Source organism: Polypterus senegalus, unplaced genomic scaffold (genome assembly GCF_016835505.1).
Source record: "Polypterus senegalus isolate Bchr_013 unplaced genomic scaffold, ASM1683550v1 scaffold_3856, whole genome shotgun sequence".
Taxonomy (NCBI): Eukaryota; Metazoa; Chordata; class Cladistia; order Polypteriformes; family Polypteridae; genus Polypterus; species Polypterus senegalus.
Window position 1 is genome coordinate 4,065 of NW_024383888.1, and position 62,725 is coordinate 66,789.

Consider the following 62,725-nt stretch of genomic DNA (forward strand, 5'->3'; position numbering starts at 1 on the left):
ATTTTTCCCTTGAAAAACCCAAATAACCACTAAATTAAATTTTAAAGAATCTTTTTTTTTAAAGGGTGAAGGTAGATGGTTTTTTTTGTTCACTGACCAAGGTTTAAGGGGGTGAATCATGGGAGACATTTCTGACGCCTGTTGTTTTGGGGTTGATCAGTCTTATCAAATGAGCTCCAAAAGGCTTTCCCAAAATATTCTGAAAAAGGGAATTTATATTTTATTTGAATTTTTCGAGGAAAGGGGCCCTAAAATAAACTTTCCAAAACCTTTAATGTGAAAAAATCAAAGCAAAGTGGGTAATGATTTTTCCCTTCTTTAATATACAACGGGATTTTCCCAAAGTGTGAAATTTCATTCTTTTAAAAACACCCTTCACTCCCCAAAAAGGATTTTTTTGGGAACACCTGTTAAATTTCTCATTAATGCAATTATCTAATCAACCAATCACTGGAAATTTAATTTTGGGGGTTGGCCCGGAAACAATCCCCTGAACCCCAAAAATTCGGAAAAAGAAATTGATTTGGGAAATTTTTGAGCGGGGTGGTTTTTGGTTTGGCCAACCCGGTCTGGGGTTTTTACTCCTCAGTTACTGGGATTTTCAAAAACAACCATTTCTGGGGTTTTTAAAAGAATGGGGGAAAGGGGGAAAAGACCCAGTATTGCGGCAGCCCCAAGGGCAAAACCCTTTTGTTGATCTGGGGCCAGGAGAAAACACTGTTTGGGGTTGATAAAACAACTTTGACTGAAAAAACCCAAATTTGTTAAAAACGGGTTGCAGAAAAGCATTTGTGGCCACCCCCAGCACAATGGGGGGATGGGCACAACAACAGAAGCCCCCACGGGTTTTATTCGGGGGGAAAAAAAGGGGCAAAATTTCCCAAAACCCTCCCAAAACGGGGACAGTTGAAGACTGGAAAAATTTGCCTGGTCGGGTGATCTGATTTCTGTTGAAAATTCAAATGGGTGGGTCAAATTTTAAAGAAACGGGGAAGAGAACATGGATCCATCATGCCTTTTTCCCCCGGGGGGCTGGTGGTGGTGGTGTAATGGTGGGGGGGATGTTTTTTGGCACATTTTGGCCCCCACTGCCAATTGGGCATCTTTTTAAAATCCACGGGCTACCATTGTTTCGACCATTCCTTCCCTTCATGCCCAATTTTCCCCATCCTCTGATGGCTACTTCCAGGGAAAATTCCCACCACAAAAGCTCAAATATTTCAAATTGGTTTCTTGAACTTAAACGGGGAGTTCACTGTAAAAAAAATACCCCCAAAATCCCCGTTCTAAACCCAAAAAGAGCATCTTTGGGATGTGGGGGGAAGGGGGGCCGTCCCCCGGATGCATCCCACAAATCTCCATCAACCAAGATGCTATCCTATCAATAGGGGCCCAACTTTTTTAAAAAGAATGCTTTCAGCCCCTTTTGAATCAATGCCACTTAGAATTAAGGCAGTTCTGAAGGAAAAAAGGCCAAACCGAAGTATGGTTTTCCCAATTTCCTTTAGGTGAGTGTAAATCCTAGAAAGAAGAATGACTACTCAAGCTAAAGCAAATGGCAAAAATTTATCCAGTCCCTTTGGAAAAAAAACAGAAAAAAAAATTTAAAAACTTTAAAGAGATACAAAAGGAAAACATCTGGAAAAAGCCCGGTGTCTTCCCCTTTTTAGGGTTAGAACCCAATTTTACATTTCAGTGTATACAACTATATCAGCCTAAGTCTATATTTTTTTAATCCCATCAATTTTTTAAATTTTTTTTTCACAAAAAAGTCATAAAATGGTTTTATAAAATTTCTAAACTTTTAACCCTTTCTTTAAACCCCAAATCAGCTGAAAGTCATTTTTTTTTCACTTTCATTTTTATAGTTTCCCAGCTAAGATATTCATAAAAAATTGAAAAAGGCATTTATAAAACTAATCAATCTTTTTTTTTTTATGAATCAAAACTAGTGCCCAAAGTGGCAAGGGAAGTCCCTTTTAGGATTTGAGCTTGAAAAACCAGGGTTTTTTTGGGAACGAACCACAAACCTTTACAGCTTAAAAGATCGGGATGTATTTGTGACAATTTCCCTATGAACATGAAAAGACTAAACTTTTTCCCTCTCATTTGTGAAACATTTTATGTTTTTATGTCAAAATTTAAATCCAAAACCCGGCTATGCCCAACAAACTTGTTTTTTTCGATACTTCTAGATTTAGGCAAGGTATTTTTTGATGTGTTATTTCATTTTACTTTTGCTTTTAAAACATAGTTAAATTTTACATTATTTATTTTATTTTTTGTGTGTTCCTTCAGGGAATTTTATACCTGGTCAGTGCTAAATCACTCCCCCTCCATATCCCCGGTTTAAACAACCCTCAAAAATCTACTCATACAAAAATTCCCCAAACTTTTGATGCCCACCCCTTTCCCAGATATAACCCAGAAAAAGGGCGAACGGGACAGATACACTTATGTATGTCATTTATTCCAACATGGCCCTGACCTTTGGGTTTTCCCCCAGCCTCTGTCCAAGAGCCTATCAACCCTTCCAGTGAGGTCTTCCCCCAGCACCCAAAAGGCAACACACCATGGGAGCTTTTTGTCTCGGGGGAAAACCCCCTCAATCCCCCTAAAATTTTTTCCTCAACTTTTTTTTCCTTTTCTTTTTCCCCGGGAAAGAGGGGGGCCCTTTTTGGGGGGTTCTCATGCCGGGGTTTCTACCTCAAAATTTCTTAGAGATACCATCCATCTCCCAATTACCTAAAAACATTTTGGGTTTTTCCAGTTCTTTTGATGCCACCCTTTACTTGGCCCCTTTGGGATCGACCCCCCCATATCTACCTGTCTGGTCTAGAATTCCCCCCTGTGCCCCCATGGGGCACACACTATCTCAAAAGGGGACACCTGGGCCGGGTCCGCCTTTTCCCCACTAAAACGCAATCAAAAACTACTCCTCCAGTTCAGTGCCCCTGACCTTGAATCCCGGGATCGCTGGCATTTTCGCAGATGTCCCCCTTTTAAGGGCGCCCCCCAAGACATCCTCAAAAAGGTCCCCCCTCATTTTTAAAAATTTTAAACCCTTTGGATTACTTAAAACTGCTTTTTTTTAAATTTTTTTTAAATTAAAATTAAAGGGAACTTAAAATGGAAAAAATTGAAAAATGAACCCAAAACAAATTTGATTGAAGAACTGCTTCTGCCCCCCAAAAGTATTCTCTCCCCCCCAATCCTGCTGTCTGTCCTTCTATAAAGTTAGCTTTACTTTTTTGTCTCTCTCCACATTTGTGCTTCTTTTAAATTTTACAAACACCTTTCCACTCACCCCTTTTTGTTTTCCCTTTTGTTTTAATGGAATTTAAAAGCTGGCTACCCCACCTGCTCTATTTTTGACCCTAAAAGTGCCCAACCCTAAAAAATTTTTCCCCAACAAAATATCTGCTGTGGTTAATTTTTTGTTTTTCACACCAAACAGGGGAAAACCAAACTGGGGGGTTTAAACATAGTAATTCTAAAAGGGAAAAATTTGGGGGTCCGCCCTTTTTTTCTGCCCCTTTGGGGAAGCCCTTTTCCCCGGGAAGTCCCTGCCTGTTCCCGGCCCCAAGGATGATGCCCCGGGCACAAGGAAAAACCCCAGTTCCGGCATAGAGGGCGCCCTTCCTTCCAGTTTTTTAAAACCCATCTTGCCTTACAGGGGGTTTTTGTTCGGATTTCTGAACTAAAACACACGTGTTTACAATTTTAAACTATTTTTTGCACCCGTTCAATTTTTGGGTGGCTCCCAAAAATTTTTTGTGTCTCCCTCATTCTTATCCATTCTTGTCTGCTCCTCCCGTCCTTGTGCCTGATCATTCCATCCCCCCTGCCTTTTAAACCGATGACCCCTTCTATTTACAGTTTTAAAAAAGTTGGAAAACAACTTGGAAAACAATGTAATCATTTTTTTTTGTTTTTCAAAAAGACTAAGGGTCAATTTCTTTAATTTTTAAAACCATTGGTCCCCTTTCATTTAATAAAATTTTCTTACAATTTATTTTTTTGGGTATTTGATTGCTGTAATGGTGCAACAGATTTTTACAACCAATAAATACCCCAAATTGAAACAAAAACCAAAATCCTTTTAAAAATCCTTAAATTACTTTGAAATTTGCCCCTTCCCTGTTGGGAAAAAGAAACCATAAAAAAAGTTTGATTCAGGGAAACCAGTGTTTTTTTTTTAAAAGGTTGGGATCAAATTTGGGTAAAATGTTTTTTTAACTACAAAACTATTTTATACCCTCTAAATTTATAAATGCCCTAAAAAAACAAAAAAGGGGGTTTTCTCTTTCTTTAATTACATTGCCCTGAATGAAAGCAATTTTTCAAAAAAAAAACCCTTTTTTAATGTAAATAAGTTTTTTTTATAGAGGTTTTTTCTTTCATTTTGGAGTCAATTTTATTTTAAATACAAAACTGTAGTTAATCTTATAACCCCAGCTTTTAAAAACTCTATGTTGATTCCATCAATTTTTTTAAATTCTTATTTTAGCACATAAAGTCATTTGGCTGTAAAAGATTCCACATTAAACCCTTTTTAAAACATACTTAAAAAGTAAATTTTTATCATAAAAAAAAAGTCTCCAAATGCAAGGGATGAAAAAACACCTGTAGGCCCCGCTTCGTACTGTGTTTAACATAGAAGCCAAATAAAAGACGAAGACCCTTTGGGTTTTTTATCTTTTCCAAATTCACCCTTTAGATACTAGTTTAGGGCCCTTAAAAGCCCCTTCACCCATTGTCAGATTTTTACTCTGGGACACCTTTTCTGCATTGATGGTAATACAATTTTAAAACCAAATACGACTAAGGGCCCTTTTTGGGTGGGGGTTTTAAAAAAACCAAATTAACAGCCCCTAAGGGGCCCCTGGGGGTTTTTTCTATGGAATCCATAGTCACTGGAAGTTTGTTTTTCCCTCCTCCCTGCAGTTTTTACTCAACGATTACTATTGTCACACTTAGAAATGGGAAGCAGCAAAGGGGCTTGGAACAATACTGTTTATCCTCTGCCCAGGGGGGGGGGGTGGCTCTTTTCTGGAGTTCTCTGAAAGGTTTGGGAAAATCCCCCGGAGCCCCCATTTCCGGGAAAAGGACCCCACCCCCGGGTTTCCCGGCCCCAAGAATGAGGTCACTTCCCTTGGCCCCAAGGGTGATGTCATTTGTTCCGGAAGGGGCGACTAACTTCTCGGCTTAAAAGTTTCGCTTTTTTTTGTTTGGAAAAGGGCAGTTCTGTTTTGGGACTTGTGTCCTTTGTTTTAAAAATGTTTCCCCTTCAATTGCACCCGGAAAACCGAAAAAAGGGGGTGGCTCCCCCAAACCTTTTCCCCCCTTTGGTCCCAGTTATTGGGCGGCAGGTCGGCGGGGATGGTGTCCCAAACCCCGGGGACAGGCCCTTTAAGGAACCAGGGGGGTGAGTCCCGGGCCGAGTTTGGGGCGGGAGTCCCGGGGGTCAGGGGGAACGGGTCAGGCTTGCCCCAAAACAAACCGGGGGGCCCCAAACCCATCTGGGTGGGGGGAAGGGGGGGCCCCCAAGGCGGGCGGGCCGGAAAAACCACAGTGGCTCAGTATGCTCTTCTGGGTGGGGAACCCGGGGGCCCCATGGGCCCAAAGGTTTTTAACGATGGGCTGTCCCCGGGCCCGGCGGGTGAAAAAAGGGGGCCGGGGTTTAAAACCCAAAAGGGGCTTTCAGGAAAGGCTAGGGCCCTTTTCTGGCAACAGGGGGGGTAGTCTACCAGGGGGTTTGGACCCCAAATGGTGAAACCAAGTGGCCTGTTTTTGCTACAGCGAATCCCCCAGGAATTTGCCCACCCCGGCCTGGGGAAAATTTTAAACCCTGGACGAACCTCCCACGTCTTGCCCCCAAAAGGGCCCGGCTGTGAAACCCGGGGGGGCAGACCAGGGGGGACTACCCGGGGGCTTGCCAAAAAAGCAGCCCCTTCACACCAAGACCGTTAAAGTCGGGGGCCGGGGTTTCTTCAAATTGTGGGGGGAAAAAAGGTGAGAACAATGGGGGGGTTGTTTGTTTTTTTAACACCCTGGCGGATAAATAGGGGGGAGAGCTTATTATTAATGGCCCTTGGGTCCCCTGTTTGATTAAACGTGTCTGTTCGTTGCCCCCGGTTTTTCCCTCCGCAATGGTTAAAAAAGACCAGTCTAAAATGTATCCCGGGAAAATTTTCCCTGCGACAAATCCCCCCGGGTTTTGGGGTTTTCCCCGGAGGAACCCCTTGGGGTTCCCGGGCCCTTACCCCCGGGATCCCCCTTTTTCCCAGTTCTCGGGCGGGATGGTCTGACGGAAAACCATGTGGTTTGGCTTTTTCCCCAAAGTTTTTGGGCCTGTTTGGGGGTGATAAAGACTCCTCGGCTGCTTCCCCTTTCGCCGACAGGAGTGGGGGGGAGGCCAAGAGGGTTTAAGTCCCCAGACCCCCCTACTCGCATCCCCCAGCCCCCGGGCAGCGAGGGGGATTCTCCCCCTTTGGGGGGCCCCGGACCCGCTTCTGAGTTGCACTTTCAGTTTAGGCGCCCCGGGCTTTTTTCAAGAGAAAAAATGGAATGAGCTTTTTAAAATTTTTAAAAGAATGCAGTGGTTCTGATTAACGCCAACGTTTCCCCTTTTTCCAAGGGCCCTTACTTTGTCAGGGAAAATTGAATTTTTTTGGGGGTTTTGAAAAATGGGGGAAGGTCCGAAGTTTTTGATCCGGGACCTCCGGGAGGTTTTGGGCGATTTTAGGCCCCACCCCCACCTTCTTGGGGGGCCCAAATCTGGTTCGGGGAAACTTTAAAAACCATTAAGTTTTTTTTTGGGATTAATAAAGGGGGGGTTCGGGCCCTTTGGTTTTTCCCTCCCGGGAGGTCAACTGCGAAATTCCCTAGGAAGGTTTGGGGGCTCTTTTCCTTTTATTAACCCCCCCTTTTGGGCCCCAGGTTTGGGGGGTGGTTTAAGTAGGCCCCCGGGCCCCTTCACCCCAGGATATAAATATCCCCCTTCTGGATTTCCCCGTTTCCCCTAAAGTCCCATTCCCTTTCGGCTACCACTAAAAATATTGCAGGGAACTAGTGGGTTTTTTTTCCGGGTGGGCATTCCTAGAAAGCCCTGGGTTAAAGGCCCCCTTTCACCTGGGAAAAGCTTCAGAGACGGGGAATTACTAAAAATAAAGCTTTTAAAAAACCCCGTTGTTAAATCCTCAAACCGATGGGCTGGTGGAAAAGTTCAAAAAAACTCTCAAGAAAATGCTAACGTGGGTAGTAAAAGGATGGGAGGTTGGGCCCCAACCCTCCCCTTGTCCTTTTTGCCCCAAAGTCCCCCCCCTCTAGGGGGTTCTCTCCTTTAAATTACGGGCCGGAAAGACGGCCCCGGGGCTTTTAGATTTTTTAAAAGAGGGCGGGGGAAGGGGGAGGCACAGCCCCCCCACTAAAAAGGGTTACCCCAATTGCGCGATGGTTTTGGGGTTAATAAGACCTATAAAAAAGTCATTCGAGGGGGCCCTTCAACGGGCCGTTTGGGGGCCGAACGTTTCCCCCGAGATTTCCCAACCGGGGGACCCAAATATGGTATTGGTTTCTAAAAACTGCTGGGACATTGGCTGGGCCCCTAATTGGGAGGGGAAAGGGTTTTTCATTTTTTTTGGGGAAAACACCCCAATCCCCCAAGGGCTAGGAATATACCCAGAAACCAAAAAACGGGGAAGGAGAGGGGGATCCTCCTCCGGAAACCCTGCTCTTTCGGAAAGTAAGTCCCTTTTTTCCGGGCAACTATCTCCCAGACAGAGACAGGAGTAAGCGGCCCCCACGGGGCCCCCGGGTGGTGGGTGAACACCCAGGTGGACCTCTCTGATTCCCGCAATAGTGACGGGGCCCCGGGGTGAGGGGCCCGTGGCAAACCCTACAGACCCCCCGGGGGAAAAAGGGTGGAATGGAAAATCGCAATCGGGCCGGGGATGGGAAAAGTATTGGTCCCCCACCCCCAAATGTTGTTTTAAAAAGGGGCCCAGTTGGGTTTTGCAATGATTTCCCGGCTAAAACCAATTTTCCCCGATTTGATGTTATCCCCCTGGGCGGGGGCGCCCCTCGAGAGACTGGGACCAAAAAAATTTTGGACCACTTGCCCCAGAAAAGGGGGCCCGGCCCTTTCGAGTGGGGGAAACCGCCCCCCCCGGCAGCGGTATCGTGCCCTTTCCACCGGTTCCCGCGGCCGCTCCCTTTTCAGCGTCTGGGGGGAAAAGTCCCCGGGCCCCCATAATTTTCGTTCTGTGTTGCATATTTTGGAGGGCGTTGTCATTATTCCAATTTCCGGGAAAGGGACCCCGCGGTCAAAAGCAGTATTACGGAATTGGGGGGCCCGGGGCCCGCATAAACCCCCAAAGAAATTTTCCCGGGGTTGGGGAAAAGGGCCAAATTTTGGGCTATGGGCCCGGGGTACTGGGGGAGGCCACAGGTTCCAAGGGCCAAAATTTGGGGGCCCTGTCCAAAAAGTCCAACCCCTTTCGGGGTTTGGGCCCGGGACTACCCCCCGGTTTGTGCCTCGTTTCCCCCGGAAGGGGCCCTTGACCCGGCAAAAAAAAGAGCCCCAAATTTACGGGGGTAGGGTTTCGATAAAGGGGGGCTGCATTCGGGATTTAAAAAGGGGCTCTGATTTCCCAGCACCTATCTTAATCTCCCTTTTTCTCTCCCTTTTGTCCCCCCCGGGCCGGACCCCGGAAAAGGTTTTGGGAGCCTTTGAGGAAAAAGCGGGGCGGTGTTCCCCGAGGTCCTGAGCCGGAAACTGGGGCCCGGGGAAACCGGGTCGGGGGCGGTGGAGAAGGGGCTCTGGCGATAAAAGGGGCGGTGGGCCGCTACCTCTTTGGGGGCCGTGTTCCCCGGTGACGGATCATGCCCCTTTTGTGGATGGCCCTTCGGGGGGAGTGAACCCGGGCGGGTCACGGGTGGTTTTTGACCTGCAGCAGTAAAAACATCGCTCTTCCCGACGGGGGCCCCTTCTGACCAAACCCCATGCCCCCCCCCGGGCCCACCACCCCCTCGGGGGGAGGCCCCCCCCCGGCGGGTCTGGGCTGGGGGGAATCTTTCCCCCGGGGTTTTCATGGGAAAGCAGTTTGGGGCTTAGAAAAATTCCCTTTTTTAAAAACATTGGGGGGGGGGGGTTTTGGGGCGCCCCTTTTGAGTTCTCTGCGGGGTCTTCCCCGGGAAATCCCCCCAAAGGAGCCCCCAATTTCCGGGAAAACACCCACCTCCGGCCGGCCCCAAGAATGGGGTTCCTTCCGGTTCCGGCCCTAGGATGTCACAACCGGGAGGGGATTTCTTTTCCCCTTTCTGAGCTAAAAATTTTTCGCTCCCTTTTGCTTGGGCGGGGTTTCTGTTTGGACTCTTTGGGGCCTTTTTAAAAAAATCCCCAAATTTTGGGCCCCGGGGAAACCTTCAAAGGGGGTGCCCCAAACCTTTCCCGCCTCTGGTCTCCAGTTATTACACTTTTTAGTTTTTTTTAAGGGGTTAAAGCGGGAAAAAAATTAAAGAAAATTTTTTGTTTTTAACCCTTTTTTGAAGGCTGAATATTTTTTTTGAAAAGAAAAGGTTACACATACAAATCAAATAAAACGTCTGTTGCTGAGTTGTACCAGTTTGCCAAAAAATGTGGGGCAGGCTTTGAAACTTTTCCCCCACTGGTCCCCGTATTGCAATTTTGGCCCTATACCTCTTATCATTTTTAAGGGCCTCCTGGTGAACATTGTCGGAGGCATTTGCCCATGAACCTTTTCCCAGCACCACAATTAGCGGGGGGACCAGTCAGCGGGAAACGGGAACCTCACATTGGTTTTTACTTGTATAAAAAATTGGGTCTGAAAAATCGAGTCCAGTTCAGGAGAGAACAGGCGAAATTCTTCCACGGGTTTTTTAAATTTTAAATTTCCTTTGATCTCCCATTATGTATTTCCATTTTCCCGGTTTTTTGGCCCTCCAAGGAAAGGAAATCTCGGCCAAACCAATGAAACCTTTCCTTCTGGCAAACCCAATTTAACAGTTGGTTTTGCCCACAGCCAGTTGATTCCATTGTCCCTTTTTGACAAAAAACAACATCAACCCCCGAAAGAGTTAATTTAAAGGGTTTTTTGTAAATTTTTAAAAAAACATTTATTTGTCAAACTACATGATGCTATTTAAAAAAAAACCCTTCATTGAAAAAAAAATATTTCAAGGAAGAAAAATTTCCTATAACAAAAATAAAAAGGAATTTTTAAAGACATATTCAAATAAAATCTGTAAAAATATTTACTATGGACAAGTTGTTCACAATTTTTGTGACAAGTTGATAAATTTTTGCCATAGACTGGGGGTTCCCTAAAAAGGGAAAAACATCAGTTTTCACTCTTTTTTAAGGGCGGGGGGGAAATTTTTTAAATGCATTAAAAAAGGAATCTAAAAGGAAAAAATTTTTAATAAAACTTTTTATTGGGCATTAGGTACAGGGCCTAGGTCTCCAGTAAAAGTTTCAGAAAAATCAAAACAATGTTTCAAAAAAAGAAATTTGATGAACCAATTCAAAAAAAAAAATACGGGAATTTTTTTCCACTTATAAAAAATTTGTTTTTAAAAAAATTTTTTGATCCCAAAACTCGAAGGTTTGAAATAAGAAGCCAATCATATCAAAATAATTTAAAGTCTGGATTCCATCTTGATTAAGTTTGGGCCCAAAGTACAAAAAAAGAGGAAATACCCACGGGGATGTTTTTCACCCGGGGGTTTAAAAGGTCAGTGTGAACCTTGTTTTTTTCAAATGTTTTAATTATCTAATTTAACATAGTTCAAGATTTAGATTGAAACAGATACTGTACAAAACAAATAACGACAAAAAACAAAACTGGAAGAACCCCCAAAATTAAAAAAAAAAGAAAAGTGTTAACAAAGGAAAAATTTTTTAAATTTTTTAATTAAAAAATAAAACAGGGTGTAAAACTACTTTCAAGGAAAGCTTCTGAAAAAGGTATCTGGGGTTTATATTGATGTAACAGTGTCATTGTTAGACCATGTACAGAAGAAAAAAAAATTGGTTTTATTGTAAACCCTTGTATATAAATAAAAAGATTTTGCTCAGACTATATAATATCTGGTTTAACAAATCTGAGGACTGGGGCAACTACTAAAAGCTTACAGGAGATAGTTATAAAAGGGGTCATGTTTTTTGCAGAAAACAGGCCCAAACCCAAAAGCTCCCCCTCTGTCCTTGGCAACTTTCTCTAACCTTCCCTTTTGAGGAATTCTCAGAGACCCCGGCAAATCTGATAAACTGTGATACTTTCCCCTTCAAAAAAATTTTAAAAAAATTGCCCCTGGTTTAAATTTCCCTTGGGCCGTTTACTGGGATTTTTTTTTCCATAACTTTTTTAAAAAGGGTTTTTTGTTTACTGAAATTTTTTTTACCACATTTTTCCCTTTTTTTGGCCTTCTACCCAGATCCTTAAAAAATTAAATTTCCCCAATGCATTTTTTTCTACCCTTTTGGTTTAAATTAGCCTTTTAACTTTTATATGTGAATTTTAACCTGCATTTTTTAAAAACAATTAAAAAGGCACGGGATTCAGACTTTTTTTTTTGTATTTTAAATTTTACCTTAAAACAATTTTTTGTATTAGGAATTTGTTAGTTTTTAACCCCCCTTTGGGTTCAAAAGCGGGGTCAGCCATTGTACAGCGCCCCCTGACAAATACAGGTTAAGGGCCCTTGCTAAAAGGGCCCAAAAGGGGATCTTTTTGGCAAGGGCGGGGACTTAAACCCGGGAAACCCTTTCTGGATACCACCCAAAAACCCTTAGCCTCAGAGAAACCACCCCACCCCCCTTTCAGTCAGGAAAACCCGTTTACGATAGAAAAAACCCCCCAAAAACCCAACAATATATTAATATTTAAGGGTAAACCAAAAACAAACCCTTTTCTCCTCGTTCCCCTTTTCCCCCGGGAACCCCTTTTAAAAAAAATTAATAATAAGGGAAAATGATTAAACAGGTGCTGGTGATGACCCAAATTTTCATTTGGAGAAATTTTGGGGGTTAAAAAGAAATTAAAACGGGAGCATTTTGGACAAAAGAAAATAAAATCCCCGAATTTCAGTCTTTCATTCCAGACAAAACGAAAGTAAAACATACATTTTAGGCTGTCCAAATGTCTATCCAGCAAATCTTTCGGGGGCCTTTTAAAAATTTTTTGATTTTTGCTGTGGCCACTAACCCCCTTCCCACTTCTATTTCCCCCTTTAGATGACATTTTTTAGAACTTTATAAGAATACAATTTCGGGAAAGGCCCAGACATCTTAAAAAGGGTTTTTTGTAAAGTTTTTGGGGAACCCCGTTCCCTTCAGGGGCAAGATTCAAATTTTTTTCTAGTCCCCTTTAAAAACCAGAAAACATTTTTTTTCCCACCCAAACCCAACAATAAAATTAATATATTTTTATTTTTCAAAATCAAATTTACAATTGTTTTGGGGTACCAATGAAGATATTCTAAGTAAAAACAAGTGCGGGGGAAAAATAAAAAAGGGGTAAACAAAAATTTAAAGAAAAAAAAAAAATGGGAAAAGGATGTTGATCATTACCTAGATTATATCCATAATAAAAACTGTTTTACAAAAAAATTTAAAATTTATATATGATGGATGTTTTTTTAAATCCTTTTAAAAAGGCCCAATAAGCAATAAGCAAAAAATAAAATTAAATTATGTTAAGGGGGGAACAATTGTAAACAGACTAGGTGACCAATCCATTTTTTGGGAAGACCTGACATTGGTAAACTACGCAGTATTGTAGAAATGGAGCCTCAGAAAAAAATTACTTTTACTTTTTGTATTTTTGGTGGTTTTAAAAGGGGTCCAGTGAATAATTCTGCTAAGTTAAACCAAGAGTATAGTTATAGCTACCCCCAACCTTATACCCTATAATACATTCAGCAAATTTCCCAAACAGAAGACTATTTGGGGGAGCACAATGTCTGTTGTGGAATTTGGGAATTATTGATGTTAATAAAGTAGTAAAAAAAGGGGCCGTTAAAATACACGACTTTTTTAAGACGGCCCTTTGACAAAGCAATTTTTAGGAGTCTATTTTGGTTTCCCAAAACAATCTTATCTTTCATTTGGTTTATGTTTGCCCGCCTGCTCTTTTTTTTATAAAAAAATTTTTTTTCTTTAAAAATTATAAAATTTTTAAATTTTAGATATTATGAAGAAACTTACTGGGGAGCATTTTTAATTACCCTTAGTGCCCAATTTCGGTACCTATATTTATTTAATTTATGAAAAAAGACAACACCCTGTTCCCCCCTTTACCTCAAACACTTCTCGGGAATTTTAAATTAAATATTTGATTACCCCACTTTTCCCGGGAATGTTGTTTGGTTTAATAACCATACCAAAATTTGGGTTAAAATTTCCCCCAGGGGGCCCCTTTTTTCACCTGCATTTCCTCTTAATATCCCTTTTGAAAGCCCTAAATTACAAAGGAAAATAATGTTAAAAACATTTGATATAAAATATTTGAAAAGATTTTTTTTCATAACTATATTACAAAAAAGACAAAGGAGGGTTTTTTAAGGAGGGTTTTGGGAAGTCCCGGGAAACTTTTTTTGGGACCCAGGTGGAGGCAAATGTTTAAAGATTGATGATTTGGGGGATACTATATCTGGATAAAAAAACCATAAGACAAAAATAGAGTTTAAAAAACAAATTATAATTTTTATGGGGGTAATTATTGCTTACCAAAATAGGAAATACTTACTTATGTTAATTAGATAAAGAAAGGGGAAAACCCCAAAGGGGAAAAAAACAATCAAAACAAGTCCAAGTGTAACTAAACTTGTACCATTAAAAAGTTCCAGAACTACAAGTAAAAAAAATATTTACACTGCAGCTGCATTTAAAGTGGTATTTGGAAGTCAATCAATCTTTATTTATATAACATATTCATAAAAAAAAATGTAGCTCAAAGTGCTTTACAAAATGAATGAAAATAAAAACACAATAAGAGATAAACAAAGTCAACATTAATTAACATAGAATAAGAGTAATTCCGGGGGAAAGGGTGGACAAAAAAAAAAAAAGTTGACTACTATAGAAGATTTGATGTACAAGATGTCTTGGCGGGTATACAAGTGGGAAAACAAATAATTTGGAAGATGAGTTTCGAATCAAACTATATACAAATTGAAAATTTTTACAAAACTATTAGCCCCAAACCCATCCGAGTCAAAGTTATTTCCTTGTTATAAAACAGAAAAGTTATACTGAACCCAAAATTATGACAGTTTCTAAAAAAAGGGAATGTTTATTATTTTTATTCAGTTCTTTGAAAGAAATTTCGGGGTCTCGATAACACTTTTTTTGTTTTTACAAAAACAATAAATTAAAACCAATTTTCAGTCTGAAAAAACCAATCTTTTTTTTCCCTTTTGTGCATGTCTCTGCCCTAATATTCGGGTTTTGACTAAGCATATATTTGGGGAACATGTCCCTTAAAGTGCGGGGGGCCCGGCCCCCTACTGGGTTTGTTCTTGCCTTGCACCCCATGCTGGCTGGGATTGGTAGCGGGCCCCCATGACCCTGTGTTTGGGATAAGCGGGTTGGGAAATTGCCCGACTGACTGACTGATTTTCCTGTATGGAACTGACACAATGAAACAAAACTGGCATTTTTTTTCTTTTTTTATCCCCCAAAAACCCCTCAGCCAACCCTCATCTGAACTGAAAAGTTGCTATTAAAAAAGGTACTACCCAAGCACAAAAAAATCATCACTGATGGGGAATTTTTAAAAAAAAAGCGTGTTTGGGCATTTTGGAATTTGATAGTGAAAAACCAAAAAGTTTTTGATTTTTGTAAAACTTTGTACCTCTGTCAGTTGCAACTTCGGGCTGTTGTCTCGTTTGAAACCCCACCCAAAGTTTGTAGCAAAGGCCGGGGCCAGTCAGGATGGTTGCATATGCCTAACATTAAAAAACTGACAGACAGTGAAAATTTTTGGAATTGTGCTTTTTTTCAAAATATGGGATTTTTAATTTCCTAAGTTCTCATTTTTTGAAAGGGGTGTTTTTTCCCCTTTTTTCTAAACAAGAATGTAGGTATAAAATTTTACATTTGGGAAAACAAAATATGTGAAAACCCCATACTTCCATATTTCAAAGACATTAAATACAAAAGTTTGATATGACAGGAGATCTTTCCCCTTTTTAAAAGCTCATCAGTCTTACTAATTTAAACCCCATTTTCAAATTTCCCAAGTTTTAAAAAGACAGCGTTCTACTTCAGCAACATTTTAAAAAGGTCCTTCTGCTAAAAAAAATTTAAATTTTTAAAGGTTATTTTTATTACGGTCCTTATATGTTAGAAGTTTTGTTTTTTTAATTAAAAATCGGGTTTTCAAAGTTTTAACAGAAAAAGAATAAAACTTAAGTCAGTGATTGGCGGGTTTCACATTTTTGAAATAAAGGATGTTAAATAATAGTATGCCTCTTTTGTTTTTGAAAATATTGTGAAGATTTTTGTTTAATGAATCATTGCCCCCACTTTTCTGGTTTAGTTTTAATGGTGCCTTTTCCCCATTTAATTTATTTAGGGTAGAATAAAAAAATAATCTAACCCCAAATTCTCCTCAAAGTTATTTACCCCCCCGATTTTTGGAAATTTAAATTTTCCCAGTTGCAAAATAAGTCTCGGGGTTAATAATGGTAAAAAAATTACAGTTTGTTCTTTTTGCTTTAAGACCATCGGGGGATTTCCACCAAAAAAAACTATTAATGGATTAGGGGGTGATTGTGACATCAAAACTATCTGATGGCTTTTAAAAAAATGTCCCCAGGAAGATTTAATTTTGGTACCCCCAAAACATGGCCTAATGGGGTTTGGGGCCCAAAATGTTAGAGTCACCCCCACTTTTCCCAAAAGGGATTTTTAAAAAGGATGGGGATTTTAATTAATTTATAATATATATATATATATTTTATATATATATATATATATATATATATATATATATATATATATATATATATATATATATATATTAAAATACTTCTGAATCTTCAAAGACTGATCAATTTTTAAAATTCTGTAATAAAATAGGTGGGAGGGGGGGAAAACAAAAACAGATTTCATTTGCAAAAGTTTTTTTTTGGAATGTGGAAAATTGTGTTGATGGGAAACTAATTTGGAGTGTAACTTTTTTGTGGGACCCCAAAGACTTTTTACTACAAATCTCTAAATGACAACCCATATTTTTCCAAACTTTAAAAAAACTATAAGGGGAGGGGAAAAGGGTATTAGAGGGTGCCCCAGAAAAAATATTCTCTAAATTTGAAGTGCTTCCTACATTGTTTCCATTTTCCCGAGGAATGAAGGACAATTGGGTTATTATATTGATGACCCCTTTGTTTTTTACGGCGTAAAAAGGGGGGAAATAAAGAAAATGCTGGTTTTTTGTTTCTACGGGAGCCCAAGGCCCAAAATGTTTCATCTGTTAATGTCAATTTCAGGTTTTTATAGTTGATATTTGCCATCCGGTAATAAAATAAAAATTAGGTAAAAAATCTACCTTGTGATTTAGGATTTTTTAAGGCCCTTTGGATACGGGGATTTTTCCCAAATTCCAAAAAAAAGGGATTTTTTAAAAAATTTTTAAAAAAGGGTTTATTAATATATAGGGGGTTTTTTAAAGTAGAAACAGAAGCTTGGGGGAATATTCAAGAGGATAGTATTAATTCTCCCTGCTAAAGTAAGATGGGGGGTTAAAACCTCTATTTACACCTTTTTAAATTTTTCCAAGCAGACAGAAAAATTTTTGTTAAAAAAGAACTTATTTTTCGTGTAAAATTTTTTACAAAGGATTTAAACTGATCTGCAATGATAAAAGTAAAGGTGTCCAATCTAATTTGTTTGCTAGAGAATTCACAAAAAAACACACTTATTTTTAAAATTAAATTTTTGAGCCCAAGATATTTTTTGAAATTCGGGGCTGTTTTTTGGGTTTGTGGCCAAATTTTGGGGGTTTTATTTTGGGTCCCTTATCATCCCATATACGATATTTTCTGTTAAGCCCTTCTCTGAAAATACCCTTTCCCTTGATGCATTTTAAAATGAACAAATTTTCTCAGTCGCTATTTCAAATAGCAGTGGGGGGGCCGGCACCCATCCTTGTCTGGAATTTTGGGGTTCGAAAATCTGAAATAATGTTTTAACGTGAACCGGGAATTGGTTTTGGAAGTTTGACCCATGCCCCTTATGTTAAAAACCCAAATGTATGAAATTTTGGTTAATAGGTGGCCCCATTAAAAGCCTTTCAAATATTTTTCTGCATAAAAGATAAGGGGATCTAAAGTTTTAAAATTTTGGCGGGTGAGTATATTATAAAAAGCCCTTGTTCAAGGTTCAGAATTGGAATAAATCTGGGTCTTTGATTTTACTAAAAGGGCATTTTCCCAATCCTTTCAGAACATTTTTCCCGAAGATTAGTCTGTGGTGTTTAAAAAGTCCTTATTTTAAAAGAAAAAAAAATAATTAATGTGTGAAAAGTTTGGGGGAAAAATTTTTATTGTTCGGGTTTCTTAAATTTTGCTAAAAAAAATAACTTGAATTTTTTTTAAAAAATTTGATGGTCCCCATCGGGACTTGGGACCCCGGGGCCAATACCAAAGTATTAAAGCCCATTTTTTTTTTTTTACAACCTTTTCCCAAAATGGTTTAAAACCTTTTTTCCCTCAAATTCACACAACACCCCATAATGACAAAATGAAAAAAGTTTACTTGGGGGGTTTTTGAAAATTCTTTTAAAAATAAAAACTGAGAAACCCAATGTACATAATATTCACGGCCTTCTTTTTGCAACACCGGCGGTTACACCCTCAAATCTTTTTGAATATGATGAAAAAGGTTTGGGCCCCTACCCCTTGGCCAGTGTCGCCCCCCTCCTTTTTGCAGCCCCCCTCTAAAGCTCCATCAGTTTGGATGGGGCGCCCCCACACCCTTTTTAAAGGGAATCTTTTCGGGGAGAGGGTTCAATCAGATTCAAGTCTGGGCTCGGGATGGGCCCTAAAGGACTTTCCCGAGTTGTCCCTTTACCCTTTTGTTTTTGGCCCTTGTGTTAGGGGGGGTTGTCCTTCTAAAAGATGAAAAATACGCCCGGTCTGGGTAAAAACCCGGGAGCGGGTTTTTTTCCCCGGGATGTCTCTGTCATCCCGCATCATTTTTCCCCTTTTATCCTCCAATTATTTCCCCAAAAAACCCCCACGGCGATGCCCCATCCCCATCTTCACTGTGGGGGGAAACTGGTGATGAGGTCCCGGGTTTTTGGCCCCAAAAGGTTCAATCTTTTTTATCAGACCAGAGAATTTTTTTTTTTGGTCTGGGGGCCCTTCGGGTGTTTTTTGGGGCCCCAGTCGGGCTGTCATGTCCCTTTTTACAAAGGGGTGGTTTCCCTCCGGGCCCCCTTTTCTCCTTCGGGCCCTGATTGGGGGTTTTAAGTTTGCCCTTTGGGGAAGGATCTCCTCTCCCACAGGGGCATTCGGGAGCCCCTGCCCAGATACAAAGGGTTTCCTCCCCCCTGATCGTCAGTTTAGAGGGGGTAACTCTGGGAAGAGTCCTGGTGGTTTGATCTTTTTTCCCCTTATGGATGATGGGGCCACTGGGGCTCATTGGGGCCCCTTTTTGAAACAAAAATTTTTTCTTAATTTCCCAGATTTGTGCCTAAAGACAATCCTGCCCAGGCCCAACAGAAAATTCCCTTTGACTTCATGCTTTTTTGTGCCCCGGGACATGAACTGTCAACGGGGGCCCTTATATAACCCAGGTGGGGCCTTTTCAAAATCATGCCCAATCAACTCAATTTCCCAATTGGACTCCAATTCGGGCAAAATGTCTAAGGGATGATGGGGAAACGGGTTAAACCCATGCTCAATTTTGAGTTTTGGGGGGCCCCAGGAAAAACCTTTTTTGTGCTTTCTCAAATTTTTTTTTTTTAATAAATTTTAAAAAATCCCCAAGTAAATTTTTTTCCATTGTCATTTTTTTGGGGTTTTGTTGAAAAAATTTTGGGGAAAAAAAAAATAATTTAATCCATTTTGGATTATGACGCTTTGCAAAACTGTGCGTCGTACAAAAATCCAGATGCATAAATTTTTTTAAAAAACCCAAATTCTTTCTTCTCTAAAAACCCAGATAAATGAAAAAACCCGCATTCAATTTCCCACCCCGTCTTTTCCCCCCAAAGAACTAACCCTTTTTTGAATATGCAAATCAATATAAATAGCCCTTAACCAAATTCTTTTGATAAAACAATAGAAAAAAGAAAGGGGTGAATATAAAAAAAATTAAAATAAAATAAAGGAGGCGGGGAAAATTTACTATTTTTTGGGTTTTAAAAAGTGGTAAAAAAGGGGGCCCTCAATCACGGTCCTGGGGGCCGCGGTGGCTCCAGGTTTTTTTTTAACCCCGTTGCTTTAAAACCCTTTTATTGCCCCAAAGTAACACTTCTGCTTCCCTTAAGTTGCCCCCTTAAAATTTGAACCCACCCTTTTTTATCTTGAACAGCTTATTCGGTTTTTAACCCTTTTATTAAAAAAGAAAAATGACAAATGGGACCAGATTTCCCATTTACTTTTACCTTTTATTCCTGTTTTTTTCCTTTGGTTTTTTTGGAAGGGAAAAAAAAGGGGGAAAGGACAGTTTTTCCTCCTTTTTAGCCTTCAAATCATTTGGATAAATATCCAAAAAGGGGAAAAAATCTGGATATGGGGAATTTCCTGAATGAAAAAACCTTTTTTCGGGAAAAAAAATTAAATTATTGGGAAATGCTTTCTGGAAAAGCAACTGGGTTAGAAAAAAAACCTAAACTGTGGCCCTCCGGACTGTGATTGAGGACCCCAGGTAAAAAACAACAAAAGGAAGTTGATTGGTGATAAAAATTCCGGGGAACTCGAAAGAAGTTGTCAGATATCAAAGTCCATGAAAAGGCAAGTCATAGCCCACCGTCTGAGTGTCATATGGAAGCTTATTAAGGTACAGAGAAAAGAAAAAAAATAGGCACACAGTGGGAGAAAAGCTGAAATGTCAACTTTAGTCTTGAAATTTTCACTTTAATCACATAGTTTATTTTGTCATTAAAGTAGAACATCATAAACTTCATCTTAAAATCATTTCATTTACTAGTTTCTCAAATACCATCGTAACTAAAGTAGCACGTTAAATGCTTTGCATTGTATGTGTTCTTCTATGCGTGAATCACTACGTGCTTCTTTAATGGGGTTTCTCTTCCTCTGAGAGGAAACAGAATCCATTATATTTGTAATATTACAACTCTCTGAATAATTTAAATACTGAGATGTATACTTGATATCATTTTCATGGTGGCGCAGTGATAGTGACGAGCTGGCGCTCTGTCCAGAGATTGTTCCTGCCTTGCTGCATCATGCATGACCTTCAATGAAATAATTTATTGCAGCAGTACTGTCTCTTTCAAATGTACTAACCCCCAATTCCTGTCCTTCCTTTTCTTTCTCCAAGTACACAATCAGCTCTGTAATAGATGTCAAACCATCTGTAAGTTTAGAGCGCCGATTCTTCAAAACTTTTAAGTAACATTGAAATACCTTCATAGTACATGTAATTATTCTATCTATCTATCAATCCAGTGTCGCCAGTCCCCACAAGAATACAGCGCATAGGGCAGGAACAATCCCTGAATGGGACGCCAGCTCATTGCTAGCGCTGTGACACTGTGTCCTCACATGTTTAATTTATTAACAATACAGATTATTTAAATCATGTCAATATTTTATCTGTATAATATAATGAACATATTTTTGCTGCATTTTATCTTAAAAGTGATATTTTTATCATATGTAAATGCGTGCTTTATAAAGTGGTTCAGGTTGTGCAATATTAAAACTTTATCATAAGTTTACAGTGAGGTAATTGTACTTATAAGTACAAACAGTTCTAGGAGGCTTGATGGACTGATTGAGTGTGTTTATAGTTCTTGAGATAAAACTGTTTCTGAACTGCGAGGTCCCTACAGGAAAGGCTCTGAAGCATCTGCCATATGGGCGCTGTTCTCACCAGTACATCATTGCTACTCAAGAATTGATTATTTCTATATTTAACTATTTCTTGCCCATAATCAAATCTTGCTGGTATGATGTTATTGTTATCTCCGACCATGACACTCTGATCATGGAGCTCAAATCACTATATTAATCCATTTCTATTTTTTTCCTGTGTATTTTAACAAATTTATATGTGTACTAATTTTGTGTTTTGTAATTTGTAAAATCTATTCTTAAGTTTTTCTGAAAAGCAGAGCACTAAAAAAAAAATAAATTGAATTGAATGAAATTGAAAGTATTAGTATTTACTCTTAAAACTAATCGTCACTCTCTATTGAGGTGCCCTATAGACTCACAAGAAATATTTTCCCCTGAGCTGCATCTCTGCTCCAGCTCCACAGCTCATAAAGCAAGTGCTACAGGACTCATAATATTCAGAATTTCAATTAATTTCTATAACACATTTCTATTTATTATTCTGTTTTAACTTCAGTTAAAATTGAAACTATAAATATTTTGTAAATAATATATTAATCTGTGAATTATAATCAGAAAAATCATTTTCTCAATATATTTTACTTAAGAACCTTTTTTTTTTTTTAAAGTTGAGATGGATTTCAAGTATCTGAGCTGCCACAGTAACATATGGAATACTTTTTTACATTGTGTGCACACACACACACACACACAGACCACCACCACTTTATTTGACTTTAGTGCTACATGAATCATTGTTGCAGACTAGATATTTTTAAGCTTTAAATACTCTTGTAAAGTTTTAGGGAAAGATAGATCTAATTTTTAGTGTGACAAAAAGTTCTTTATTTTTAACTGACAATATTTTTTAAATGAATGATTTACATCAAACTCTATAACACTGTGATAATAACAAAGAACAGAGCATTTTCTACCAGAAATGTTTCACACAACAGAGCTATTGTTAGAGTTTTGACATGCAGAAAATACAATTTGTTAAGTTCCAATAAATAATCCTGATATTTATTCTCAGGATGTCAATATTTTACTGTAACAAGAAATTTTGCAAAACTATATTGTATTTATTTCTTTAAAAAAACTAGCAGTTGCATGGATGTATTGTATAGCTGGATGTATTGTACTGTATCTCTCCCTTATAATCATGCTTCTCTTTCATTTGCCTTATAATTGACACGACATACAATGAAAACTGTACTGAGCTTCTGGCTTTCTGTATATTTTAGACAACCTACTGTTATAATGCATCTTCAATCTCAATTGCAGTTCATTATCATTTTATTGATAACATGCTTTGATATAATCCTGTATAGAATTTGGCACATTGTTAATGTTAAGAAATATCTCGGCTACTGAAATAGTTAATCAATCAGTTTAATTAATTAAATGATGTTCAGAAAGTGCAAGTTCATGAAAAATCTAACAAAAAAAATTAATAATGATACTAATACCATCCTCAGACATGTTTATTTTTCCGTATTCAGCATAACAATAAAACTATTTTTCTTTGAACTTCACTATATGCATACAAATCTACAGTCACATTTACAAGTTGTACTTCAAAGCATAAAAATATGAGCTAATTTTGGTAAATGATTGGGACATTTATTCTTAAAATGTTATTTAATAAATATTCAAAAGGTGACAGATCTGGTCATAATTAGGAAGACAAGTTAATGCTGCATTTTTGTTAAGAATGACACACTGATATGAACAGACACTCGGTCATAGGCTACTTTTCATTATACTGTATTCCACTTACCGGTAGTCCGTAGGCCCAGGTGCACCTGGAGTTCCTTCTAAGCCACGGATTCCCTGAAAAAGAAGATTAGCTGTCACAGACACTTTAAATAGACAACTCAACTTACCATGTCTTTGGTGCCTTCTTTCTGACCAGCTACCACAAAGACAGATTTGTAAGATAAAATGCCTTATTAAAAATGTCGCATACACTTGTGCTTGAAAGTTTGTGAACCCTTTAGAATTTTCTATATTTCTGCATAAATATGACCTAAAACATCATCAGATTTTCAATCAAGTCCTAAAAGTAGATAAAGAGAAACCAGTTAAACAAATGAGACAAAAATATTATACTTGGTCATTTATTTATTGAGGAAGATCGAATATTACATATTTGTGAGTGTCAAAAGTATGTGAACCTCTAGGATTAGCAGTTAGTTTGAAGGTGAAATTAGAGTCTGGTGTTTTCAATCAATGGGATGACAATCAGGTGTGAGTGGGCACCCTGTGTTATTTAAAGAACAGGATCTATCAAAGTCTGCTCTTCACAACACATGTTTGTGGAAGTGTATCATGGCGACAAAGGATATTTCTGAGGACCTCAGAAAAGAGTTATTGATGCTCATCAGGCTGGAAAAGTTTACAAAGCCATCTCTAAAGAGTTTGGACTCCACCAATCCACAGTCAGACAGTTTGTGTACAAATAGAAGAAATTCAAGACCATTGTTACCCTCCCCAGGAGTGGTTGACCAACAAAGATCACTCCAAAAGCAAGGCGTGTAATAGTCGACAGGGTCACAAAGGACCCCAGGGTAACTTCTAAGCAACTGAGGCCCTCTCACATTGGCTAATGTTCATGTTCATGAGTCCACCATCAGGAGGACACTGAACAACAATGGTGTGCATGGCAGGTTGCAAGGGAGAAAGCCAGTGCTCTCCAAAAAAAACATTGCTGCTCATCTGCAGTTTGCTAAAAATCACGTGGACAAACCAGAAGGCTATTGGAAGAATGTTTTGTGGATGGATGAGACCAAAATAGAAATTTTTGGTTTAAAAAGCGTTATGTTTGGAGAAAGGAAAACACTGCATTCCAGCATAAGAACCTTATTCCATCTGTGAAACATGGTGGTGGTAGTATCATGGTTTGGGCCTATTTTGCTGCATCTGGGCCAGGACGACCTGCCTTCATTGATGGAATAATGAATTCTGAATTATATCAGAGAAATTTAAAGGAAAATGTCAGGACATCTGTCCATGAACTGAATCTCAAGAGATGGTGGGTCATGTCATGTAGCAACGACCCTAAGCACACAAGTTGTTCTATCAAAGAATGGTTAAAGAAGAATAAAGTTAATGTTTTGGAATGGCCAAGCTCAAAGTCCTGACCTTAATCCAATCGAAATGTTGTGGAAGGACCTGAAGGAAAGCAGTTAATGTGAGGAAACACCACCATCATCCAGAGTTGAAGCTGTTCTGTATGGCAGAATGGGCTAAAAGTCCTCCAAGCCGGTGTGCAGGAATGATCAAAAGTTACGGAAATGTTTAGTTGCAGTTATTGCTGTAAGCGGTTGGGGAGGTGATTTGGGTTTGTCACACCAGATACTGAAAGCAAATGATCACATTCTTATGCCACTCACAAATATGTAATATTAGATCATTTTCCTTAATAAATATAAATGACCAAGTATAATATTTTTGTCTCATTTGTTTAACTGGTTTCTCTTTATTTACTTTAGGACTTAAAAAAATCTGATGATGTTTAAGGTCATATTTATACAGGAATATAGAAAATTCTAAAGAGTTCACAAACTTTCAAGCACAACTGTACACTTTCTTAAATATATTTTTGATGTTTTAAAAGCCAGAGATTTCGAAGGCTTTGTTTAGAGTCAGGAAGAGAAATGGCAATAGAAAAGTCATTAAGCATTGATAGATTTCTTACTAATCTTTCTTACGTTAATAAGACAAAACCAGAATGAAAGAGACAAAATGAAGCAAAAGTAAAAGTACATTATTTTTCTTTAAATTATGTTTTTTCACTTGATGTTTCAGAAGTAGTTTCTCTCAAAGTCTTTCCTTTGATTAGTCGAATATTAGACTATTTGCTTTGGATACCACCATCTTGTACAGAGCAATTGCACTGTACAGGTACTATGTTGCCCAGTAATGCACTATCCTCAATGCTAAAAATAGTTGTGCCCAACACAACATTTACAAACGAAATGGAAAAACCAAAAATCAAATACCAATGATGTGTCCATAATGATAATAAAAATAATTAAAAAATGGAAATAAATATTAAGGCATTGAAACAAAACCAAAGAAGCAATCAACAATGCGATTCTGACAATCTGGAGATTTTAATCCATTTTAGCCGCTTCCCTTGTGCTTCCTGCATGTTTATATAACCAGTTAAATATAAGTAAAGCAAATGTTCTAATTTATAAAAAAAGCTACAAATTTGTTATTATTTTTCTTCTTACCTTTGGTCCTGGCATGCCACTCTTTCCCTTAGGACCTTGTGGACCAGGAGGACCCTTTAAAAGAAAAAAAATAGTATCAGATCGACTAAATGTAGAAAAGCATCATTATGTACATTTATTTAGAGAAATTGATGTGATTTTACAACTGCTGTTTCTACAGATGTTAAAAGGAAATACATCTGTGTGATCGTATCAGCATTTAAGTGTGTACAATGTGGTGTATCACATGTCTGTTCCGTCATCATATTATATTGTTGATTGTTTTTGTCAATAGATGGAGACTGTTAGTAATGATTAACAGAGTTATTTCAGGAAATTCAGGAAATAAGCAGTTTATGAAAACATCAAAATTCACTTCATTTCAAAACAGCTCATCAGATAGTAACTAATAGAATAAGAAACACAGCAGTTTAAACGTATAGTGATTTCAAAAGTAGATGACGTTTTTACAGATATCACAGAGACATACAGGTCAAATCACATTACAGAATATAGAATAAGAAATATTTTTGCTGGCCCGGACAAATGTTCATGTAATATCATGTTTAATGGATTTCACTTTAACGAAATGTAAATGTCAGTAAAACAAAGGTTTTTTCGTCCATCGAATATAATAATACGATGCAAAAAATACTTAATGCCGGGCCAACACTCTCGCTGAGTCTCGTGAACTCTGAAACAGGCTGTCTCTTTCTTGTTAGAGCGAATGAAAGTGAAATTTCAGGTTTCAGGCAGGCTCAGCGAGAGTGTAGGTATGACATCATACAGGTACAGTTGAAGTTGAGTTACAGATATACTGTAGTTACTAAACTTTATCTGATTAAAACTGGATGTATACCTGTAACTTCTGATCAGTTTTGATACCTTATGTGCATGCTTAATGTTTCCATTAATAACTATCACTTGATGACCGAAAAGTGCACATGCACAATGATACTGGCAGTGGTAGCAGAAGGCAATATCTTTGCAAAATAATTCAATAATTACTGCAAAATAATTTAATACCTTTGTTAAAAAATCACTGTGAAATACAATACATGTGCGAAATAATAGTTGTTTTTTTAAGTAGCTTCCATAGTGCCAGATCTAAATAGTAAATGTTATGATTAGTTACCTTCAAACGAAAACACTGAGAAAATTTTTTTTTTACCCATGCGGGTGCAAATCTGGCTAGCCAGGGTCGTGATATCACACATACCTAAAGCAGATTGGGCAGTGATATTATAGTGCACATGCATGAAAGTTCTGCGCATGGCTGCTACAGCTCTGTGATGTAACACTGACCTTTCAAAGCATCATGGGGCATTAGGAAAAGTATTAGTCTAAGCCATTGCAAGGCAAATTTCCAGTAAAATATTAATGTAACAAGACAACTGGTGAACACCGCATATTCACTGTGAAAATTGCTTTGTTGAATTTCTTCACTACTACTTACAGCCATCTAAAACTTGGTAATGTTGATTCCTAACAGTGCAGGAGAACTACATAAAATGCACTAATTGCCACTTTGTGAAATAAACACATCAGGGCTGCCATAATCGTAATTGTGATTAATATATGGTTAATTTGCAGTCCTCCAACACAAAAACAATTACATGAGAAAATCTGATCGTGCAACGGTTATTTTATGGGAATACAACAAAGGTTGCATTAAAGTTGAGGCAAATTTTTAAAAAAAAAGGCATGATATATTTTGGAAAATGAAACCTTCACTTAATATTCTGAATTATTCTGATATTCACTTATTCATTTGGAAATAACATAATGTTTGATTCTTTAGATGCTTTAAACAGTATTTATTTTTCAGTCAATGGACAGAAACTAAGTGAAATTTATCGTGACCTTTGCTTAAACCTCTCTGGAAGGTTCCTCGGACATCTTGAAATTCACATTTTGCCCAAAAGGTCTATTGATTCTACAGTATTAGTCATAATAATTACTGTACATGTTGACAATGCAAGGAGATTTATCTTCATAGTAACTTTTTTTCAGCACGTTTAAGGTCGAATGGTTTCTCCTTTTAGCGTAGATGGCATTGTGGTGCTTCAGAGTGCCTACTCTTTTACCATCACCATAAAATATCCTCAAGCCAAGACCCTTAATGTTTTGCATTTGCTTCCCAAAAAATAATCATGATGGCATTGTAACTGTAAGTCTGTATGTGTGTTGTGTTCATGTCTTACTTAAGAGCTATGGAGTGCTACATCCTGACCACATTTAAGCATTTAAAAGCAGAGGTGGAAGTAGAAATGTGTCGTTAACCCTTGCAAATTGATCAGTTGTTGCTGCTACTAACTCACCTGAGGGCATTGCCTTACTTTTAAACACATTGGCTGACAATAAGGAAACAGAAGAAAAATTTGATGACCAAAGTGGCCTTGGTATGTACTGTATAAGCTGTCACTTACAAATGACAATTTTTAAAATAACATAAACAAGTCAGTTGAATTTTCCTTTCTATCTGAAGACCAAATACCTGTCACTGATGGGAGGAGCAGCTCTACCACCACCACAGAATTTTGAGGTGCCAGTTTGCCAAGATTTTTGCAAAGCAGATTTGTTGAAAGAGCACTGGACTGAGTAAATCCTTTATGAGTACTTGGTTGTGCAGGCCAGTGACAGGCAAATAATGCGGGCAACTCTATTTATTTATTTATTGCATCTTCTGTTTTTCTTTTATCTTTGCAAATGCAACATTGAAAACCACCAAACCAGGCATCCTCTGATGTTAAGGCAGCCATTAAACGTTGTATGCAAAATGCAAGGGATAAGGATTGGAGAAAGAAACAACAACTAAATTTGAAATTGATGGATACAATTCCTCCCACAGTCCAAAGACATGCAGGTTAGGTGGATTGGCGATTCTGAATTGGTCCTAGTGTGTGCTTGGTGTGTGGGTGTGTTTGTGTGTGTCCTGCGGTGGGTTGGCACCCTGCCCAGGATTGGTTCCTGCCTTGTGCCCTGTGTTGGCTGGGATTGGCTCCAGCAGACCCCTGTGACCCTGTGTTCGGCTTCAGCAGGTTAGAAAATGGATGAATGGATGGATGGATGGATACAGTTTAAACTTGTTAATATTTTTATTGTAGATATTACATTTACAGATACATGTCATAATATTTCGAATAGTGTAAGTTTATATAATTTATTTTGATCATATACATGTATATATTTTTGTTTTTAAATAATGTAAAATTTTATATGTTAATAGTGATTTAAAGTTTGTGGTTGTATAAATAAAACCTTGTTGTGGTAGAACATAAGGTCCAAAGAGAAAACCCATCTGTAATAACCACCTAAAACCTTCAATTTTGTGGACTCAATGGGCTTCTCAAAAAGAGTAGCAAATGTGAGCCCATTATGGGATGCTCAAAAAATACAAAATGTAGGCCCACAGTGGGCTGCCTAAAAGAAACCCCACAAAACATGGGGATGCTGTTGGCTGCCCTTGCTTGCCCCTAACATTTCATGCCCCATTTCTCAGCCCAAACTGGTCTCACAATGGCCCAATATGGGCATGTTTGTTGGCTTTCAAAACATTACAGACAATTCATTTTCCTAAAAGCAACTAAAGATTTGTCTTTGCTCTTTGATATTACCTGTGATCCAGGTTTTCCAGTTTCTCCTTTTTCACCACGCTCTCCAGGAGGACCCTAAAATATTACCACAAAAAGCACACTTTAGACAGCAAAACTGCTTTAGCCAAAAGAGAAAACAATTGTCAGGGAACTGAAAGGGACACCAAATTCCAGACTAACATCAGGAAGATCGCACCTTATTACAGACCCACAGTAAACAGACAACTGTTAAACGTTACTCATCTTAAAACTTATAAACAATAATTCATGCCAGGTGGGCAGTACGTAATATTAGTAGACATATGCGAATGCTACATTATGCTACCAGCTCCCCCTATTACCTTTGCTATACAGAATATGGTTATCCTGAAGTGAGGACTTTTGCTAATTCTGGAAAAAATAACCTTGCATTCCTTTCCAAAGATAAATTATTCAAGCTTCATGTAGCATTTTATCTAATAACTGGATGTAAAATAAGAAGCACAGGACAACTCAAATTTTTCAGTTGGCTAATACATGTAATGCATAAAAACATCCATAATATCCTCTTGTGGAAAGAATGTTTCTACTTCTAAATAAACTATTGTACTGGTGTGGTCAAGAAGTGCACACAACTAAAGGTGAAGACCATGATGACATTTTTTTTATTATTATTTTTCCTCAATGTTATTAAACCCAGCAAATAGATAGCAAAGCTGCTTTAAACAGTGCATAAGATGACAATCTACAGAGAATGTGATCTGGCGGACAAACTTTCCCTTTCAATTAGAAAGAAAGACAAATAAAATCCACCAGTATCATCTCCATTCTGTTTCCTTTCATTGTGAGTGGCATAGTAGCATCATGCTGAGCCGGACTGACCAGGCATCCCTAACGCCAGAAAAATTAAAAGCAGCTGAAAGATATAATCCTTCTAGCATGTACTGGGTCTGCCCCTCAGGCTTCTCATAGTGGGCAGTCTGGTACAGTGGAGGTGGTCAAGAGGCATGCTAACTACATTTCCAAGCCATTTTAACTCTCAATCCACATAAGAAGCGTCTCTACTTTGAGGTCCTCTTGTACTGTATGATTGTGCTCCTCACTCTTAAAAAAATATTTAAAAAAATACTAAACACCTGAGTCACATTTGAAAGACGGCACTAACAAAACTTATTACATTTAAACATTTATTGGGGTTTTGAAATTCAAAATAGCTTTAAGTGTATGTGAAACAATGTATTTTGTAAGAAGAAAACGAGGGAGACAAAGGCAGAGGTAGATGGATAAAGTAAAAGAAGATCTGAAGAAAAAGGGCTTGACTATCTAGAAGGTGCAGAACTGAGCTACTTGATGAAGCATATTGACCCCGCACAGAAGTGGGAAAAGATGAGGAGGAGGAAGAAGAAGAAAAAGATAAAGGAATTTTAAAAAGTAAGATGTGGCAGTGTGGCAGCATTGTGATTAGGGCAAAAGCATCATGTATCCAATATACTGCACATTTTTCCCATATCTGTGTGGGTTTTGTTTTGATTATGAGTTTTGTTCCATATACCAAAAGATGCGTGTGTCACGTTAAGTGACGACTCTAAATTTGCTCCACTAAGAGTCTGGTTGTAAGTGTGTGTGAATGTGGACCCTGTCATGGACTAGTATTCTGTCTACAGTTGTATGCCCAACATGCTAGGATAGGCTGTAGCCACCCTCAACCCTGCATTGGACTAAGCTGGTTTGAGAATGTTATATTTTCAGATGCCAGTGCCAATATACATTACATTTTTAGACTACTGCTTGTTTTAACCCACAAAATAATTAAAATCCGTGCATGCTTTGATCAGTAGCAATTTACAGAAAAAAAATGAAATATTCAAATGTAACAAGCAATAAGGAGAGAAATTGCACTTTAGTATCTTTGAATAACACATTGTTACATATTGTCCTTTGGGCAGATGAAAGGACCCTTAAAAAGCAACAACATAAAGAAGTCTATTGACAGTAAGCAATTATTACCAGGAAATGGATATCTAACAAAATCATAAAAAACCCTTTTGCCACATAGATGGACCCTCGCTCTAAACAACGTCATTCTGTACGGGCAGAAGAACAAACCTAAGCTGCCCATTAGCAGTCTGAATGAGGACTTCATGGTTTCCTGTGCAAAGGAGCCTATTGGTTTGGAAAAATAGCGGAGGAGGTGCTAAACACGGATACAACATACAAAGCTAGTGGGAAGTGTGGCATCAGGACAGACAAGGCTGGGTAGTGTTAAGACTCAATGTCTTGAAAAGGACCAAGGCAGACAGTAATACGCCAATTGTTCTAGGAGGAGGCAAGAGCTGTAAGATGGTGGGGATAATTCAGCAAGGTACACAGAGTAGATGTGAATAAGCTTATGGGCTGAGCTGCAGAAGGCTTTGCCTATTTGGATTGTAGAACAAATGATATGTCCTGAATAGTGCAATAAGAATAGTTTCTCTAATTTATTAGACTAAATATGTTCTTAGATTCAAAGAATGAGTAAATCAACTTAAAGATTTGTGCAAAGCAAAGTGGAAATGGCAGTTCTATTTAGGCTGACCCAGAGCACAAGCTACTTGCATAGCATCCAATAAGGAAATATAATACACAAAAGCAAAAATACACAACACCAGATGATTCCTAAATAAGAAAAAGATGCTCACAATTGGTTATTCTGAGTTCATATTTATAATGACCTACCACTGGACCTCGGACCGCAATTCCTCTTGGTCCATGAGAACCCAAAGGACCCTCAGATCCATCCTGACCTGTCATTCCTGGAGGACCTGGTTCACCCTGCAGATTTAAATAAAAATGGAATCAACAGAATTGTTCACAAGCAAATTAGCAGGTGATTCTGCACAACACTATGGATTTACATTGCAAGTGAGGCTTATCTTTCACGGATTTACATTACTCTACATGATGCTGCCTTAGACAGACAGACAGAATCTTTAGTAAAGAGGACTAAAGTGAGTCTTTGATGGAGCAACATTGTCTACACAGAAATCAATACACCCAGTAATGCAGTCAGTAAATCCATCAATGTCCTCACCATACTGTTCATGGAGTTCCTTCTTGTATGTGGCTACAAAGCTAGAGACTAGAATGACCATTTCAGCTTTATACTCTTTACCATGTGGCTCAATACTATTCTGCTATTGAATCATGCTTCACTAACTTATCAACGAACATTATAACACTTCTCAATGTGCTCATTAATTTTAAGATAAATGCGCCAAGAAGGCAGTGCCTCTTAATTGACAATATTGGATCTCTACTTCAAACAAAGTTAATGAAAATCATAAGCAATGTCCTTGATGGATAGTTTGGGTTCATCAACCAGAATATGTTCTTCATCCTGTCATGGCCAATGTGGAAAGCATCCACATTGCAAAGGAAAGCATCCAGGGGAGCCTTCTTGCAGGAGTCCCAGTCAATGATAGTACATTTTGCTGCCAATGACCAACTCCTTTAGTAAATCCACCTGAAGAGTCAGGGAGATTGCATGGAATGCCTTGTAATATACTCCCCATAGGCAAGGAGGCAGTGGAGTACTCCTCAGATAGATAGATAGATAGATAGATAGATAGATAGATAGATAGATAGATAGATAGATAGATAGATAGATAGATAGATAGATAGATAGATAGATAGATAGATAGATAGATACTTTATTAATCCCAAGAGGAAATTCACAATATCCAGCAGCAGTATACTGATACAAAAAACAATATTAAATTAAAGAGTAATAAAAATGCATGTAAAAGCAGACAATAACTTTGAATAATGTTGTGTTTGTATGTACGACCTCTGCATTAAGTGTTTATTTGATCATGAAACACTACAAAAAAGAAAGATACACTGATGCACTGTTACAATTAAACAAAAAAACATTTCGTGGTTTTGCAAAAACTTATTGACATCTTGTAAAGTTAGCTAATACAACACAAGCTTGGCTTAACAATTTTAGTTACTTTTGATTGTATAAATGTTTCTTCATAGACACAAAGAAAATTCATTTGTGATGCACTGCTGCATTTGTACATATTTTTACTCAATTTCTATTTCTGGAAAGGAAATGAGTCACTACCACAAATTCTTAATGTTGTTCAGAGCTATGCTTTTCAAGTTCAGTCCTTTGGACCCCATCTTACTTGGTGATTTCATCCTAACCAATTTTTGCTTTTCCATTAAACTCCTGCTTTAATCAAGAAAGCTTTTATTCCTCGGTTTCTATATTTTGAAACAAATCAAGAAATTACAAAATTGAGTTTGCATAATTTTTAGTTGGAATTTAGTAATTATTTATGCATGTCACATGGGGACTACTCAAGTGCTTTTTGAAATCTTAGTTTTTCATTTGTTAGCATGATTTTCTTTCTGCTTTTCCAGGTGTTCTAGTTATTTACACTGTTATTTTTTAATGTGCACCCTACTGGGTATAACATTAAAGTACCTCGAGCTGTTCACCATTCTGTGTGCCTTGGTGCCAGCTCCACTTATTGTATGCTAACAATTACCAATTAAGACAAAAAACATTGTAGAAAATATTGAGGTAGTAGGAAAGTGACAGAAAGTATTCAATTCTCATATTGTCATGCTTTCTTAATTAGAGAAGGGAAAGATGAATTGAACAAGAAGTTCAATCAGAGAAAAAATATCTTGATTGTGAAACTTTGAAACAACAACCTGCAGTCACAGTGGAAACACAAGACTGAACCTGACAACCACTGACTTAGATGAAATCTTTCTTTAAGAAAAGAACTAGTTTTAATTAAACAAGGTTTCCAGTGTAAAAATGAAGCACTGAAAGAACTATGACATGATTTAAAAATCTTACAGGCAGCCATATACGCAGATAAACACAAAGATGCTGAGGTTATTATTATCATCCAAAATTAAAAATATTCAATTAAAAAATTTATCTTAACAGATTTTACGTGAATGATGGTTTAAGTCACTTTTACCTTCCTTTCTTATTAATACTGATACCGTAGTACAAACTACAAGATAATAGGATACAGTCGAAATACTTAAAGTTGGAGTTACAAGGCCTAAAACCTTGAAATGATATTATCATCTAATATACAGTAAGAGCTTAAGGCTATTACTTACACGCAGTAAGTCTCAGTACTAAAATGTTTGAATTTCAGGATTGCAGCTGCATTATCACTTGATAATAAGTATACCATAACTCCATGCAGGAGAATAGGAACATTTTAATAAGTTTGAGCACGCTATCTGAGAGTGCTTTGCCCAGACAGTTTTAAGTGTGCTGGGTACAAAAAACACATTCTATGCCACTCACATAATAACTTTTATTTTCAATGATAGGTAAACTAAGCTTGACCATTTACGATTGTTTAACATTTATGATTGTAACCTCCATGATTCCAAAGCTTAACATCAAACTTTCACCTCAACCATACAGTAAGTAAAGTAAATCCATATACTATATTCTGATTAGAATTGATGCAAATTCATGATTATGATTCTGTTATTTTGAAACGACCCAGTTAATTGATTATTTAACAATATGATGTGTGGTTTCAGCACAGGTATGATCAGATTTGTAAATAATGCCTAGTGTACATTACACAAGCTTCTGTATTGAGTGAGCTTTATTTTTTTAGAAAAAAAATTTGTGGCTGCATACAGTAAACAAAAATCAGATCTGAAAGAAACTGCGAATTCTTGAACTAAACTAGCGTTAATTTTAAATACCTTTTCTTGGACCAACTCATTTTTGCCATGCCAGTTGACCTTTTATCTGATATGCTATTACTGGTTTACACTTTTGAGTTTCACTTCTTCCAGTTGCTATCTTGTGTGCCTTGAGTACACTGCAGCTTCCATCAGTTGTCAGGGTAACCTTTCCGTCATTGAGGGGTAGAGCCCAGGTGGGTTTAAACAGCTGCTGTGGATAACAAAAGCCTTTGCTTCTTGTTTTCTGATTTGATCTCATGGGCTCTTTTGTTCTGTCCTTCTGAACCCAATTTTCATTTTGCTCTTTGACTTCTGACACTTATCAATGACCTGACTTTCTGTTTTGTGTCTCTCTCTGGGTTTACTCTTTATAAATCTTGTCCATTTACTACACAACACACGGTGCTTACAGTATAGCTTTCTCCATTACATTTTTTCTTACTACTGTATTCATTTTGAATTTTCAGAGAGTAGAAAGTGTGTTGCATATTATAATTAGAGTTTTCATTGCTGATGAACAGCCATATTTTATGTGCATTCCACTCTCCACTATGGATGCATTTCATGAGCTGGTAGGTGAGTGTAGACTGTGTCACATCAGTATCTGCCATTTGTCAATTTTTATTCTTTTCACATGAAAATGTACATGCTGTGACTGGTGGACACGGCCATTACCCAGCTGGGACACAAGCTGGAAGGAAGCATGGGGGGAGAGGGCATCTGCAAGGCACTACCTCCCCCGGGACATTAGAGGGCAGCTCTCCTGGGCAGCTGTGGTACCGTGGATTCCTGCAGGGAATGCTGGGAGTTGCAGTTTGGCACAGCCCTGTTGGATTCTGTGGTGGACTTACACCACACCTGGGAATGATTCCAGATTTGATTAATGAGCCACTTGGAACACTCCCAGGGCCAACATAAAAGGAGCTGCCTCACTCCATTCAGACAGCCTGAATCGGGAGGAGGTGGAAGAAGCCTGCCTATGATGTGTGGAGAAGGAAGGGGACGGAGTTTTACTCTGCTTGTGACAGTTGATATGGGTCTGAGTAAAAGGCTTTGTGTAGGACTAAACTGATGTCTCTGCCTGTTTATGCGCATTAGGGCGGTAGGTGGGCCGTTGGTTTCCATAATGCCAATTTATGATAGGGTGTCATGAAGCTCTGCCTTGATAGCCAAATCATGCAATGCAAATCTGAAATGTAAAGTGAATGCAGCATACATAGAAGAAAAACTTTTTTTTTAAATTAAATGCTTGCATTTAATTGAACATTTTAGAGACATTTCAAAATTTTGTGAAAAATCTTTTAGGGGAGTTCATGCTTCAGGGACCAGTTCCCTTAGTAACCCATGTATTTTCCACCATAGATATTACGCCACCACTGTTTTATATTTTTCTGTTTCAAAGCTGTGAAGGTGCAGATATTAATCTGGTTTCTGAATAATTGCAATTTGAATATACCAAAGATGCACATGTTAGGCTATTTGGTTAAAGTGATCATGAATGAGTGTGTTCCCATTCATGTAAAAGTTAGTATACCCTGTTACAGTCTGATACTGTACATGGCTGATATAAGGTAGGAACCAATCAGACAGCAGACAGGATTGGTTCTATCTCTGTGTGACTCTAAAGATGAAGTACAGAATGCAGGGGAATAAGACTGAAGTATATTTTACTGGTATAATAAAAATTAGTGGAAAACTTATAAGTACATTTAAACATAAAACATGCATGTGAAAGGAAATGGGAAATGTGATTTTCTGTCCATGTATTAGTGTCTTAGTGGCAATGTCTTTGTGTACAAACTTCTATAATTGCTGTGTGGTTCATCCTGATTAGTGAGTTAACAGACATGAAGGCAGAACATGATTTGTGCTGTGTTTGCTTGGTAGTGGCAGTGTGAGTGAGAGAAAGGGAAAGAATGAAGTTGTAGTTTTATCAGTTCAAGAGAAGTGAACATATACGTTCAAACCTATTTGAGCAGCAGAGTATTAACAGATACTTCAATTAATATAAGATGTGTCTCCTAATTAAATGAATCAGTAATCCGTCCATCAATTTTTCAGTCCACTGAACCCGAACACAGGGTCACGGGGGTCTGCTGGAGCCAATCCCAGGCAGGGTGCCAACCCACCGCAGGACACACACAAAGGCCAATTTTGAATCGCCAATCCACCTAACCTGCATGTCTTTGGACGGAACCCGGAGTGCCCGGAGGAAACCCACGCAGACACAGGGAGAACATGCAAACTCCATGCAGGGAAGACCCTGGAAGCGAACCCGGGTCTCCTAACAGCGAGGCAGCAGCGCTACCACTGCGCCACCATGCTGCCTTGAATCAGTAATACATTTTTATTTGTTAAAAATAACTTTCAGTCTAAAAACTACACAACATAAATACATTGTATTGTGTCTAGTGATCTCTCCTGCAGATTCTGAAACAGTGCCCTCAAGGATGCAGATATCATAAAGTAGGAAAATTTGTATATGACTACTTTTTAATGTGTGCTATTTTCAAAATTGTCCTGTTTTCTTGGCAAAGAAATTATTTCTTGAGGGCAAACCTTGCAAATCTTACTCACTTATCATACAATATGATTTTCACTGAAATAGTACCCTCTACTGGACGTGTCCTTGTAAACAAGGAAGTGCTCTCTAAAATATTTTGTTCCATCCATTCATTCTCCAAACCTGCTTATCCATGTATAGAAAGCAATAGCAAAGAGGAAACAATGAATGTAAATCAGCACATTAATTGAAATATTAGTTATTCTGAATTTATAATTTTCACACTTCCAATATTAAAATGGGTAACTCTCATGTAAAAATCCCACCTGATCTATTCAATTGGGATATAGACGTTTCGTGAAACACACTGTATATAGAAAAATCACATAAGTAAATGTTAAAGACTGCAGCATTTTTATCCTTCTAACCTTTGGTCCTGGCTCTCCACGTTCACCTCGGGGACCTCTTGGTCCTGCTTTACCCTAGAAAGAAAGAATAAACAAACAGATAAGAAGTTTTGAAAGTGCTTTAATCTAGGTTACATTAATTTTAAGCATTCTATTACACAGTGAATTTATTTACTGTACCAAATTAAAAAAAAAATCAAACACATGTTTTGATTTTGAATAAAATAAATTATCAACAAAGGCAACTTTTAACAGATAGCACAGACCAAGAGTATTAAGTCTTGGCATCCAATCCATGTCTGGACACCGCCTGTGTGGACATTGCACCTGTCTTTCCATTTTCCCTTTCACACCCCAAATATGTGAACCTTAAGTTGATTAACAACAGTCTATTCACCCAGATTGAGCTCCGAAATGGGTTTTTGCTGTGCAACCAATACTGGGCATGCATTGTGTGATTGTGGCAAATTTGCAGTTACTGACTTATTTCCTGAGTCAGCCCAAATTAGCCATTTTTTCATGTGCAGTCAGGGTTGCGATGCCCAAATTTGTCTTACGATTGGTCTGTTGTACAATCAGGAGAATTTCTGTAAATGTCAGAAATTTCAGATGGCTGTCTTGTAGTTAAAGCAGTCTCATGACCCGATTTTTGCTATCAAATTTCACTGTGTATAAATTGTGGGTTTGCAGTGTACTGTACATCAAGTATTTTCACATTTTTGATTTAAAAAGAAACTAAATATCACATTGCAATACACACATAACTAAATGACCAACGACAAAAGAATCTTAGGAAACCTTTACTGGAAGAATGTGAAAGACACATTCAACGGTAAATTACATAGATGACGCACCTCAAATTCTCTCTGTAAAATAGACAGAACATATTATTGTCTGGGTCTCAACAATCCATGTGTCCATTTACTGTATGCCATTTGTTTGCTTTGTACTTTCACAGCACAGAACAGCAAGGGGCAGGAACATAGATCTTTTCTTTGTTGATATTTTGAGAAGCCCGTGGCCATCATATTTTTTGAATGGGTAAAATATCTGTCTGGGCTATATATACATATAGTCTGTGCACCCGTGTCATGGCATGTCAACTGGACCAAACATGTTTGTACAGTTTGAGCACATATGTGACTGACGACAAGATTGCGCACTGTGAGTACTTTTTGATATCTAAAAATCTCACAGAGTATGCTTGGTGTGAGGCTCTTGGGTCAGGCAATGTTTTCTTCTGAATCTGCAAAGGAGCAAGAAGGTTCACAAAATAAATTAATGGATGAATAGCTAAACAAGTAGGTAAAATTTCTCTTAATAGTAGTACCAATTTTTCTATGTGTATTTTTAATAATAGACTTTATAGTGCGATGAGCAACACCAGTTGGAAAATGTTGTAAGAAGCGGTATAGGCACTACCAGGCAGGAGTTACGAGAAGACTTCATAAAGGATCAGAGAAAGAACTGAAGGATACTTGTATGGGAAGGAAGTGACTACAAGGACTGGGCTATCATTTTTATGCAGATGATACTCAACTCTACTTCAATGTTAAAAGTGGAACTTCATCAGAGCTTTCTCAGCTCACAACCTGCCTTAGGGAAATTAAAACCTGGATGGAGCAGAACTCTTTAAAATTAAATTGCAACAAAACTGAACTCCTGCAAATTGGGACTAAAATGCAACCTAATAAAATGAGCTCCTTCCTAGTCCATCTTGGCGGTGATCTCATCAGATCTGCCTCTACTCCAAAGAATCTTGGTGTCATTTTTGATTCCTCCCTTTCTTATTCCACCCACATAAATCACATTAAGAAACTTTCTTACTTCCACCTCCATAACATATGCCGTGTTTGCTCCTTCCTCTCCTTTTCTACTGCTGAGAAACTTGTCCATGCTTTTATCACATCCCGCATAGATTATTGTAACTTGCTGTTGGCAGGTGCCCCTTCTAATCTTATATCACAACTCCAGCTTATTCAAACCTTGGCTGCAAGAGTCCTTATTTGAACCAGCAGCAGCGAACACATCACACCCATCCTGCTCCGTCTTTACTGGCTCCCTGTGTCTTACAGAATCGAATATAAAATCCTACTAATAACCTACAAAGCCTTAAATAACCTCACGCCAAACTATATCAGTGACCTTCTCCATCACTATGTGCCTGCCCACTCACTAAGGTCCTCTGATTCTGGCAATCTTGTTGTGCCCCACACTAATCTACACTCCATGGGTGACAGGGCCTTCAGCTGTATAACGCCCAGACTCTGGAATGACCTACCAAAATTAATCAGGTCAGCTGACTCCATGAATTCTTTTAAAACAACTCAAAACTCATCTGTTCAGGAAGGCTTTTAGCTCTACTTGACTTCATTCCCCTTCTCTCAGTTTACCTCTCTGTCAAGATGCTCATGTAACCTGTGTGAGTGTGCTAGACCATCAATTATGTTGTCTGTTAGGCTTTCTCTGAATTTACTGTCTTAATCTTCTTTATTTATTTATTTGGTTTGTACTGTGCTATATACTGTACTAGCTGTCCCCCGCAGCTTCGCCCGAATAGAAGTGTAGAAGTGAAATCGGCCCGCAGCCTCTGTCTTAGATTAGCGCAAGCATATTGCTCTTGCAATTGAACCGGAACGTTCAAGCAAATTATAGAAAAAAACCCAGATTTAAAACTGTTAAGTAGTTCTCTCTGTGGACAGACAGACAGACGATGTTGGATGTTATATACTATATATATATACATATGTAGCAAAATATTCGTTGCTTGAGGGGAGAAGTAGTGTGTTAAAGAAGTTATGAAAAAGAAAAGGAAACATTTTAAAAATAACATAACATGATTGTCAATGTAATTGTGTTGTGACTGTTATGAGTGTTGCTGTCATCAAGGATTTGATTATCATTATTTCTTTCAATCAGGTTCGTATTTGGAGGATGTGTGGTGTTCAAGTTACATTCCGTGTTTGTCTAGTCTATCCCTGACCATCTCATCTTCGTTGTCAACCGTTGTAAAGATAACAGGTTTCATTCATCGAAGTGATCATTACCCAAATTGGTACTCGTGAATCTAAGATGTTTAACAGGCATTCCCGGTATTAAGTTGTGGATTTGCCTGCGAATATTTAGCGGCAGTGTGTCTATGAACGTAATTTAAACTTAAGCTTTACACCTTGCTTTCCTACTCATATGTCTACAAAAGCTTGTTCAGCGTCAGTGGGTTGTTCTTTTCCTACTGCATCAATAAGCAGCTCGTTTTCCTCTTTATCTGAGACATCACACACTGCATGCACGGGTTTACCTTTCCCAGTCCTGCAAAGTCAGTTCACGTGAGCTGCTCGGAGTACATGCATCGAAGGTTCTCAGCTGTGCTTGTGCTATGTCATGCGATCTTGCGATGTCTACAGCTTTATTTAATGTTAGCTAAGACCCGGCACTTAAAAGTTTCTCTCGCACTTTTGCTGAGTTTGTGCCAAACATTATTCTATCCCTGACCATCTCATTTTTGTTTGCATAAGCACACTCCATTACAGCAATTTTAACTCCGTTACAAAGTGATCAAAAGTCTCGTTTATACCCTGCATCTTCTCATTAAACTTGTATCTCACGAATATAATATTCGTCGTAGGCATGACAAACGCCAGCGGCAGCGTGTCTATGAACTTAATTTAAACTTAAGGTTTCCACCGTGCTTTGTTTCCGCAGTAGCTGCACTTATGAATATGCTTGTATGTGTCACTCGCTTCATATTCTTTTGCTGCCTTCTCAATTGTGTAATGCGTTTTTTGTTCAGCGCTCTTTGGAGCTCTTGCTTGTTCTTCTGCATCTGCGTTCACAGTCAGTTCACGTGATTACATGCATCGAAGGTTCTCAGCTGTGCTTGTGCTATCTTGTGCGATCTTGCGATGTCCACGGCTTTATTTAATGTTAGCTCAGACCCGGCACTTAAAAGTTACTCTTGCACTTTCGCTGAGTTTGTGCCAAACACTAGTCTATCCCTGACCATCTCATCTTCGTTTGCATAAGCACAGTCCTTCACCCGCGAATGTTTAGCGGCAGCATGTCTATTGGATCGCTGCTGACGGATGGCCTTATATGGGCAGGCACTCAATTCCGTGGGAGGCGTGACGATGAGGGACACAACTCCGCCTCACACTGCGACCGAGCTGCAGGCTATGGCGTATATATGCGTAAGTAGGTTCCAGTTATGACCGTTACGCGTAGAATTTCAAAATGAAACCTGCCTAACTTTTGTAAGTAAGCTGTAAGGAATGAGCCTGCCAAATTTCAGCCTTCTACCTACACGGGAAGTTGGAGAATTAGTGATGAGTCAGTCAGTCAGTGAGTCAGTGAGTGAGGGCTTTGTCTTTTATTAGTATAGATACCCTGTCGTTCTTATATTCTGTAAGTGCCTTTAGCATGGGAAAGGCGCTATATAAATAAAATGTATTATTATTATTATTATTATTAAGGGAATTAATACCCGTCAACAAGGTTTGCCCAGAAGTAAAACCCTACATTTTGCTTCTTTCTGTAGAATTACTAAATTTAGAGTTGTGAATAGAGCCTCAACCTCAGCATTACATAACACAGCATAGAATATGTTCACCCAACTAAGAGTAGAAAAACAACTGTGGCAATAAGGTCATAGAATTGTTCAGATTATGCCCTCTACACAACATAAAGTTAATCTAGACTCACAAAAATGGAGATGGCTGCCTATTAAACAAAGATAACAAACATAAATTACTGATCCAGTTGAAATAATGTAGAAATTATCAGCTTATAGGAAGTGTATGAAGGGATTTATCCATTTCACCGTATTGGATTTATCAGCAGCTCCCTGAAGACATCGTTTCCCCCTTTGGGGTAAATTGAGATTGAAATTATGTGTACACTCTAGTAAAACTGGGAATGTGCACCAGCATTTTTTATAGGAGCTGGACAGTGATAGCACAGGTGACTAAGATTATATAGAGGGGATGAGATTTATAGCAGATTGCATTCCCTTCACTGCTGGCTAGAAACCTGGTGTGCAAATAAAAACATAGCGTTTGTGAACAATTGGGAATTGGGAAACAATTTTGGGAAAGGCCTGGATTTTTCAAAAGAGATGGTCTTCATCCTAACTGGAGGGGATCTTATGCATTATCCCAAAATATGGCTGCAAAACTGCCTGGTTGACTGATCAGAGCACCATCCAGGCGCAGTCATGTGATCTTAAATCACAGGCTGTTGTTTATCCCACCTGTTATTTTCCTGAAGCTGTTACCCAAAATCCCTGTTGTGGGGCATCCAGTAAATTTAGTCTTGATACAAACCTTAAATTAATTAATAACCAAAAAATAAGGTGTATAATTAGACCAAGGGATAAAACCAGACCCTCCACCAGGGGCATCTGTAATAGACATTTACTTCAAATTAAAACAAAAATATATCAGCAGTTCAGAAAGAAGCATGCAGTTTTAAATGCTGTTTATTGAACATTCACTCTCTTGGCACTAAAGCTGTTTTGGTAAATGATATATATTAAGTACAAAATCTGATCTGTGTCTTCTCACTGAAACCTAGCTTAGTAAATGTGACACTGTTCCCCTAGCTGAGGCGTAACCAGATGGATACTCGTTCCTTCATAAGCCTAGAGATTCTGGTCGAGGAGGAGGCCTTGGAATAATTCATTGTAACAAAATGCAAATCACTCCTAAAAATTTAGGCAACTTTACATCCTTTGAGGCATTCATTTTAAATATTAAAACAGATTCCAACACAATTATAGTGCTAGTCTACAGACCACCAGGGCCATATTCATTGTTCATGACTGAATTTAGCAACCTTCTGTCTGATTTGGCTATAAATTATGATCACGTAGTTCTGATGGGGGATTTTAATGTACACATTGATGTGGAAACTGACACTTTTAGCAAATGTTTTACTTATTTGTTAAATTCAGTAGGATTTTGTCAGATTGTCAAAGGTCCAACTCATAATCATAACCACACATTAGATTTAATTATAACTTACAAAGTTGAAATTCAAAATTTAAATATTACTCCATTAAATGTAGTTATTTCCAATCACTTATTAATTACATTTGATTTAGTTCTGCCCATGCCAAGCACTCACAGATTAAAACAAAGACAGTGTGACATCTAGATTGTAATTCTGCTTCAAAATTTATAGATACCTTGAGTAAGTCGAGTGTAATTGTGGAAAACCATTTAGATCAGTTAACATCAAATGTAAACGTGGAAAACAATTTAGATCAGCTAACATCACATTATAATGTGACCTTGAGAGATGCTCTGGACACAGTGGCTCCCTAAAACAAAAGTGATCAAAGCACATAGAAACTCTCCCTGGTTTAATGAAAACACTCGAGCTCTTAAATTAGAGTGTCAAAACTGGAGCAGATGGAGAACAACAAAGCTACATGTCTTTCAAATTGCATGGACAGAGAGTGTTAATAAATATAAAAAAAGCCCTCTTTAAAGCTCGCTCAGAATACTATTCTACATTAATAGATAGCAATAATAAAAACCCTCGGGTACTGTTTAGAACTAAATTAACAAATGGGAATTCAGATCAACAGTGCAAAATACCAACAGATATTAGCAGTACAGACTTTATGAACTTCTTCAATGAGAAAATTAAAAATATAAGATCCCAGATCTCAGCATCACAGTACAAACCAAATACTAGCTTAGCAGACCCTGTCTCACATTGCATTCAGCACTTTAGTAATTTTAATCCTGTAACTGAGCAGGAAGTCTTAACTTTAATTTCTAAAATGAAGCCCACTACTTGTTCCCTAGATCCAGTGCCAACAAAACTAGTAAAAAGTGCAATGGATGTTCTTGCAGCACCTATTCTAAACATTATCAGTAGTTCATTATTGCAGTAGTACCTGATGTACTAAAAGTGTCAGTCATTAAATCTTTACTTAAAAAGTCAGACCTAGACCCACACATACTAAATAACTATAGGCCTATTTCAAATTTACCTTTCTCTCTAAAATACTAGAAAAAGTAGTCGCCAGTCAGCTTCAGTCACACCTTACGCATTACAATTTATTTGAGAAATTCCAGTCTGGTTTCTGCACTGGTCATAGTACAGAAACGGCACTAACACGGGTTGTAAATGACATTCTGATATCCTCTGATGAAGGAAACTCCACTGTAATTATGTTGTTGGACTTAAGTGCAGCATTTGACACCATTGACCATTCGATTTTACTGCACAGGCTAGAAAATGATGTTGGGCTTACAGGCCCCTGCTCGCTTGGTTCAGTTCTTATTTATCAAATCGATTCCAATATGTACAGAAATGTGCTGACAGTACTCCATCATTATACACAGAAGTTCAATATGGTGTCCCAGGGCTCAGTACTGGGACCTTTACTGTTTTCACTTTACATGCTTCCACTGGGATCTCTCATTAGGAAACATAATGTTAATTTTCACTCGTATGCAGATGACACCCAGTTATACCTTTCATTTAAATCAAATGAAGTTTCTCCGATGTTGTCTTTAATTAGTTGTGTTAGTGAATTAAAGGAATGGATGAATGAGAACTACTTGTCTTTAAATACAGATAAAACAGAGATGTTAATTGTTGGAGGGAATGACGCTGATCACAGCAATATTTTGTCATCATTTAACTCAGTTGGAATCCCAATTAATTTTACTGAATCAGCCCACAATCTAGGAGTTATCTTTGACTCTAGCATGTCATTTAAAGCATATTACAAAGTTGTCCAAAACATGTTTCTTCCATCTTAAAAATGTTAGGAAATTAAGGCGCTTTCTAAATAAACAGGATTCTGAGAAATTAATTCATGCATTTATCTCTAGTAGGATTGACTACTGCAATGCGGTGTTCACTGGCTGTTCAAACTGTTCTTTATACAGCCTCCAGTTAATCCAAAATGCTGCTGCAAGAATTATTACAAGAACAAGAAAATATGAACACATAACTCCAGTTCTTAAATCTTTACACTGGCTCCCAGTTAAGTTTAGGGCAGATTTCAAAATCCTCCTTTTAACATATAAAGCATTAAATGGCCAAGGTCCGCTTACTTGTCTGAACTTATCATGACTTACAAACCTGAGCGCACATTAAGATCTCAAGATGCCGGTCTGCTTAGGATTCCAAGGATTAATAAAATAACAGTGGGAGGTCGAGCTTTTAGTTACAGGGCCCCTAAACTGTGGAATGGTCTGCTTGCTACTATAAGAGATGCCCCTTCAGTCTCAGCCTTTAAATCCCGGCTGAAGACTCACTACTTCAGTTTAGCATATCCTGAATAGAGCTGCTGATTAACTGTACATACTGCATCTCTGTTGTTAGTCATTAGCACTAAAACATTAGTAACATGATAGTTATAACTGGATACTAACCCTCACCTATTCTGTTTCTCTTCTCTGTACTCAAATGTGGCACTTGGTGCCACGCCCACCTGCCAAGTTGTTTGCCTGCCTATGGTAAAGTCATCCCTGATGGAGGATCACAGGAATCATTGGAAGGAGTGGTCCTTTCATGGCTGGGCCAACACTGTTTCAGCCCGTGGAATGGAAAAACAGAGGAGGCAGCTTAATGGATGAGGTCTTCAGGACTCTAAACAAATCCAAATCATATTATGTGATATTATCTACTGTTAAATTCTGCTATGTACTTCTGAAATGTTTATTTGTATACTGTATTGAGGATTTGTTCTGTTCTGTGTATTGTATTGTATTGACCCCATTCTTTTTGACACCCACTGCATGGCCAACCTACCTGGAAAGGGGTCTCTGTCTGAACTGCCTTTCCCAAGGTTTCTTCCATTTTTTCCCTACAAGGTTTTTTGGGAGTTTTTCCTTGTCTTCTCAGAGAGTCAAGGCTGGGGGGCTGTCAAGAAGGCAGGGCCTGTTAAAGCACATTGCGGCACTCCTTGTGTGATTTTGGGCTATACAAAAATAAATTGTATTGTATTGTATTGTACTAAATATGTGACTAGAAACAACATAGCAGTGCTTATGTAGCAGCACTATAAAATGGCATGGCTTCTTGAAATATTCTTGATAAAAAATCTAAAAGTTTAGTAAGAACACTAAAAATGAGGTATTGCTCAGGGCAATTTTACACTTAATACATGGTCTGGACATGCAAAAGATGGCAAAATATTATCGGCCACAATATCATGTAATGAGAGCTTAAGTAGTGAGTGCCTTTGACAAACTAGGATAACTTTATATTACTGTATAGCATATGTGTGGTATAATTGGAAATACGTATCTTAATGGTTCCAATAAATTTTTTTCATTACTATCTTTCCTTTCTTTTTTGTAAGTGCACACATACCCATACCCTTAACCTTTCCATATACCGAAACACCAGACGGTAACCTTGATAGTCAAGTATGGAAGACAAAACAGTTATAAGTTTCTTTTGATTCCAGTCTTCTGATTGATACACACGGCAAACACTATTCACTTTGAGTCACCAATCTTTAGGACTAAGATACAGAGAGATTCAATATTAAATAATAAAAGATCCTCTGATGATGAGATAGGATGTCGTGGAAATTTGCAGATCTCTAGAACTACGTACAGGAATTAGTGATCTGAAAAACACACTACAAAAATAATAGTGAGCACAGGTTTTACCAAAGCGAGTGTTACAACAAAACAAAAGGTATCCAAAGGAAATTAACATGCAATATGATCAATGGTGGGCAAGTCCTTATGTATGCATATCTGCAAACAGTTATTCTGTAATTTTCCATGCAAAAGGCAACCTGAAGAGAATTTAGTCAAAACTAATGCACTTACTTGGGGTCCTGGAGGTCCAGGGACTCCCTTAACAGATGTAGAGCAAGTACAGGAGTATTCAGGAGCAGGGCAGATCTCCTCGTCTCTCTGTAGATGAAGGACATGAGAAGTCAGAATGTTTGTTCATGAAAATACCATTTTGAATATGAAACTCAGTTCATCTCTCACTATCTGGCTATGATTGAGTTCTTCTTGGTTCAGGTTAACCTAAGTGGAAAGTGTATTCTCTTTTATATCAGAAACTATGTAAATGGCATGTAGCTAATATTTAATGGGCTGAAAATGAAATTCACCATTCACTTCTGACAGAGCTATTTATAGTATATTACTATAGTAGCAGCAGCTGATGTTGCATTATTTTTTATTGTCTTTGCCACCAAATGTTTGGGTAGTTGTTATGATTTAATCATTTTTGCTTCACTTACTTTTTGGCTGCTCTATTGTGGTTTCTTGGAAGTATATACTTCAGGAAATATCAATACACTTGAGTCTTATATTAATATTTTTACTACAAGTAAACTGAATTTTATTATTGTTATTTTTCAAGTTTACCAAGTTGCAATTTTGTTATCTATAAAATTTCATGGCTATGTCATCAAGATGCGCTGTAGTTGCTAGGGACATTACTCCCAGAAGACAGCACATTTCTGATGCTACATTTTATAACCACACACCACATTCAGTGCAACAACCAAGATTATGGATTGAAACCTAAAACAACAATGCGTACTCTCATTACAGAACACCTTTTATTTACTGACTCATAGCTGGTCTTTCAGTTTTTTTTGGTAGTTTTACACCTACCTTTTGTGATGGTACATCTTCTGATAAATCAGCTTCTGGCAGTGGCATAGCATGGGTGTCAGCCGCCTGGGGCTGAGGAAAATTTCGCCGCCCCCTTATTTAGGTATTTCAATCTAAAAGACTAAAATATACAGTAATTCTTTGCCGCCCCCTAAAAGTGCCGCCCGGGGCGGGCCGCCTCTGCCACCCCCACTACACTACGCCACTGGCTTCTGGTTATTCTGTTTTTGATTAAATTTATGGCTTATTGTTTCAAGTTCTCATTAAATATCATATCATCCCTTGTTTCATAAACAGGTCTGGTTAACCTTGTCTTAGTGGTTAGCCATATTCCCTCTTGTAAATAGGCAATTCAAGATGGTTTGCTGGAACTATATATAAATTATACATCTACTCTATATATATAAAATCCTAAGCCTAAAAGTGCAACGATTTTGTGTACCAATTTTATGTCATGTGTTTTGTCACGCTTTAAATCAGGCTATTTTGAAACCTACATACATATGTTTGGTATCATTCTTTTCAGAATTTATCGAACTTTAATGTGATGTTGTTAGATTTTCAAATACTTATTCCATTTTTAAATTATAAACTAAAATATCAAGAACTCACATCCTGCAAGACAAAGACTTTGTGCCAAGACATTTAACCACGCCCAGGGCCGGAAATAAAACAAAGAGTAGATGATAACGACAGCTGCTGTACAAGCTTTTAAATGTTCGAAGCACTGCGCAAGATGCAGATCACGTGGCACAGCAGCAAGCCAGCAGCTGATCGAGCAAAGAGGAGGTAAAAAAAACTTTATTTGTTTCCCATTGTATCACCGTTTAAGAGGGGGTTTCAAAGGAGCAACTGCGTCTCCTTGGGGTGCGTTCAGCCCCCCCCTCTTCACATCATGACCGTCAGAGACACAAAGTGTCCGGCATGTAGCGCAAGCAAAGGGGGCTGGCGAGCGAAGCAAGCAGTGGGTGAGCCCCTAGTAAATATATACATTTTCCCCAGTAGTCACCCAGACCATTGCAATACAGAGATTATAAAACAGTTAATACATGCACAAATGTTTTAATTTTTACAGACATACATTAATTCACCAACTTCTAGGGTCTGTGGAATTTCTATATAATTTCCTGATATGTTTAGCCCTAGATATTTAATTCAACAGACTTTTTTTCCTTTCCCCCTGCTTCTGCTGGCTTTATATATACTTTGCCATTTATTTACATTATTACTACAACTTGATGATTACAAATTCAAATGTATATTATATATTAATAAGCATGCATACTTTTCTGTAACATTGCACAGTATTTTCTATTATGTTTTAAATGTATTATGTATGCAAATACAGTATGAAAACCTTTGTAAGCCTTATTTGGAATGTGAGCTATACAAGAGTAAATTAAACAGAATAAACCAAAGATTATTTACAAAAGTGAATATTTTCTAATACATTTCATAATGAACAATTTTACCAATGAAGTACTTTAGGCATTCAGATACTTTATATTCTGCCTATGGATCATTTCAATTTACGAGCAGAATAATACATACTGACAGACTTAAGAAACACGTTTTCTAAAACGAGAAAAACTATAGCTATAGGTTGTGTAGTTTCATTAGAAATTGGTAATTTGTTTTAGACTCCATGGCCAGCAATGCAGCTTCAACAGTAAGAGAGAAAAAAAAGCTTAATTTTAGTATACAATTTCAAGTAGCAAATATGCATCCTTTAATTCAAAGCATATGTCACAGCAACACAAAGACCCCATTCAGTTTATTTTCTGTGGATTCTATAATACACCAGAAGAAAGAAATGCCATGTGCTCACACTGGCAGCCATTCCTAACAGCAGGAAATTTTAGCAGACAAGCGGGGCACATGACTGTCCGAGATCTGCTTGATCTCAAGATACCACACAACAGCAGAACTGTCACATTAAACTGGTTTCACATTTGCCATAAGTACTGGCAACAGAAACAATCTCTGCATCAGTGACAGGTAATAAATGAACAGACTCTTTGTTGCTTGACTTATAGCAAGGGGTCCTATCAAAAGCCATTGGCTGTCACCGTATGATGTCAGGCCAAACAATTGCTGCAGTCACAACTGTAATTAAGGAATGCTGGTGAGGAGGCGCTACCCTGGCATATCATATCTTCTGCTTGGAACTTTACATATCATCTTTTTGATGTCCCAGATCACAGTGTTCATTTGATGTGACCCTCTGTTTGCTGGTGGCTAGTAGCTTCTGTAGAAATAGGATAACAGCCCACAACTGCAATTATAAAGGCTCAATTTCTCCATGTGCATAGGACTAAAGGATGGCAAGATGACTTTTGTTAGTGTTCAGAATTGTTTTTTCCGTTTGTGTTTTTGTATTGTTTTGTTTCTTTGTATTGCCATTTGTTTATTGCTATTCTGTTAATCAAAGTTGAAATTTCAGCCCAGTAATAATTCTTGGGTTTCTCTTGCACTTGAAGAATAATAAACCTGCTATTAAGTATACATTTGTCAAAATCAATGCTGCAATTACATTTCAATGAAGAAATGGTCTTGATTCCATTTCTGATCTGAACACTTCATTGCTGTGAAGTTATCAGATGATGTAATCAAGAAAAGCAGCAAAAGACAACTGATTTGTTTAAAGCTTCTGTTTTAGTCTATCACTTACCAGAGCCGGGATTTCGCAGCACAAATCCTCTGAAGCCCATGATGTGTTACACACAATCTCAAAAGCCTGGATCTGAAACTGTAAGAGAGTCAGTTAAACTCAAACTCTGAAAATTCACAGGGTGCCCTGAAACAGAATTCTTTGTTCACACCAACATTACAGTAACTGTCAAAGTGGAAAAATTTTTTGCTGACTGCAGTAGAAGAAAACCTGCTGTGATGCACACAATACAGTAGAGAGCAGAAAAAGGGCACTGAAGGTTCCAGGTTCTTCAAAGAGTGTGGTTGACTGAATGCACCAGAATATAACAAAACAGTAACTCTTTGCTTTACATTTCTGTCCCTTGCCTAAAGGGGTCATAAGGTGGGACAGAGCTGGAGAAAAGAGATAAGAGTGAAAATAATGAGTGGTGTCTTTTGAGGTAAGTTACAGAATGAGCCACCATACCAGATTAAGAAAGAAAATTTTCTGGTGTGGAATTGCTTTGCTACAATGTGTATAACAAAATTCTATAGTGCTTTATTATTACAAGTTCATGTTTCTGACCATAATGATGAGTGGACAACCAGTAAATTCTCAAACTTTACAAATTCACTTTAACAGTACTGCCTCACATTACATAAAAGTTTGCTAAAATTAAAGGCAAAAATGTTCTAGTTAATCTGAATTTACTTAAACTGAAATAACGTATGAAAAAGTTTTCACCTACTGGTGCTGATCCACTCCTTGGTCCCCGTGTCCTCACCATCTTTCCAAGCACCTCAAAACCTGTTATGGGAATGTGTCCAGCTGGGACCACTGGTTTCTGGGAGACCTGCTGACAATCCACATGTAGCTCAACCCTGCTCTGACTTACAACCAAATGTACCTAGCAGACAAAATGTTTGCATTTCTTAAAAAAAAAATAATCTCACAAAGATAGATAGAGTTAATGCTTATGTAAATATTCATTTAAAAACAACTTCCTTGTAATGTATAACTAAGGCAATGAACGCTTAATGTGCATCACAGGAAAATTAATGGAATTAATTTTTAAATGTAAGATTGAGCAACACAAAGCAAGAAGAGGAGTTTTACCGAATGGTCAGTATATGTGTTCAGAAGAGGGAGGTCAAGTTTTACCAATGTGTTGGATTTTCTATGAGGTAGCAACAAAAGGATATGATTAAATTGGAGCATATGATATTATTTATATTGACTTTCAGAAAGCATTAGATAAGGTGCCACAGGAGAGGATGGTGATCAAACTAAAAGATGTGGGAGTTCAGGGTGTTATGTTTAGATGGGTGCAGAATTAGCTCAGACACAGGAAACCGATGGTGACGGTGCGAGGAACCTTATCAGAATTGGCTGATGTTAGGAGTGGTGTTCCACAGGGGTCTGTGCTAGAGCTGCTGCTATTTTTAAAATGTATAACTGATTTGGACAGGAACATAAGTAACAAGCTGGTTAAATTTGCAGTTGATACCAAATAGATGCATGGGCAGATAATCTGGAATCCACTGAATGATTACAGAGGGACTTGGACAGCATTGAGGCTTGGCCAGGTTTGTGGCAGATAAAAATTAATGTCAGTAAATGTAAAGTATTACATGTAGGAAGTAAAAATGTTAGGTTTGAAAACACAATGGGAGGTCTGAAAATTGAAAGTACACCTTTCGAGGAAGAATTAGCAGTTGTAGTGGACTCTGTGTATCAACTTACAGATAGTATTCAGAAGCCATTATGACAGCTAACAGAATGTTAGGTTATATAACACGATGTGTGGAGTACAAGTCCACGGAGGTTATGCTCAAGTTTTATAATGCACTGGTAAACCCTCATCTGGAGTACTGTGTACAGCACAGTATGATCAGTTTTGGTCTCTAGGCTACAAAAAGGACATAGCTGAGGTAGAAAAAGTCCAGAGAAATGTGACTAGGATGATTTTAGGGCTACATGGGACTAATTATGGGGAAACGTTAAAAGAGTTAAGCCTTTTCAGCTTAAGCAAAAGAAGATTAAGAGGAAACATGATTGAAGTGTTTAAAATTATGAAGGGAATTAGTACAGTGGATTATGCCTGTTATTTTGAAATAAGCTCATCAAGAACATGGGGAAACTTATTAAGGGTAAATTTGGCACAAATCTTTACACTGAGAAGCATAGACACTTGAAATAAGCTACCAGGTATTGTGATAGACAGTAGGATTTTAGGGACTTTTAAAACTAGACTCGATTTTATTTTACAAAAATTAAGTGTTGTCACACACATGTTCATGGGAGGCAGCTAGAAAGACCAAAAGAAGGTCATTCAATGCCAGGCCATGTGGTGGCGGGGTGCAGAAAACGTTTCTCTTTTGTCTCTGCAGACCAGACACGAGAAATTCTGCCTGGTTTCAACGACTCACTTCCAGCCCGATGACGTCACTTTTGGTTCCGACCCCAAGAACGTCACTTCCGGTTCCGGGCCCCAATGACGTCATTTCTGTCGACCTGCTTTTAAAGCAAGACAACCTTCACTTTGAATTCAGTTCTGTTTTGTACTTAACCTGTACACTTATCGAAAATCTCAATTGTTGCAGCCTTAGTCAAGTATATGGATGGCTGCCCCAGACCTCTTTTGTTGTCAAGGTCTATTCATTTTATGGTGGATAGGGCTGGCGTGCTTTGTTGGGATGAATGTCCTGTTCTTGTCTAGATTGTTCTAATGTTCTAATTGAGGAAAACAGTGAAGTTTTTATACCAGCAGGTAAAAGCTGCTCTACCTAGCCAATCGGAGATAACCTGGAGACTGGGCTGTAATAAAGGGCTTTAAACAAACAAATTGTCTGAACAAGCCATACTAGTGAAGGGATCAAGCCACGGATCGGGCCATCAACCAATTAACTACTGAACTTCTGACACCAAAAAGAAAAAACGATCTTCGAGGTTCCCAAATCGTAGAAGACATCCATCCGTATTGGGACAAATGTCATAAATATTAATATCTTTAGTTTGGGGTATTGGATTCCAAGACTTGACTAACATATTGTATTAAAATCCACACTATAGGAGGAGTTTTGTTGCAGCCTAATACCTATTTTTCTGCAGCAATGTCTTTCAAAGAGGTTTTGAAGAGTGGTGGTTGATATAGGAGGAAACGTGAATTATCTGCAAGCACAATAAGGCAAATTAATTGTTTTTATGAGCAACATGTTCTTATTGAAAATTTGTAACTATTGCTTTATTAATCAAAATAGTGTATAATTATTATGTATTTAGATTGTTTTGAATTTAACCCTTACAGCAATTGTAATAGTATAATAGCTAATAGTTTAGAAAATGTGATTATCATAACATGGTCAACACTTAGTGTAAAAACGTTGTGCAAGAGTAACATTTTTAGAATGACCTCATTCTATAGCCAATTGCTACTTCATGTGAGAGGACAACAGTTACAGTCATATAAAAAAATTTTGACCAACCCCTCTTAATTTTTTGGATTTTTGTTTATCATTGGCTGAGCTTTCAAAGTAGCAACTTCCTTTTAAATATGACATGCCTTATGGAAACAGTAGTATTTCAGCAGCAACATTAAGTTTATTGGATTTACAGAAAATATGCAATCTGCATCATAACAAAATTAGATAGGTGCATAAATTTGGGCACCCCAACAGAGATATTACATCAAAACTTAGTTGAGCCTCCTTTTGCAAATATAATAGCCTCTAGATGCCTCCTATAGCCTTTGATGAGTGTCTGGATTCTGGACGGAGGTATTTTTGACCATTCTTCCATACAAAGTCTCTCCAGTTCAGTTAAATTTGATGGCTGCTGAGCATGGACAGCCTGCTTCAATTCATCCCATAGATTTTCAATGATATTCAAGTCAGGGGCCTATGACGGCCATTCCAGAACATTGTACTTCTCCCTCTGCATGAATGCCTTTGTAGATTTCGATCTGTGTTTTTGGTCAATGTCTTGTTGGAATATCCAACCCCTGCGTAACTTCAACTTTGTGACTGATGCTTGAACATTATCCGGAAGAATTTGTTTATATTGGATTGAATTCATCCGACCCTCGACTTTAACAAGGGCCCCAGTCCCTGAACTAGCCACACAGCCCCACAGCATGATGGAACCTCCACCAAATTTGACAGTAGGTAGCAGGTGTTTTTCTTGGAATGTGGTGTTATTCTTCCGCCATGCAAACGCTTTTTGTTATGTCCAAATAACTCCATTTTTGTCTCATCAGTCCAAAGCACTTTGTTCCAAAATGAATCTGGCTTGTCTAAATTAGCATTTGCATACAAGAAGCGACTCTGTTTGTGGTGTGAGTGCAGAAAGGGCTTCTTTCTCATCACCTGCCATACAGATGTTCTTTGTGCAAATTGAGCTGAATTGTAGAACGATGTACAGATACACCATCTGCAGCAAGATGTTCTTGCAGGTCTTTGGAGGTGATCTGTGGGTTGTCTGTAACCATTCTCACAATCCAGCGCATATGCCGCTCTTGTATTTTTCTTGACCTGCCAGACCTGCTGGGTTTAACAGCAACTGTGCCTGTGGCCTTCCATTTCCTGATTACATTCCTTACAGTTGAAACTAACAGCGTAAACATCTGAGATAGTTTTTTGTAGCCTTCCCCTAAACCATGATACTGAACAAACTTTGTTTTCAGATATTTTGAGAGTTGTTTTGAGGATCCCATGCTGTCCCTCCTCAGAGGAGAGTCAAAGGGAAGCACAACTTACAATTGACCACCTTAAATACCTTTTCTCATGATTGGACACACCTGTCTATGATGTTCAAGGCTTAACGAGCTAATCCAACCAATTTGTTGTTGCAAGTAATCAGTACTGAGCAGTTACATGCATTCACATCAGCAAAATTACAAGGGTACCCAAATTTTTGCACAGCCAGTTTTTCACATTTGATTTAATTTCATACAACTAAATACTGCTTCACTAAAAATCTTTGTTCGGAAAACACCCCAGTACTCAGTACATCAGTACTCAGATGTTCCTAGGAAATGAAAGACATACCACTGTTATCTTTTTTTGTTTAAAGTAGAGTAAATTATTATGCAGGCTGAGAGGGGTTCCCAAACTTTTTCATATGACTGTACCTTTAAGGATTAATGTCTGCATGTAATTTGGGGTGTGCCCACTGCACACCTCCTGTAGTTAATAAAAATCTAACAAAATGACTACTAGTGTATATTTAGTATTAAATTAGTGACTATCACCTCATTTGTACTTACAACATTGCCAGTTAAAGTCAGTCCAATTGAAGCATTATTGGTTATTGATTTTTAATAGAATGTATAGTATAGGGTTTAACATAAAGGGAAATTTGTTAACTGAGAGGAATGATAATAAACTTGGTGGTATATAATAAGTTGATCACTCAGGACAAAATATCTAAATCCATTAGTATAGATAAAGATATAGTTTAAACTAGCAGCTGCTGGTGGCAATACAGGACAAATACATAATATTATGGCTTGTTGGGCCTAAGTAATATAGAAAATAGCCAGTCAAAGTAATAATTGGGCACAACAGAGATGGAGTGTCTTATGCAAAGAGTTGCCAAGTGTGTACTTTTTGAATTGGCAAGCCAAAGATCCCATGTGACGGCAGAAGATTTTTAACATCAATAAGATGTTAGGGTACAACCCTTGCAACTTAAAGTTAATGTTGAAAAGGGCCAATGACTTAGGGTTGAGAGTTTATTTACAGTAATGATGACATCTTCTGAAGGGAGGATTAACACCTACTGCCAACATGTATACTGCCTGCCTTTAGTAGAAAACAAAGGTGGTAACCTAGTATAGACCACAGCTGGATGGGTGACTTTGTGGATGCGAGCATGAAAATACGGTATGAACATAGTTGTTTGTATATAGACTCTGTCTCTGGTCACTGTTGTACACATCTTTGGCAGCATAAACTAATAACTGTTGAAGTTGTTAAAGTATATGCTTCTGCTGTTTGTATCACTACCAACTGTACTATTAGATGGTCTGATGAAACAGATGAAAATACAGGACTAGGTACACTGTTGTGAAGTAACATAGCTAATGTTTATTGAATAAGAAGGAAATAAAAATGTTATTTTAAACGCAAGAAAAATACAACATTGATCAAGTAGTTGTTGACAATGTTTTATAATCATACTTATAATTTATGTAGTTATGGGACAAAATTCTTGGATTTACAGAGGAAAAAAATACTTTCATAAACATGATTTATACAAATAGAAATAGAGTAAAAGTTGAAAAACTAGGTCAACTATAAGTTATAGTGGGATTTTAAGAAGTATCAATATCAAATTCCAAGGGTACAATGAGGTAAATGAGTACTGAACACTTCTCCAGAAAGTGCAGATAAATTGATGAGAAAGCCCCCACACATCCTACAAAGCAGTGCTAAGATCAAAAGGACAATCCACAAAATATCCCTCTTGACCAAGCAGTGTTTCAAATAATGGGAGAATTGACATGAGTCAGAAATAACCAATAGCATTAGTTGATTAGTGGAGGTAATAAAGTTCTGCATATTAAGAGTCAGATGATGTGATGTATTAGATAAGATCATATAATCAGAAAAAAGTATAAAAGCAGAATAATTGTTTACTTGATTGCTCACTTCATGGACTGAAACATTTGTGTATAACTCTGTGCAAACGTTCTGCATTTTCATGTGGGCTCCATGACACAACTCTGTGATGACCAGTGGAAATTGCTTGAGCTGTGATGTAGAGAATTACTTCAAGGGAGGCCCACAGAATCGACAAGCTAATTAAAAAGGTGGGCTCAGTTATTGGATGCACTCTGAACACCCTGTAAGTAGTAGCAAAGGAGAGAGTGAAAACAAAACTGAGTGCCATAATGAACCAAGCTGCACATCCTCTGCCTAATAATATTATTTAATAAATTTTGTATTTATTGAACTTCTGTAGAGAGCTAAATTTCCCCCCGGGCACAAATAAAGTTCTTTCTTTCTTTCTTTCTTTCTTTCTTTCTTTCTTTCTTTCTTTCTTTCTTTCTTTCTTTCTTTCTTTCTTTCTTTCTTTCTTAATTATTTAAATGTGATTTGAAGATTGCAGACAGATAAGTACTATGACGATTAAAAAGGATGAACTAAAATAAACCTGGGATTAGGTAGTATGTATGCTAGAGTGGTCGAGGATATTATATATTTTGTACAGTATATAAATATTAATACTAAATATATTTTTTGGAAATCTTTGAATACAAGGGAAATTTCTAAAGGCCCAAAGTTATCAGATCAGCAGGTCATTATATAAAAAATATGATCAGGGCTATCTTAGTAACAGTTGTCTAGTAAAATAAACGTATGTAACATGTAGATTAATGGAAGCATTTATTAAAGGCTCCTTCTCACCAACAACAATACGCCTGCATAATGCCTCACTGTGACTGTGACAGCCAAGTCAGAAGTTTTGTTTATCCATCCATCCATTATCCAACCCGCTATATCCTAACTACAGGGTCAAGGGCGTCTGCTGGAGCCAATCCCAGCCAACACAGGGTGCAAGGCAGGAAAGTTTTATTTATTTTTAAGTTTATTGTTTTTAAGTCATTCTGATGTGTATTCAGAACATAGTGTGTGTGTGTGCGTTTATTTATTTACCAATTTTTTTCATTTTTCACAAAGTGGATATGGAGGTAATGCACAGCTACATGATATACTTGGGGATCCATGTTAATAGGAAGCTGGACTGGTGTAGTAACATAAAGAAAGGGCAGAGCAGTCTTTTTTTCTTAAGAAACTGTGTTCCTGTGACACGAGTAGTGACATCCTTTACATGTTCCATAAATCTTGATAGCCAGTGCAATTTTCTACACTGTAGTGACAGCAACATCACTTCATGAGAGACTCACCAAAATCACCAAGCTTATTAAAAGGTAGGCTCAGTTATGGGAGACACCCTTAACTCCCTTGAGGTATAAATGGAGACGAGAATGAAAGCAAACACATTATTCAACAGAAATGTGTCAAGAAACACTACTGGGGCTCCTTTATACCTAAAGTAATGCCTTTATAATGTATCACTGTCACTGCTCTCTTATCTTTAACCAAGTCTGAAGTTCTTTTTTTTACATTTTGTAATCTATCTACCTACCTACATAGAAAGAACTATCAACACATACTACTGTATATCAAGTACACATCTACGGTATTAGTTAATGGTCAATACAATTTTACAGTAGATGTTAAAATTATGTTTTAGTAATATGCTAAAATTTGATGGTGAAGCAAGAAAAACATTTAATCAGATGTTTATACTGTATTAATTATTTTAATTGTAAAAAGCCTTTTTTTAAGATAATGCATTTGAGGCAGGTGATAAAACTAAAAGAAGGGGAGTGTATGCAGTATTTAGATGGGTGCAAAATTGAGTGATGTTAAAGGTGGTGTCTCTGAGATCAATGCTGAGGTCACTGTTCCTGATCCAGATAAAAATACAACTGGTGAAGTTTGCGAATTAACTCTAAACTAGGTGTTGTGGCGAAAATCCTACTGTTAGTTATTACATCTGCAAATGGAAGCACACTCTTTGAAATTTAAAAGTAAAATATATAGCACCAAGACACATGTTGAAATGAAATGAAGTTAATGCATAACAGTACTTATTCATTTCCTGGCTACACAAGAGCTTTAAGCACCATTTTTCTGTAATAAATATTTAACAATACTTATCTTGCTATGTTTTTAAATTATACTTGAACGTTTATCAGTACCAGAACTCAGATCAAATTATGGGCCTAATTAAACTAACATTCACATCTTTTCAAGTGCCAGGAAACCGGATTATCCCAAGGCACTGGAAGATTGTGAAGACACCACACAGATTCTGAGCCAAGATTCCTGGGGGTGTGAGCCAGAAGTTTTAATCATAGTTCTGTTGTGCAATTTGGTTAAAACAAAAAAACTGGCACTTGGAGGAACACATAGATTAAGCATTTACCATCACTCCTTTTTGATACAGACCCTATGGTTTATGCACATAAAGCATTATTTCTCTGCAGACTGAAGAAGCTATAACATGCAACACACCTTGTGGTAACTGCCGTAGAAGAGCTTCTTCACTTCTGAATGGTTGAACAAAACTTCCTGCAGATTACCCCTAAAATCCAGGCTGAAATACTTCAGGGAGCGCTTAACAGCTGTAAAAAAAAGTACAGTCTTTATTGTTTCTCCTTGTAAAATTTATATTTTGCTCACACTGTGTTGATTTATGTTATAAGTACCCTCATTAAATAAGACCTTATACTCAGCCACTACCTGGATGCTTCCATTATCTCATCTTAAAGCTCCTTTTAGCTATAAAATTATAACAGAGTCAAACCACAAACTAGAGTATCTTGAGAAATCAAAGCATGAAATAAATAATTTACCCTAGATGTATTACTTTCCAGGAGAATTCTTTCAACTAAAAAGTGACTTGTGACTTGAACGTACCCATGGAAATTAAAGGAACAACATTTAAGACTGAATCCAAGAAGGGCTTTTACACAAAGAGTTGTGAGAATATGAATTAAACCATAGAGTCATGTAGTTCAGGAGGAAACCATGACAACTTAAAAATAATTACAGTAATAACAACAATATCTATTTGTATAGCACATTTAAATACAAAAGTGTAGCTCAAAGTGTTTAGCTAGTAGCTAACCAATCAAGTCTGACAGATTAAATGCACTCCATACAGCTCATACACTTCACCCTTTAAGAACACAAACAAGAAAGGATGGGAAATAGAAGCTCACGGTCAAGCACAACGCCAACTTGAGGCTGGAAATCCTCGTCAGTAATTTGCCAGACTGAAAATGCCTCTTTGGGTGTCTCCTGCAGAAGTCGGATCACAAAGCTAATCGTATATTCTCGGGGGAGACCAGCTGGATGAACAAATCTAAATGGAATAAAAGGGAAAGAAGGAGAATTCAGAGCATTGTCATCAAGCCATAGTCCTAGAAATCTCAAGTCCAGAATGTTTTTATTTTTTTTAATCGTTTCATTGATTTTATTTGAAGAAAATAACCTTGCATGCAATCAAGACAAACATTTATGACAAAGAAAACAAGATTACACATAATCAAGTCAAGCTTAAACAGAATCTCCCACCTGAAAGAAAGAGAGGAGAGCTAAAAGCAAGAGCACATCTTTAAAGACAAGAAATAAGAGAGGATATTGTTTTCCCAGATATAAATGCAGATTTTAAAATTGTATTATTTAAATCTTGTCGTATTAAAAAAAAATTTTGAACAGATGAGTGAGATTTTTTTATTTCCAATTTCTCATTTCTACACTATGCTTATTATTTGAACATAGTGTGGATTTTTTTTGGTTTAAATTGTAGTAAAAGCATTAATCACTTTCTGCACCTACTCCTTGCTGCATGGGTATGTCCTCCAGCAAGAGAGATTAGTGATTATTTGTGTATATACTGTATATATATATATATATATATATATACACAAACATATACTGTACATTGTGGTGAGTGGCTGGGGCAGCTACCCAGCTGGGACGCCCAGGAAGACCGGAGGAGGGCTTGCGCCTCCTCCAGACCATGAGAGGGCGACCACCCTGGTTGCTTTAGGGAACACGGGTAGAGAGTTTGAAAGCTCAACCCTGTAGGGGCCCGTGGTCGGTGCCAGGGGGTGCCCCAATGCCTAGGGAGCCCTGCACCTCAGCAATTCCGCCACACCCGGAAGTGCTCGGGGGAAGAGGATCGGGGACACCTGGAGTGCTTCCAGGTACACAGCCGGTGCTTCCACCACACAGGGGCGTGTCGGCGGAAGGCTACTGGAAGACACCTGGAGCACATCTGGGTGGCTACAAAAGGGGCCGCCTCCCTTCATTCAAGGCTGGAGTTGGGAGAGCAGGAAGGACAAGGTCTCTGGAGGAGACAAGGAGGTGGCCTGAAGCAAAGAGGCAGTGTGAAGCCTGGACTTTGGGGAGTCTTGGGGGTTGTGTGGCACTTTATTAATTCTAAATAGTTGTAAATAAGCGTGTGGTGGTGATTAAGAACATATTTTTTTAATGAGTTTTAACCCGACCTGTGGACACAACATACATATATATTGTGGAATTGTGGATGCTAGGTGGCACTGTTGCCCCTTAAACCCAACAGACAGACATGCAGGACACAGAGTAAAAGCACTCAGAAGTATTTTAATTCTTTTATTCTCTTTTTCAGTTCCTCCAAGAACCACAGCCACAATAAATAAAGGTAAATCACAATTCTCAATAATAAATGCAATTCTCTTTCCTCCACACCTTCCAGCAAGTGTTGTTCACCTCCTCCTAACTCTGGCTCACTTGCTGGGTTCACAGTAGTCCTTTATATAGGCCGGTGTCAGATTGGGGACTTGAGTTTTCTTCAGTCTGAAAGTACTTTGGAGCTTCTGTCCTCGTGACTTGGGAGTACTTCCCGGGCCCCGATGCAGTCCAGGGGAGCTGCCATCTAGCATTTTGGGGGAGGCAGTGCCCTTAAAAAGCTGCCTTCCCCCATCCTTCCATTGCAGGGGCGTCTTTGGCCGGGTTGAGCTGCCTGCTCTCTCTTACAATATACATACATACATACATACATACATACATACATACATACAGTGGAACCTCGGGTTCACGACCATAATTCGTTCCAAAACTCTGGTCGTAAACCAATTTGGTCGTGAACCAAAGTAATTTCCCCCATAGGATTGTATGTAAATAGAATTAATCCGTGCCAGACCGTACGAATTGTATGTCAATATATATTTTTTAAAGATTTTTAAGCACCAATATAGTTAATTACACCATAGAATGCACAACGTAATATTAAACTAAATGTAAAAACATTGAATAACACTGAGAAAACCTTGAACAATAGAGAAAACTTAATGCAAGAGTTTGCGCTATTGCGCTACGAACCGCTCACTAAAAACACTTTTATTTAATGAGTTTTAAGCACAGGGGAAAAATTAAC

General features: G+C 38.0%; 1 protein-coding gene across 1 annotated transcript; it reads right to left on the reverse strand.

The window, feature by feature from the left end:
* Window positions 1-22,837: 22,837 nt before the first annotated feature.
* Window positions 22,838-60,667, reverse strand: LOC120521632 (collagen alpha-1(XX) chain-like; the record flags this gene model as incomplete). Its single annotated transcript, XM_039743122.1, has 10 exons — window positions 22,838-22,890; window positions 25,299-25,352; window positions 28,895-28,948; window positions 31,568-31,663; window positions 37,508-37,561; window positions 47,293-47,379; window positions 50,768-50,845; window positions 51,477-51,635; window positions 59,815-59,924; window positions 60,525-60,667. Coding segments are annotated over 10 exons (888 nt in total), but the record flags the coding sequence as incomplete, so codon positions are not given.
* Between the last annotated feature and the right edge of the window lie 2,058 nt (window positions 60,668-62,725).